Below are 72,089 nucleotides of genomic sequence, written 5' to 3' on the forward strand. Positions count from 1 at the left end.
CGCGGCTTCAGCCACTTCTGGCAGGATGTAGAGGCGGCTTTCATGGGCTGGTGGTTTCAGGGTATACCTGGCCTGGTGGATCCGCGCCGTCAGCCTCTTCTGGCAGGATGCAGAGGCGGCCTCCACAGTTGGTGCTGACCAGGTACCCTCTTTGTGGTGGTGAGCCAAGGCCCCATAAACAGGCGTGCTCTCTGGTCGCAGGTGAGCCAAGGCCCTTTTCTACGGACGGGCCCCCCTGGTTGCAGACGAGCCAAGCCCCTAAACAGGCTGGCCCTGGTGGTGGTGCCACTGGTGTAACTATTTACACTGCGAGAGTTTGTGGCTATAGCAAGTTCATAGCCTTAAAGTTTATTTCTCACAATAGTTTTTGTGGGCGCATTTCTTAAATGTTGCAAACAAAACTTTTAAACTGGTAACTTGCTGTATTTCTTACTTTCTTTTACTTTACTCCTCTTTTTCACTAGGGCGTGGGCATGTAGGGCACCGGCACCTGTGACTTTCTTGCTCTCCGTCGTCGTCCGTGGTTGTTTCATCTGTAGGATCTTTGTCTGTGGTTGTTTCATCTGTAGGTTCTTTATCTTTCCTTTCTTGGTCTTCATCTGTTTCTTTTTCTGCATCTGTTTCTGTATCTCTGTCTTTTCTTTCTTGTCTTTCTTGTCTTTCTTGTCTTTCTTGTCTTTCTTGTCTTTCTTGTCTTTCTTGTCTGGGACATGGTGCTACGTCCAAGGCATAGTAGCCCCTTTCTCCTTGATGCAAGGTGAACTGTACTAAGTCCCCAATTTTCAAATTTCTGCCTGAATGTCCTCTGGGCAGGTGGGCTTGAACATCTCTCCGATTTACAAATATGCCCTCTTTTATTCCTCTTACTACAATAAAGCCGTATCCGCTTTTCAAATTGAAGTCCTCTACTATTCCTCTGTAAAGGGGTCCTCTAGCCTGGGCTTGGGACCTTCTTAGGCACCTTTTCTCCTCCAGGTCTCTGGCTGTGACCTCCCTCTGCTCTGGAGACTGTGGTGTTGGAGGACGCTTTGATCTGCTGCGCCGTGTCTTGCGGGCTGGGTTCTGCGAGGTGCAGCTTACAAGCTCCCAGGTGAGGCTTTGGGGCAGATCTTCCTCAGCAGAAGGTGTCAGGTCTTCCTCCTCCCAGCGGGAATAGGGCAGCATCTCCGGCTCTGGGTAGGGGTCTGCTGCGGTTGGCGTCGGAGTCAGCCCTTCTGCTTCCTGATCTCCTCTCCCCCTTAGTTCTTCGCTGCACTCTGGCTGTGGCAGCGCTGGGGATGAGTGTTCTTCAGCTGGTCCAGGCAGTGGACTCTTCGGCGCAGCTGCAGGGGTTGCCTGTATTTCCTTGGGGGTATGCGGAGGGAGCAGATACCGATCCACCATCTCTTGCGGGAACTGGGCCTCCAGATCAGCCTTCAGCTTCCAGTATTCGGGGTCCTCTCCTATCAGGGTCTTCCTAGCAGGGACCTCTTTGGACTGGGGAGCGGTGTCTGCTCTGGCCTTGCAGGCCGGGGAAAATGATGAGGTAATCTCTTCTTGGCGGGCCGCGCCTGGCATGGCGGCGGCCTGGTCTTGGCGGGCCGCGCCTGGCATGGCGGCGGCCTGGTCTTGGCGGGCCGCGCCTGGCATGGCGGCGGCCTGGTCTTGGCGGGCCGCGCCTGGCTTGGCGGCGGCCTGGTCTTGGCAGGCCGCGCCTGGCATGGCGGCGGCCTGGATCAGTGTCGCTGTTGCAGGAGGCTCTGTGCAGGCTGGGCTGGACGTCGCTGCAGCAGTCTGGGCTTGGCGGGCCGCGCCTGGCGTGGCTGCGGCCTGGTTCAGCACCTCACTTGCGGCGCGGACGAGCGTTGCTGCGGCGGTGGGGTCTCGGCGGGCCGGGCCTAGCAGGGCGGCGGCCTGGGTCAGCGTTACGCCTGCGACGCGGATGAGGGTCGCGGTGGCAGCCGGTTCTTTGCGGGCCGGACTGGGCGTTGCTGCAAAGACCGGGTCTTGGTGGGCCGAGCAGGGCATCGCTGCGGCCGCTGGGGCTTGGAAGGCCGCACCTGGCGTGGCTGCGGCCTGCTTCAGCGTCGCCGCACCGGACGCCTCTTCGGGGACCGCGGGCGTGGCAGCAGGGGTCGGGGCACTTGCGCTGGCCGGGGCATCACTCGACTCACCTACCGGTGGCAGCATCGGGGTCTGCGTCATCGCCGTCCTGTCTGGCACTCGGCGCGCGGCTCTCCTTTCATAGGCCCGAACCGCGGCAGCCATCTCCAGCATTTCCATCCGTTCTTCCCGGATCTGCTCCACAACCCGGTTCTCCAGCCGGTCGCAGAACTGGGCCAGCTCCCGATACCACCAGGCAGCGGAGCCTGGTTCTGGGTTCCTGCGGTCAGACGCCATTTCTTCTAGCAAGCTGCTGGCTTCTCTTCTGCTCCGCCGTCTCTCGACGCTTCCGCTCTCACAGCCGGCAAGGTCAGAACTCTGCAGGGGATCTCTGGGTAGCCACACCTCTTCGTGGGCGGTAACTTCTTCCAGCGCGGGCTGCTGTTGTTTTTCAGCGCGCTTTTCATGGTGGCAATATGGCGGCGCTTCCAATTTTTCAAGCGGACCGCCCAGGCACATGGTCACCTGTCTGAACAGGTCTAGTCCTTATCCTGTTCGTGACGCCAGATGTGAAGCCCCGCATGTGCAGTGTCGGTGTCGGTGCGTTACCTTCAGGGACTCCACGTTGCTGGATCTCCGTCACTGGTAGGAAATCTTCTGTTTTGATCGTGACACCACTCTCAGTATTGCGGCCAGTAGGGACCGCCACTGCAGATTGAGGGTCGCCTGGGGCTGATGGTGTGTGCAGTTAGATGTAGTAGCCTCCTGAGAGTGAGGCAAGCCCCAGGGCCCTGTGTAGGTTTGTAGTACCACAAGTCGCAGAATGACCACACAGGCAGGATGTCTTTCAGGGTTTTTACTCACATTAGGTGGCAGGGTGAGTAACCCGGGCGTAGCTGAGATGAACCAGGTAGGAACCAGGTATCCTTTAGGCTGACGTTATGAGGGTGACTACTGACTCGCCTTCCTTAGCCCTTGGTGGTTTGGGGTGACCCCGACTTTGAGTCCCTATGGGGGTCACCCAGGGAAGATGCTGCAGCCTCTCTCCCCTTGTTGTTTGCCGTGTGCTTGTTCCCCGGACCAGGCCACTCCAGCCTCTTGCCTCCTATGACCTATGGGCCCTCACTGCGGTTACGTGGCTGCGGCTTTTGTAGTGTTGTGGTGTGGGCTTTAAGAGCCCCACACCGGCAGGTTTAGCAGAAGAAAGTTGAATCTATCCCCGCTTCGGGATCTGCCGCCCGGTTGGGCCTGGTGCTCTCTAGCAGTCTCCTTACTTCCCACTCCGTGCACTCTCTAGCTGAAGCTGGCTTTCAGGCAGCACTCCTAGTTGACCGTTCTCCCCCGTCTGTAGCCACTGCGCGGGCGCTGTTAGACAGCAACAGCCCCACAGGTCTGCTCCTCACTGAGCCCTATGGAGTTCTGCTCTAACTGACTCACTGCTCCTCCTCTCCTGTTCTTGCCTACGCCACCTAGCAACCAGACTCTCCACCACACCCCTTGAGAGGAGATGGAGGCTCTACCCCCTCCACTATTCCAGTGAAGGTGAAGGCTTGCCCCCTCCTGGGATCCCCAGGGGTCCTCTCATGGGTACATGTGTGAGACCTGATCACTATGCGCCTGTGTTCCACACCCCAGTCAGCCTTCTGGATTACCTGTGTTGTACTGTCCCCAGCATGGGTGCAGTACTCAGTGGTGCCTGACCAGGTCAGGGGCGCCACATATGGACAGGTGTAGGTTATGGATAATGAATACAGATGCATTTTATTGAGGCCATTTTGAATGCACAGAAATACTGTGATGAAATCCTGAGGCTCATTATTGTGGAATTCATCCATGACCATCACTTCATGTTGCAGCATAATAATGCACGGCCCCATGTTAAAATGATCTGTAATCAATTATTGGAAGCTAAAAGTATCCCAGTTCTTTCATGGAAGCATACTTGCAGGAAATGTCACCCATTGAGCATGTTTGGGATGCTCTGGATAGACGTATATGACAACAACAAGCAATTTCACAAAGCCAGCAACTTCACAAAGACATTGAAGAAAAGTGTATCAACATTACACAGGCCACAATCAACAATCTGATAATCTCAATGTAAAGGAGATGTGTTGCACTGCATGAGGCAAATATTGGTCCCACCAGATACTGACTGGTATTCTTAAACTCCTCCCTCCATTTGGGCCCCTCCAATACAGGCTGAACGGAGCCCACAGCGGAGCCATGGGCAAAGTGACTCATGACTGACTTTGAAGGGCAACGAGGGGTTAACACTGGTTGCAGGGAAAGAAAGCGCGGGCTGTGGGGGGTCAGAAGTTTAGGGGGCTGGGTTTAAGTGCTAGGGGTGGTCAGTTGGGAATATAGAATCAGTAGAAGGGGTGGGTACTATCAGAACAGCATGTGAAGCCAGCAGAAAAGGTGCTGAGCCCCCTTCACCTCGTCTCCTGCTGTGACTGTAATCATGGTGATTTAAAACTTCTGGAGCAGCTGCAGGGGGCTGCCAGCAGCGTGGATGGAGCTGCATCAGAGCACAGGTGCTGGAGATATTGGGAGGTTCGGCTGTGGGGGATGCTGCAGAAGATCCACTTCCCCAGTGGGCACGCAGGGCGAGTGTGCCTGACAGTCTGCCACCAGGAGCAGCTCCTGAGGTCTCTGTGGTGCCGCAAGAGCCCCCTCCCCGGGGACCCTCCCTGTCCATCTCTCCATCCTGTGCTTCTAGATGGAACAGGGGAGGAATCTTACAAGGCAGCTGGGACCTGCGGAGGTGGGCGGGGCCTCGGTGTATCATGTGACCGAGGCTCTGCCTCAAGCCTCTAGTGATCAGGGCTTCAACAAGATGGTGGCGGTCCTTCCCAGTGATATACCTGTGGGGGGGACTGCTTGTGGTGGCAGCAACTGGACATCCGGAGAAACACTCAGAGACAGAGGTCATCGGGGCAGAGGGCAGCGTGGAGGTCGTCATCGGGGACAGAGGTCAGCGCAGAGGTCGTCATCGGGGACAGAGGTCAGCGCGGAGGTCGTCATCGGGGACAGGGGTCAGCGCGGAGGTCGTCATCGGAGACAGGGGTCAGCGCGGAGGTCGTCATCGGGGTCAGGGGTCGGCGCGGAGGTCGCCATCGGGGACAGAGGTCGGCGCGGAGGTCGCCATCGGGGACAGAGGTCGGCGTGGAGGTAGTCATCGGGGACAGAGGTCGGCGCGGAGGTAGTCATCGGGGACAGAGGTCGGCGCGGAGGTAGTCATCGGGGACAGAGGTCAGCGCGGAGGTCGTCATCGGGGGACAGAGGTCAGCGCGGAGGTCGTCATCGGGGGACAGAGGTCAGCGCGGAGGTCGGCATCGGGGGACAGAGGTCAGCGCAGAGGTCGGCATCGGGGACAGAGGTCAGCGCGGAGGTCATCATCTGGCTGGCGGTCAGCATGGAGGTTGTTTTCAGTGAGGTGGTCAGCGCGGAGGTCATCATCTGGCTGGCGGGCAGCAGGGAGGTTGTTTTCAGTGAGGTGGTCAGCACGGAGGTCATCATATGGCTGGCGGTCAGCATGGAGGTTGTTTTCAGTGAGGGGGTCAGCGCGGAGGTCATCATCTGGCTGGAGGTCAGCGTGGAGGTCGTTTTCAGTGTGGGGGTCAGTGCGGAGGTCATCATCTGGCTGGAGGTCAATGTGGAGGTCATTTTCAGCTCAGTAATGGTTATCGGTAAGGAGGTCGGCGCAGGGATCGGCATCTGGAAGGAGGTCAGCATTGAGGAGGAGGCTGTCGTCATCACGGTAGAGGTCGCCTTTATGTTGGAGGTCCGCAGCACGGAGGGGCTCGTCTTCGCGGATGAGGTCCGTGTCGAGGAAGAGGTCGTCATCTAGGAGGGGATGATCCACGTCCTGGGAGATCGTTCAACAGGTAGTCTGCTCCCTGGTGGTCCCGCTAGGTTTGAGCGCGGCGGCTTGCTGGGGTCTCCCTAAGCAAGCTGCTTAAGCGTCTTGAGTGCCTCAACATCCTGAGGAGAGTCATCGGCTGGAATCGGGTGTTCCGGCTGGTGGGTCCCATGCCCCCACGCAGCCTGGTGAGTTTAATTATATGTTCTGTGTGTTCATCTAGTGCGATTTTCCTGGGTAGGTGTTTTATTAGGCCCAGGGGAAATGGCGGCGGTCTTAGTTTTAGCATGTTGGGGGGCCTCTGTGGGGTCAGTTAGTAGGGTCTGCAGCATGTTAGGGTTTGGGAAGGAGTTGCCGGAACGTGTGGAGGAGGCAAAGGTCGGGTCAATGGGGTCCCCCGTTTCTGTTTTGGGGGTCGGGCATTGAGGCAGGTCGCCGGTTGGTCATCAAGTTAGGCCACATCTTGTGGTGGGGGTCGTGGTGTCAGGGCAGATAGAGAAGGGTGAGTGTTTAAACTTTCGATTTTGTTAACTGGCTTCAGGTGTTTGCCATTCTGCAAGCATCCAGGCACACACACAAAAAAAAAAAAAAAAAAAAAAGGGGGGGGGCCTGAGAATTGTTCAGGGGTGTTCTGCTACAAGGAAGGTTCATTGGTTTTGTGGCGATCACACCCGGTGTTGAAATGATGGGCAGTTCAGGCAGTGGAAGGATGGGTGACACTGCATGAATCCTTGGGGGTCTTGTCGCGCGCGGGGATGGATCTGCGGCGGATCGGTGGTCGCGGTGAAGTTGCGGACAATCAGTGCCAGATTTGTGGCTGTGTACAGATGGAGCGGTGTGTCCGGGGTTTCGCTGCGGCCGCGGATCTGCCGGGGATTTGTCCTTGTGTGTGATGGGGCCTTACGGCTCGTTGAGATACCAGGGTTCAGGCTGCGGTGGGTTCTAGAATCATAATCATAATAATAATAATAGTAAATGTATATAAAATATAATAATAATTTTGGTGCGAGGTATCGTGCAGGTATTGGGCGGTTCAGTTTTATCTCTGCCATTTCTGGTTCTGGTGGTTTTTCTTCGTTAGGGGTAGTGCAGAAGAAGGAGCCGAATAAATTCCGGGTCACTTGTGAGTTATCGTTTCTGACATGCCATTCGTTGCCAGGGCGTCCTGACAGCATGCATTTGTTAGGTTGTTTTGGGGATGGTTCATATTTTGTGATCTGGTGTTTACTTATGATTTGCCCTATTTTCTTGTGCCTATTGGAAGGGTTTGGTTCATTTCTAGAATGGGGGGTTGCAGTATGGCTGGGTTGCTGATGATGTCTTACCTCAAAAAAAAAAAAAAAAAAAAAATAAGACAACAACTTTCTGTACATGGGGCGGTCAGCTCCCCATTTTTTGCCATCTTTGCTAAGGGCTAGGGCATGGATAGTTCAGCAGTTTGCCAGGAGAGGAAGAAGGGCCCTGGCAATTGTCTGAACATCTTGGGAATCTCCATTGATTCTAGGAGGATGGAGAGCAGGGGGGGATTGAGTACAGGTTACGGGACAAGGAAGTGTGTCTTTCCTCACTGAAGTGGGCAAAGCGGGTTATATATTTAAAAAAATAAATAAGAAAAATCAAATGCAGTGGCAGACCTTTGGTTGTTGCTGGGCATGCTTTAATTTGCTTTTGCATGTGCCCATAGCCGGAATTTTTTCGGGTAGTGAGAAGGTGGCTATGGCGGGGGCAAGGCCCCCACGCTTTGTATACGGTTGCCGGAGGAATTCTTCAACGACCTGGCAGTGGGGGCCAGGATATATTTTCCTGGGTAGTTATAATGGATGGTCGTTAGGGTTTTGAAGCTTGTGGTCTATTTTGATTGTGAACTTTTACTGTAGCGGCAGGTTGGGTTAGTTGACAGAGCTTTCAGCAGGGCAAATGGGGGATGGACATAGAGCCACAATCTTGGGTGGAGGCAGTATTTTACCAAAAATCGGATTTTGTTCGAGTTTTTCTTGGTAGTGGCTAGTTCCAATTGGGGGGACTACTTCAGCAATAAAAACATCAGTTTTCGTTGCGTCAACAGGTGTTTTGGCAACTAATTTTTGGTGTTTCTCCTCCGTTAACAGGGCTATGGAGGCATTTTGGGTTACGGCGCCTTTTTGCTTTAGTACAAAGAAGTACAAAGATAGTGGCAGCGCAGGCACCAGGTGTTTGGAAATTAGCGTTAATGCTCTTTTTCAATGATAGTGGGATAGCTTTTGGTACCTGGCACTAGAGGCAGAGTCCACCAGCTGCAAGTGGCCGGAGGAGCTTTGTGAGGTGGTATTTGGGCACTAGGCTTATTATGCATTACAGTATCCTTTGCTGGGGGTACTAGGTTAGCATATGAGGCGGATTGGTGAGGCAAAGGGGGATCGGAGTCAGGAATTCGGCACGGGGGAGTCTGAGGAGGATTTGGTAGGGGCACTGCTGTGTTGGTTACGTAGGGTGTCGGCTGAAGGAAGGTCTGAGGTTAATAATTTATGGCTCAGGACCAATACTGGTTGTAAGTTTCAATGTCTGGTTGATGTCATTAAACTGTTTAGTGCAAATTTTGAGGGATTTGCGGGATGAGTCCTTTAACTGGTGGAGGAAGGTTGAACTAGATGGACCTAGGTCTTTTTTCAACCTAAGTAACTATGTAACTATGTAACTGGACTGGTTAATTGCATGGAACAGTGGGCACTGCCAAGACCAGTGAGTAATTCCCCCATTTGAGGTGAAGTGGTTTTCGGCTAGTTGTTCTTAGTTGCTCTTTGGGGAATTAGGGGAATTGGTGGCTCCATCGTCAAGTGGAGGTGGCATGTTGAGTCAGGTTGTTGTGGGGTTAACCTACCCCATGGAATGTTTGGTTGGAATGGTCAAACTGAATACATCTTAAATAAATATTAAAAAATGGGGGGGTCAGGTTGTGAGCAGTAAAGAGGTTGATAAGGCGGTCGGTAGAGGGTTGCAGGGGGTATTTATTTTTGTTGGGGGGGTGATCGCTCAGACCCATTGGTGGCCTTGGGCCTCAACCAAGGTGGAAAAGTGGGGGACTTCCTGCAAAAAGTATAATTTAAAAAACAAAAAAAAAAAAAAAAAAAAGGAAAAATGTTCCCCCCCCCGTTTTTTCTACGTTCTACTAGGCGGTGCACCACTGGTTGGATAATTGGGTCACTGCCCTGAATTCGGGGGGGGCTGATGGCAGATGAGGGGAGGAATGAGTGCCAGCTGGGTTGGTTGAGAGATCACGTTCTAGTGCTTTGGATCTGGTTCCAGGTATGAGTGGTCTACGGTAACACTGGATTTTCACCATTTTAAGGTTGGATCCTGCCCCCGATGTGCTGGTGTTGCACACGGGTGAAAATGATGTGGGGATATCCCCCTATGGGGGATTAAATTGGAGTTATTTGCCAAGGTTTACTGCAGCTATGCTCCGCCTCCCCGAGAGGTGAAGATGATGCGGTCGGATATTGTGCCTACAAAACCTTACTGGTGGTTCGGTCGATAGAGGGGATCGACAGGACTGAAATTAAGGTGGATAGGGAAGTGGGGAGTTTCTTGGCTTGGAACGGACAGGTTGGCGCGGTGGATGCACCTGTGGTTAGCAGGTGTTCAGGAAGGTGGAGCGAGCGCTTTGTTGGTGGGGTGACTCGCATTATGAGGTCTCAGGTAATGCTCGTGGTGGCGGTAGTGAGGTGGGGTTCTTGGAGTTGGTGGTAAAATGGTGGTGGGGGGTTGTACATCAGGTGGATGGTAACCCCCCTTCTTTTATTTGGAATGGTAATTACCTGGCAGACTTTGGGGCTCTCCAGGGTGGGGTCCCCTGGGAGTCGGTGTTAGGGAAATGGTTTTCCGGTCATGGTGTCCCCGAGCTTGTGGTCGTTTGCGGCTGGGGACAACTCCGGATGGTTTATCAATTTTATGGGAACGTCCGCCAGGTTTTGGAGCTCCAAGAACCCTCCTCGCTTTAAAGAAAGATATTTATTTAATGTCATGTTTGTATAATAAAGGCCGATTTGGCCAAATTATCCAAGCGGGTGTCATGTCATCATTCAAAGGGGAATCTGTGGGATGAAGGGATTAGTGCATAGCGAGAAGGAAGCATCTACAATAGTACAGTCAAGGCTGAACGGAGCCCACAGCGGAGCCATGGGCAAAGTGACTCATGACTGACTTTGAAGGGCAACGAGGGGTTAACACTGGTTGCAGGGAAAGAAAGCGCGGGCTGTGGGGGGTCAGAAGTTTAGGGGGCTGGGTTTAAGTGCTAGGGGTGGTCAGTTGGGAATATAGAATCAGTAGAAGGGGTGGGTACTATCAGAACAGCATGTGAAGCCAGCAGAAAAGGTCCCGCCCTCCCGCCCTGTGTTATGCTGGGTGTGTGGGTTTTCATCAGGAGAAAGTTTTGTATATTTTAGTAATGTGTTGGCGTCATTTCGGCCAGGTATTTTATTTTTTTTATTTATTTTCTGTCATGTTGCGGTAGTGAGGTGGGGTTCTTGGAGTTGGTGGTAAAATGGTGGTGGGGGGTTGTACATCAGGTGGATGGTAACCCCCCTTCTTTTATTTGGAATGGTAATTACCTGGCAGACTTTGGGGCTCTCCAGGGTGGGGTCCCCTGGGAGTCGGTGTTAGGGAAATGGTTTTCCGGTCATGGTGTCCCCGAGCTTGTGGTCGTTTGCGGCTGGGGACAACTCCGGATGGTTTATCAATTTTATGGGAACGTCCGCCAGGTTTTGGAGCTCCAAGAACCCTCCTCGCTTTAAAGAAAGATATTTATTTAATGTCATGTTTGTATAATAAAGGCCGATTTGGCCAAATTATCCAAGCGGGTGTCATGTCATCATTCAAAGGGGAATCTGTGGGATGAAGGGATTAGTGCATAGCGAGAAGGAAGCATCTACAATAGTACAGTCATGTAAAACTGCACATTTTAGAGTGTCGTCTAATTGTGGCCAGTCTAAGGCACACCTGTGCAATAGTCATGTTGCCTAATCAGCATCTTGATATTCCACACCTGTGAGATGGATGGATTATCTCGGCAAAGGAGAGATGCTCAGTAACACATGTAGGCTGGCATCACACTTGCGATTGACTCACACGAGTGGAATACGAGAATATCTCGCATTGCACTCGAACCAATGTTAATCAATGAGGCAGCTTCGATCAGCTTTTTTTTTCTCAGTCCAAGTCTATGAACATGAGAAAAAAACGGATGGCACACGGACCATCCCAGTGACATCTGTTTTTCTAAATAAAATTCTATCATGTAGCAGAGAACACTGTAAACGCTCCGGTACATGACTATAATGAGTAATAGCTGCTGAGGAAAAAAAGCAGATCACATTCTGATTGAATACGGATTGCTCACGGACTACTATCATGAGAAAAATCACAGACTCGCATTGCAATTGCATTGCACATGGATCAACTCTTGGACATAGCTTATCCAACTCTCAGGCATGAGAATCAGACCGATTTTTCAAACGCAAGTGTGATGCCGGCCTAAGGCAAATTTCTGAATTAAATTTTAGAGAAAAAGGCCTTTTGATTAACTTTTTCCACTTTTAGGCTGCTTTCACACATCCGTTTTTTGCAGTGTGGCTCAAAAACCTATGCAAAGGATGCGGGGAAAAAAAACGGATCCGTGGCATCATTTTTTCTATGTGGCCCGCCCGTTTTTTGACGGCTTGATACTGAGCATGTGCAGTGAAAAAAAACGCATCCGGCCGCCAGATGCGGTTTTTGCCGCAGGACGCCGCATCCGGCATCCTTATGCCTGCTTTACACACTTCAATAAATCTTTCAATCCGTCGTCGGGGTCAAGTTGTAAGTGACGCACATCCTGCATCATTCGTGACGTATTTGCGTGTGACACCTACATGCGATCAAGATTGAACGAAAATACGGTGATCGCATACACGTCGTTTATTCCTCATACATTGGACGTTTTGTTGTATGAACCTAGTCAATTGTAACGTGTGACATCCCTCATATGATTTTGATGTCTGAGGCTATGTGCGCAGGTGTGCGCTCTGCACCGCAGCTTAAAAAAGGTCTGCTTCAGAGCGCAGCTGAAAAGCTGCGTTCTGAAGCGCCTCACAATGTCTGTCATTCACTAATCTCTGTCAGTCCATCACTATCTCTGTCCCTCTCTCTCTCTGTCCATGTCAGTCTTACCCTCTTACCCCCTCTCTCATACTCACCGATCCCCGATCACCGGCGCGGCTCTGCACGGCATTCACACTGCTCCGGCGGCTTTTACTGTTTTGAAAAAGCCGGCCGCCCATTAAACAATCTCGTATTCCCTGCTTTCCCCGCCCACCGGCGCCTATGATTGGTTACAGTGAGAGACGCCCCCACGCTGAGTGACAGGTGTCACACTGCACCCAATCACAGCAGCCGGTGGGCGTGTCTATACTGTGCAGTGAAATAAATAATTAAATAATTAAAAAAAACGGCGTGCGGTCCCCCCCAATTTTAAAACCAGCCAGATAAAGCCATACGGCTGAAGGCTGGTATTCTCAGGATGGGGAGCCTCACGTTATGGGGAGCCCCCCAGCCTAACAATATCAGTCAGCAGCCGCCCAGAATTGCCGCATACATTAGATGCGACAGTTCTGCGACTGTACCCGGCTCTTCCCGATTTGCCCTGGTGCGTTGGCAAATCGGGGTAATAAGGAGTTATTGGCAGCCCATAGCTGCCAATAAGTCCTAGATTAATCATGTCAGGCGTCTATGAGACACCCTCCATGATTAATCTGTAAATTACAGTAAATAAACACACACACGCCCGAAAAAATCCTTTATTAGAAATAAAAAAACACACACATATACCCTGGTTCACCACTTTAATCAGCCCCAAAAAGCCCTCCATGTCCGGCGTACTCCAGGATGCTCCAGCGTCGCATCCTGCTGCATGGAGGTGACCGGAGCTGCAGCAGACACAGCCGCTCCGGTCACCTCCACACAGCTAATGAAGACAGCCGTGCGATCAGCTGAGCTGTCAGTGAGGTTACCTGCTGTCACTGGATCCAGCGGTGGATGCAGCGGTGGCCGCGGGTAACCACAGTGCTGCGTGGAGGTGAGAGGAGCAGCGGTGAGTAGCTTGATCAGCTGAGCTGTCACTGAGGTTACCCGCGGCCACCGCTGGATCCACCGCTGGATCCAGTGACAGCGGGTAACCTCAGTGACAGCTCAGCTGATCGCGCGGCTGTCTTCATTTGCTGTGTGGAGGTGACCGGAGCGGCTGTGTCTGCTGCAGCTCGGGTCACCTCCATGCAGCAGCGCTGGATGCGATGCTGGAGCATCCTGGAGTACGCCGGACATGGAGGGCTTTTTGGGGCTGATTAAAGTGGTTAACCAGGGTTTATGTTTGTGTTTTTTATTTATAATAAAGGATTTTTTCGGGCGTGTGTGTGTTTATTTACTGTAATTTACAGATTAATCATGGAAGGTGTCTCATAGACGCCTGACATGATTAATCTAGGACTTATTGGCAGCTATGGGCTGCCAATAACTCCTTATTACCCCGATTTGCCAACGCACCAGGGCAAATCGGGAAGAGCCGGGTACAGTCCCAGAACTGTCGCATATAATGTATGCGGCAATTCTGGGTGGCTGTTGGCTGATATTGTTAGGCTGGGGGGCTCCCCATAACGTGGAGCTCCCCATCCTGAGAATACCAGCCTTCAGTCGTATGGCTTTATCTGGCTGGTTTTAAAATTGCGGGGGACCGCACGCCGTTTTATTTAATTATTTAATTATTTATTTCACTACACAGTATAGACACGCCCACCGGCTGCTGTGATTGGGTGCAGTGTGACACCTGTCACTCAGCGTGGGGGCGTGTCTCACTGTAACCAATCATAGGCGCCGGTGGGCGGGGAAAGCAGGGAATACGAGATTGTTTAATGGGCGGCCGGCTTTTTCAAAATAGTAAAAGCCGCCGGAGCAGTGTGAATGCCGTGCAGCGCCGGGGATCGGGGATCGGTGAGTATATGAGAGAGGGATGCTCAATTCAGTCACTCAGGAGTTTAGCGGTCACCGGTGAGCCCTTCACTGGTGACCGCTAATCGGGACGCGACACAGACAGAGCCACAGCATGACCATGAAGTCGGGTGAGGTTCACCCGAGTTCATTCTGACAGTGCGGCTCTGTCTGTGTCTGCTGTCATCTGCCATTCACCGCTGCTACATGGCTGTCTGTGGCTGCTGTCAGCGGCCATGTAGCAGAGCTGAATGGCAGATGACATAGTAAAAACGCATCTCTACACATTACACACGCTTGTCAAGTCAGTAAATAATAATAAAAAAAAAAAGGTGCCCAATGCATACGTCACAGAACACATGATCTAAAGGATCACACACAAAATTGATTAATTTAACATAGACTACTAACGCACGTGTGACAGCAAATGAACGACCTACGTGCAATCTCATTCAATCGCATATGCGACCTGGGCGTGTCACATCGCATACGAGATCGCACACCTAATTGTAAGGTGTAAAGCTGGCTTTAGGCTTGCATTGTAAATTGCCAGATCCTGCGCTATGCGTTTTTTTCGCCGCACAAAAAACGTGCCAGGCAACGTTCCATCCGGCCGCTGCATGGGCTAAATATGCGGCATCCGGCAAAAAAGTACGCAACGTAAGGCCATGCGGCACAACACGGTGCTAATGCAAATCTATGCAGAAAAAAACGAAAGCAGCGGTAAAAAAAACTGTTGCGTTTTTTCTGCAATGCGCCGTATTGTGCCGCTCAGCAAAAACCTGGATGTGTGAAAGCAGCCTTAATGTCAGCCATAATCTATACAAATACATTAAGAAATGATCATTTTGATAGGTAAAATAAAAATTACAAAGATAAAATATAGTGGTTGAATTGCATAAGTTGGCACAACATTAATTCGGGATGGGATTGTGTTCAGAATTAGCTAATAACATTAAACTCATGTGCATCAAAAAAGAAAATATGCCAACACGGCACTTTAACAAATGGATTAATTCACCACACTCGAGCAAACTGGCAGGAACAGAAGATGGCAGGTGGTGCTCAGCTGATGATCCCAGTCCAAGGGAGCAAAGCAATCTTCAACTGAAAAGAATATATGTTGCACTCACCTTTCTCTGGTAAAAAGAGAAATTCTTTTCACTTGAACATTTAAAATCATCTTTCTAGACACTTTATTAGTTGCATTTTACAGCAAACGTCATAGCTTAGAACATAGCAAAGAAATCTCATTGTTCAAAGTTATCGGCCCAGACAAAGGTACAAAACTAGATCCATCACATTAGATACTGCATGTCATGCAACACTGTGAAAACGGTCATCAGGAAGGGGTTTTCATTTCCCTCAACAGGGACATTACCTATGTCATCGCCACTCAGTTTAGTGGCGTATAAGACTTTGTGTGTGTGGTCCTAATTAAATTATAGATTTCAGGTATGTACGTATGGGAGATAACTGATAAGCAGCATGGATTCATGAAAGATAAGTCATGTCTAACCAACATGTTGAGTTTCTATGAGGAAGTGAGTGCAGATCTGAATATTGGTAATGCAGCTGATGTGATTTATTTGGACTGTGCAAAGGCAATTGATACTGTATCACATAATAGCCTTATACTAAAGCTCCAGAAGCAAGGACTAGGGGAAACTATATGCAACTGGGTAAGGAATTGACTAAAAGATAGGAAATAAAGAGTTGTCATAAATAGTACATTCTCTAATTGGGCCGTAGTCAGCAGTGGGGTGCCGCAGGGATCTGTGCTAGGGCCAATTCTTTCTAATCTCTTTATTAATGACCTTGTGGATGGGATTGATAGTAAAGTGTCAGTCTTTACTGATGACACCAAACTATGTAGGATATTAAAAACTGACCTTGAAAGTACAATATTACAAAATGATCTGGACGAGATATCAGTCAATACTTGGCAAATGAGATTTAATATTGATAAATGTAAAGTAATGCACCTAAAACAGAGTAATCTTATTGATACATTTACAGTTGAAACCAAAAGTGTGCATACACTATCTAAAAAAACACATATGCACGTTATTCTCACTATCTGACATGAAATCAAAATAAACCTTTCCCGTTTTAGGTCAATTAGGAACCAAAATTATTTATATTTGCCAAATGCTAGAATAATGAGGGAGAATAGAATGTTTTGAGGCATTTGTATTACATTCTGCAAAGTCAAAAGTTTATATACACTAAGAAGTACTTTGCACACTACGACATCGCAGGTGCGATGTCGGTGGGGTCAAATCAAAAGTGACGCACATCTGGCGTCGCTGTCGATATCGGAGTGCGTAAATCCTTTTTTATACGATAAACGAGCGCAAAATCATCGTAATCGTATCATCGGTGTAGTGTCCGACATTTTCATAATTTCGCTGGAGCGACGGTACAATGTTGTTCCTCGTTCCCCTGCGGCAGCACACATCGCTGTGTTAGAAGCCGCAGGAGCGAGGAACATCAGCGTACCTGCTCATGCTGGCTATGCGGAAGTACGGAGGTGGGTGGGATGTTTACGTCCCGCTCATCTCCGCCCCTCCGCTTCTATTGGCCGGCTGCCGTGTGATATCGCTGTGACACCGCACGACCCGCCCCCTTAGGAAGGAGGAGGATCGCCGGCCAGAGCGACGTCGCAGGGCAGGTATGTGCATGTGAAGCTGCCATAGCGATAATGTTCGCTATGGCAGCTATCACAAAATATCCCTGCTGCGACGAGGGCAGGGACTATCGTGCTCGGCATCGCTGCCATCAGCTTGCGATGTCGTAGTGTGCAAAGTACCTCTAAGAGTACTTTGCCTTTAAACTACATGGGACAGCCCATATGATTATGTCATGTCTTTGGAAGCTTTTGATAGGTTTATTGGCAATATCTGACAAACACACCTGTGGATATATTTTAATGCACTCCTGAAATACTCTGCTTCTTTGTGGAGCATCATGGGAAAGTCTTAAGAAATCAGACATGATCTAAGGAAGAGAATTGTGGACTCGCACAAGTCTGGTTAATTCTTGGGTGCTATTTCCAGATACCTGAAGGTGCCTTATTCCTCTCTACAATCAATTATACACAATTACAAACAAGATGGGACTGTCGAGCCATCATACCACTCAGGAAGGAGATGGGTTCTGTATACCAGAGATGAACGTGCTTTGGTCAGACATGTGCATATCAACTCCTAAACAAAAGCAAAAGACCTTGTGAAGATGCTGGCGGAAGCTGGTAAGATTGTGTCATTATCCACAGTGAAAGGAGTACTGCATCAACATAGGCTGTAAGGCTTCACTATCAAGAGGAAGCTATTACTCCAAAAGAAACATAAAAACCCAGATTAATGTTTGTGGATGGATATCCAATACAGGGTACTCCTAAAATACTTTTGTCATTCTTGGGACATAGTATTTCAATGGATGGATATCCAAAACGTTTGACCCAAGTCATACAGTTTAAGAGTAATGGTACCAAATACTAATGAAGTATATGTTAACTTTTGACTTTGAAAAAAGTAATAAATATGCTGTAAAACATTCTTTCTCTCTGTCATTATTCTGGCATTTGGCAAATATAAATAATGCTGGTAATCCTAATTGACCTAAAACGGGATAGGTTTTTTTCTGATTTCATGTCAGATAGTGAAAAAAACATGCATATGTGTCTTTTTAGATGGTGTATGTAAACTTCTGGCTTCAACTGTATATATTAAAATTTGGCCTATTTCTCTCTATAGAACTGGTTTAATTGAGCCATATTTGTAGGTCACCTTGCTCACACTTGCCTTTTCAGCTTTGCCCATACATTTTCAATAGTATTGAGATCAGGCGTTTGAGATGGCCATTACAAAACATTGACTTTGCTATCCTTAAGTCACTTTGTAAGCAGTTTGACTGTATGATTTGGGTCATTGTCCATTTGAAAGACCCATTTCTGCTCAAGCTTTAAGTTCTTGGGTGATATCTTGAGATGTTGCTTCAGTATTCCCATATAATCTTCTTTCCTCATGATACCATCTATTTTGTGAAGTAACCCAGTCCCTCCTCCAGCAAAACAAGCTCACAATGTGATGCTACCACCTCCGTGTTTCACAGTTGAGATGGTGTTGTGGCGCCCCTGACCCGGTCAGGCACTACTGAGTACTGCACCCATGCTGAGACAGTACTTCCAGGTATTTCTAAAGGCCAAAACGGGTGTGTATGCACAGACACATAGCAACCAGGTCTCCCACACCTTTAGAGGGGATCCTTGGGTAGTCTCCAGAGGGGGGCTAGCCTTCAATTCTTTTCAAGAGGTGTAGAGGCTGTAAGTAAAGTGCAGAGGCTGTAAGGAAAGGAATGGAGTGAGCCAATCTGGTAGTGGTGAGTGGCGGTTGCTAGGAGACGCAGACGCGCGCTGACGCTAGTCAGACCCTGCGCGGTGTAGTGACAGTGAGTGGGGGAGAATGGTCATCGAGTGAGGATGCTGAAAAGGTGCTCCTGATGACTAGGCACGTACGGGGAACAGGTCCCTAGAGCAGACCCCATTTTAACGACCTGCTAAACCTGCCGGTGAGGGGAACTACAAGTACCTCACCAACTACACATAGTCCGAGCCTCAGCAGCAAAGCAGGGACCCATAAGGAGACAGAGCCAGAAGTCATCTCACCTGGTCCACGCTGCTGGCAAACGGTCCAAAAAGGGAGAAAAGGCAGTAGCGACTCCCTGGATAGACCCCCACGGTACTTCAAGTCAGGGGGTTATCCGAACACAGAAGTGCTAGGAAGGCGAGCTACCTGTTACCCTCAGACTGGCCTGAAGGAGCCCTGGTTCTTACCTGGTTTATCACAACATTGCCCGGGTTACCTCACAATAACAACAAAAGTGAGTAAAAACGAGTTGAAAGACTTTCTGGACTGAGACTGAATTATTCTGGGACCCGCTATCCTACACACCTGAGCCCCTGGGGCAAGCCTCACTCACGGGAGGCCACACCATCCGACTGCAGACCCCATCAACCCCAGACACTCGTTAAATATGCAGTGGCAGTCAACCATATCCCTGACCGCAAGCCGTGAGTGGCGTCACGACACATATATACAAAACCGACATACCTGTTGCCATATACAGAAGAAGACTCTGTGGCGTCCCTGAAGCTGGATCGGTATCCCTGGGGCGACACAGTGTTCTTAAGCTTCAAAGTTTAACCCTTTTTCTTCCAAACATAACGATGGTAATTATGGTCAAACAGTTAAATTTTAGTTTTGTAGGACCACAGGACATGTCTCCAAAAGTTAAAGTCTTTGTTCCTGTGTGCATTTGAAAGCATTAGTCTGGCTTTTTTATGTTTCTTTTGGAGTAATGGCTTTTTCCTGGCAGAGTGGCCTTTCAACCCATGTTGATATTCACATGCCTGACCAAAGCACATTCATCTCTGGTACACAGAACCCATCTCCTTCCTCAGCAGTATGATAGCTGGACATTCCCATCTTGTTTGTACTTGCATATAGTTGTTTGTACAGCTGAATAAGGCACCTTGAGGTATCTGGAAATTGCACCCAAGGATGAACCAGACTCCTGTGAGTCCGCAATTCTCTTCCTGAGATCTTGGTTAATTTCTTTTGACTTTCTCATGATGCTACACAAAAAAGCAGTGTGTTTCAGGTGTACATTAAAATACATCCACAGGTGTGTCAAAAATTAACTCATTAAAATGTTGCCAATAAACCTATCAGAACCTTCCAAAGACATGACATCATCATATGGACGGTCTCATATTGTTTAAAGGCATAGTACTCTTAGGGGTACTTTGCATGTTGCGACATCGCTAGCATCAGCTAGCAATGCCGAGTGCGATAGTAGCACATTCGCACATTCGCACATTCCCAGTCGCACATGCGATATCTTGTGATAGCTGCCGTAGCGAACATTATCGCTACAACAGCTTCACACGCACTTACCTGCCCTGCGATGTCGCTCTGGCCGGCGACCCGCCTCCTTCCTACGTCACACGGCAGGCGGCCAATAGAAGCGGAGGGGCGGAGATGAGCGGGACGTAAACATCCCGCCCAACTCCTTCCTTCCGCATAGCCGGTGGATGCAGGTAAGGAGATGTTCCTCGCTCCTGCGGCTTCACACACAGCGATGTGTGCTGCCGCAGGAATGAGGAACAACATCGTATCTCCTATTGGTGCGACATTATGAAAATGACCGACGCTACACAGATCACCGATTTTCGGCGCTTTTGCAAACGTTTATCGGCGCATCTAGGCTTTACACGTTGCGACGTCATTACCGGCGCTTGATGTGCGTCACTTTCGATTTGACCCCGAAGATATCGCAGTAGCGATGTTGCAACGTGCCAAGTACCCCTTAATGTATGTAAACTATTGACTTTGCGGAAAAAATAAAAATGTCTTAAAACATTCTCCATCTCTCATTATTCTGGCATTTGGCAAATATAAACAATTTTGGCAATTCTAATTGTCCTAAAAAGGGAAAGGTTTATTCTGATTTCATGTCAGATAGTGAGAAAAACATGCAGATGTGTCATTTTAGGTGTTTACGTAAACATCTGGTTTCAACTATATCCTATTGGCTAAATATTAATATCATTTGCCCAAAGACATACATCTCTTAGTTTCAGATTCCTTGTCTTCTTGCCTTCACTTTTAACAAATTAACTATAAACTTCTTTACGCTAAATAAATAGGGGTCTCTCTAAGCCTAACACCAGAGAGAGACAGTATGAACTTGGATAAAGACAAAATGGAGACTAGATTCAACAAGACAGATTATATTCCCATATCCAGAACTAGACATTTATTAAAAATTGATGAAAAGACAAGAAGAAAATTGTTCCGGAAGCCTGACAAGAGGTCTACAATGGCATTAAAGAGCTGTAGGAATTTCTAGAAAGCCTTAAAGGTAACAAAAATGTCTAATACTCTTCATATGTGTGGCCTTTGGGGTAGAGTGGCAAGAGAGAACCATTGTTTGAAAAGAAAGACATTGAAAGTCTGCCAAAAGCATGTGGGATATTGTGATATGTGCTGGTGCATCATGTATATATTAGTCAGTATATTGGCAACATAGCAGATTTGTGCAACGGTCCATTAATTCAATACTAAAAGTGTGCAGGCCCTATTTTTATTTTATTGTTGTACAATATGTATTATTAATGTAGTAATAATGTACTTTTTCTTGTTTCTATGTTAAACTTCTCAGAGGAGGACATCAAGTCAAGTTTCAGGGTTTGTTCCCTCATTTATCAAAGTAAAAATGAATTCATGATGATGTTAACATAAAAAAAAATCAAAAACAAGGCCTTTGTATTGCTGGTGTCAATCACTGGTCTGTTACTTTCCTCTCCTGGAAGAGATATTTTTTTTAGGTGACGGCTACAGCCACCTAGCATTCACTGATTGCAGTAGGCATGTTGTGTCAAAACCAGAAGGAGCTAAGAGAATCTAAATTTAGCAGTTCTCTAAAATTGGGCTAGAAAACGTGATTCACATCAAAGTTATTTCATGCAAATGAATTGTTCCTTTATATTCTCTGGGGAATCCCAAGACCTCAGGGCAAAATAAACAGGAGGTGCAAAAATAAATACTTACATTGCCAGTCAGCTCTTCCATCACCGCATCCCTGCACTGGTCGTGGAGCATTTTCTCCAGCTCTTCCATCATCTTCACTGCATTAAGTAGACCTCAGGTGTCTTGATGTGTGTTGACCTGCCTTGTGACGTCATGACGCTTGTCTGGTCGACTCGTGGCATCATCAGGGGACTCATGTTGTGAAGTTGAAATATCTGACATCTGCTTGGCATTGGAAGCATTAGTGCTGAGTAAGGATGACGGATGAGTCAATACTGTGCATAAAACATCAGAAGGCTTTCTGTGGCAGTGGAACTTATTTGGCAGAAAGTTAAGTATTTTTTTACAACCCTTTTCAATGCTCCAAAATGCAACACATGTCAGATAAAAACTATTCTGATTCAGGGAATTCATTTTTTTTATTAAATTTGGAGCAAATTCAATTTCTGTCTTGAACAGATTCACTCATCTCCTTTGAGCACCACTATGACCCTATTTTTACATTACAGGGAACCTGTCACCAGATGTTTATAATACTCACCTAACGGTCGGTGCAGAGCAGACTGGTTGGATTCGTGTCTCCCTTCTTTGGGTCCGCGCCTCCTCTTTCGGCCATCTTTGTCCTCCTTCTGAAGCTAGTGTGGATGACGCGTTCTACATCATACACACAAGCCGACATTGAGGTCCTGTGCAGGCGCACTTTGATCTGCCCTGAGTAGATCAAAGTATTGTAGTGCACCTGTGCGGGACCTCAATGTTGGCTAGTGTAGATGACATAGAACGCGTCATCCATACTAGCTTCAGAAGAAGGACAAAGATGGCCGAAAGAGAAGGCGCGGACCCGGAGAACAGAAACACCCATTCAACCAGTCTGCTCCGCACCGACCATTAAGTGAGTATTATAAACATCTTGTGGCAGGTTCCCTTTAATAAAATTTAGTGGACAACCCTGTAAAAAAATCACGTTTATAATTTCAATACTTCATCATACTGTTGTTTAGGCACTGTCATTAAATGGTGGGAAATATTGTCCGTTGTCATTGTAGCAATATGGCCTATTTCTAGAATAATAGCACAATTCAATGATTAGTCTTTATGTAATCCATTAACTGGATATACCACATATCATCAAGTACTTTGTTATACGCAGTAGTTTCTGGCAGCTTCTAGCTATGATTGATTATTCAAAATGTAAAATTAGTGATATGAGTCAGCTTTATATTATTAAATTATTAGCCAGGTTAAATTGATATTCACTCATTTGACTCATATCCAAATGCTCAGAACATCTCAGAATAAGTGGGGAACTATTTTCAACCCTTTTGCATATATTTACTGTCAAATCCTTTTATTTTGAGAATTTCCCAGTGTTTTTTTGTGGCCTTTTTTTCCACAGGAGTCTAAGACATCAAAGCTGGTATATAAATTTATGTTCCATGTCTGCATAAGCAAATTGGAAAAAAATATAATTTAATAAACGTAAGAAATAGTCTTTCCTTTCAGCAGTCACAACAGAGCAAAGTATCATTTTTTCTTGTTTTGTGCATAGATAAATCTCAAAGTCTACAGCAGGCAGATCGGCTCTGTGCATCCAGCACTAGATATATGTTGAGGATCGGCTTTTCCAGCACATAAATTCTTGGATTTAATGCACAGAATGATCCAAACTAATGCTTTTGTAAATCATGCAATTTTTTCCTTTTCCCCTATACCGAATGACTAATTCACCTGCTTTTTACTTTCTCACTTGCTTTACACTATACAGAGTTCATGCATTTTTAAAATATATCTTGACACTTGATTTGCATTCGTAGGTTTTATTTTCCAGCAGTTAACTGAAAACTGTTAAAAGGAACAGCATAGAAAGTGTGAAAATATACATTCCTCTGGTCCAGATAAGTAATAGAATGGTGTGAACAACAACACAGAGCCCCTTAAAGAAGTACTTCCATCAACGTTTCTATCCGCTTACTATAATGAAGTAATCATATATAGTACTGTATACTTATTGTTGTTTATTATACCCTTCTACCCAGTTAGTTCTTATGTTTTCAATTAGGTGATTTTCCGCCGGTGTTGTTGTTAGGGCTGCAAGCTGTAGCGGACCCACTGGACAACAGGGGAGTCCGGGGCTTACCCTTTAGTGGAGAGTGCTTAAATAAGCACCCACTGTGAGGCAGACGCCAGGTTCCACTCCCTGGGCAGTGACTGAAACTGTGGCAACTGACCGCGAGGACAGGAGATGGACTCAGGTAAGGACACAAATGAAGGCAGGTACAGGATACATGAATGGTGGGCAAGGCAAGGACAAATAGGAATGAGAAGGCAAGCACAAGTACAAGTGACAGACACAGGAATAACGGGACCTGACTACTAGCTAGCAGAATGATAGACTAACTAAAAGCTTTGCCCAGACACCTCCCCAAGTACCTTAAATACATAGTGCCTCACAGCCATTGGCAATCCAGCCCTGTAAGAGCAGTGCCGATGCGTGCACATGCCCTAAGCACATTCCCAGGGAGCTTGTGCAGTATGCAGACCTAGGTGCAGGAGCACACATGGACAGCTGCAAGGCTGAAGGGAGGGATGCTACCCAGCCGGCGTTGTGAGTAACTTGGCATCCCTGCATGGACTGCGGCACTGCAGTACCCTCCCTTTATTCCCCCTCTTCTCCAGGCCTGCAAGAGGTCTTTTCTTCAGCAACTTGTCTTCAGAGAGTTGTTGAAAACATGGCTAGTGGAAAGGGTAGACTGGATTATTGCTGTTTGTGGGCCTTCTTAGGGGCCCTGAAAAGAAGACAGCACTGACCTTTAGGGTTTTCATCACTGGGAATTCAGTAACCAGGCATCTTTTGCGGCAATTCTGCCCCCAATGAAGCGCTTCTCCAGATTTCAAGTCAATTTCAGACTCGTTGGCACGGAGCCAAGGCAAATACAAGACAAGTAGACAGGACAAGTTCGGAAACACCAGGAAGGATATCTTGTGCCTAGGCGAAGCTCCCACTTGACATTTCATCTGCTGGGAAATGTATAGGTTCCATCCATAGTGTTCCATCCACCACAGACGCCAGCAAGGGACTCCTGAGGTATCAGACAGGAATCTGGTAACGATCCACCCCTGCCTTTTGAATAAAGTTCTCAACAAATCCAGAATCAACGTGGGCCATCTCAGAGATCCGAAAACCCTTATGCAATAGACATAGGTAGGCTGTACAAAGATTCATACTTGCCAAAGGTCACCCCTCTGACTGACCTTAGGCAAGAGGGTCTCAGCCTCACGGATATGCATGGATAAAGTTTTGTGCATCTCCACAGTAAAAACACAGACCCATGGCTCGACACTGGTCTCTTGACATTGTTCAGACATGGTCGACCTGCATGGGTTCAAGAGCAGGAGTGGCAACTGGAAACTGAGAAACCAGCGGCATCTGGAGGGAATAAGTCAGATGTAGCTGTCCGATATCATGCTTCCCCTCCATGGATTGCTCCTGGAACCTAAGATCGACTTGGGTAGCCAAGGAAATTAGGTCATCCAAAACAATGGGAATATCATGGCCAGACAGTTCATCCTTTATCCCCCTGGATAAATCTTCCCAAAAGGTGGCCACCATTGTCTAATTATTCCAGCTTAGTTCCAAAGAGAGAGTGGAGAACTGAATTGCATGTTTGCCAACAGTCTGTACTCCTTGATGTTACTGCAGGATGGAGGATGCAGTAAAGGAAACATGACCCAGTTCATCGAAAACATTCGGGAAGGCTTCCAGAAAGTCCAGAATGTCAAAGGTGACTGGATCTCTTCTCTTCCACAGGGGATTGATCCCAGCAAGAGCCTCTCTGCCAAGGTGTAAAATCAGGAAAACCACCTTGGCCTGCTCCAAGGTTAACCGATGTGGCAAAAGTTCAAAGACCAAGGAGCACTGGTTAATGAACCTTTGGCATTGCTTGGGATCCCTGTAGAAATCTGGAGGAGCAGACAAGCAGGGCGAGTATTCTGTTGGTGTTGGAGTTGCAGGCTGGACGGATGCCAATGAAACAGCCGGACACAGGTCATTCAGAAGGGTGTTGATGGTCCGCAGAAAGGACATTATCTGCGCTTGCAGTGAAGAGGTATCAGAAACAGTGGAATCCATGGCCTGCGCAAACTGTAACACTCACCACCGGTGTTGTTAAGGCGGCAAGCTGGAGTGGACTCACTGGATGACATGGGGACCAAGACTTACCCTTTAGTGGGAGGGGTTTACCTCCCACTCTCATTGTATGATAAAAATAAATATAAAGGGAACCTCACTCTTTGATATATGTTGCCCAATCTTTAGGTAGCATGCATCTGGCTCTTTATAAATAATGATTTTCTAAGTCAGTACAATTTAAAAAGATATGAAGATATGAAACTTGCCAAAAAAATTAGAACTGTTAAAAAATATTTGGCATTTTCCAAAAAACTTTCCCAGAAAAATTAAAACTGAAATTGTTTTTTAGTTGTAACATTAGTTATTACAGTATCTAAGCCTGAAAACCAGAATGTTTTAAAACAGACTGATTTTTATTCTATAGGATATCAGGGAGCAATTTACAGCAGCTTGTACTTAGCTGACAGTCTCAATGGCCAAGTGAAGGGGCCATTTCTGTGCTGGTGGATCACATGGAAAAAGAATCAGCTTCTAATAGAAGAATCTACAGTTATTTTAGACCTAATGAGTGCAGGAAGATCCAAAGAGAGGATCTGAGGGTGGAATAAGAAGATCTGAAGTGAAGACCAGAGGACAAGATGCAAGAAACATGGACATATGAAAAGCATCATAAACTATAATGGATACCTGTACTCTATAATACACTGAGAAATGGAAAAAAATTACAAGTGAGAAGCAGTTTTAAAAAAAATTGCAATTCTGTCATTGTTTTGGGGTCTCATTTTTATATTGTTAATTATCTGGTAAAATTGATCTGGAAACATGATGTCATGGGGTATGTAATGACAGAACAGGGGATCCTAGACTGGTCCTCAAACTCGAGACCCTGCTAGGTCCCTTATCTCAGATATAGACTTGATGGTAGCCAGGTCTGAGCCCCCAGCGTGACCCTGACCTGTGTCCGAACCCCGTTCTTACTTCCTCTCTCCTCCATCTTTGGGATGGGCCGGAGACACAGTAACAAAATCCCACAGAAATTACACAGATAAGGAAGAACGAAAACTTATACACACTGCACTCAAACACAAAGGAGACACACTATGTGTACAGGGGAATAAAGAAAAGGGAAGGAGGTAAACGCACATCAGGGGAGCTTCCACACCACTCAAAATCGCAACTACAGATCACCGTAAACAGGATCATCACAAAAACCAGAATACCAGTGCATATTGGAGAATCAGTACTTTCAATAGGAAGGAGACAGCTGCACATGGCAATTAGCAACCTGAGCTCCTAGTTCCTGTTCTCCAGTGTGCAGGAATTAACTTCTACATGGCTGAAGACCAGTGAATCTGAATCAGCCAACGCCTGGCTCTGGCTGAGCAACTCTGAGGCATCAGGTTGTTTGTCAGACTCTGTTGTCCTGTCCGAGCCCTGATCTTATTCCCCCTCTCCCCCACCCTTGGGGTGGGCCAGACACACAGTAACAAAACCCACAGAAATTACACTAAAAAGGAAGAACGAAAACTCATACATACTTCACTCAAACACAAAGGACAGACTATATGTGTACAGGGGGATAAAGAAAAAGGAAGGAAGTAGACACACAACAGGGGAACTTCCACACCACTCAAAATTGGAATCACAGATCACCATTAACAGGATCACCACTAAGACCGGAATCGCTGAAGCTATGCTAAAGCTATTATCGGTGCATATTGGAAGGAACCAGTACTCTAAATAGGAAGGAGACCAATGCACATGGTAATTAGCAACCTGAGCTCTTAGTTCCTGCTCACCAGTCTGAAGGAATTAACGTCTGCAAGGCTGAACACCAGTGAACCTCAATCAGTCAACGCCTGGCTCTGGCTGAACAACTCTGAAGCATCAGGTTGTTTGTCAGACTCTACTAGTACTAGAGTAGACAGAGTTCGCTGACGCCACAGCACCAAGTGAGTGGAGAGTCGAACACTGCATGACACATGTTTGTCCAGGTGACGATTACAGCAATACCAAATATTACATGTATTTTTTGCTATTTCAGTGGCGTATTTTGTGTCACCATTTTCTGAGATGCATACATTTTTTACTTGTCGATTTTATCTGAAGGCTTGATTTTTTTGTGCACTAACAAGTGGATATTATTGATAATATTTTGGGATAGATGATATGTATTTTAAAGGGAACCTGTCATCAGAAATTTGGCTTTCAACCTAAATGTTTCCCCCTCTGCAGCTCCTGGGCTGCATTCTAGTAAGGTTTCCATACTTTTTGTGCCCCGTTTTAAACCAACATAAATACTTTATAAAACTGTACCTTTTGGTTTGAAAATCTTGTAAATTCTCCATGGGGGCGGGCCGTGTGGCGTCCGTTGCTGTATCTTACGTCGTCCCCCATGCTCCAAATCATCCCTCAGGACGCCGCCCACTGCGACCGAGGTCCCGTCCAAGCCAGGACACCTAGTGACATGGTCGCAGGCACGAGAGTATGGGCGGCGCTGTGATTGCATTGCAAGTGCCCGCCCATACTCTCGTGGGCGCGCTCTCCCCTCTGTACGTCGCTCAGATCCTCCGCTTCTCCTGTGCTGTGCTGCTCCGCCCCTCCCATCTATTTCCTGCTGCAGGGTATGATGGGAAGGAGGTGACGTCGGGCCAGCGCAGAACGCTGGAGGCAGTGGGGGAAGGGCAGGCACGAGAGTATGGGCGGGCGCTTGCGATGCAATCACAGCGCCACCCATACTCTTGTGCCTGCGACCACGTCACTAGGTGTCCTGGCATGCACGGGACCTCGGGCGCAGTGGGCGGCGTCCTGAGGGATGATTTGGAGCATGAAGGATGGCGTAAGATACAGCAACGGACGCCACACGGCCCGCCCCCATGGATAATTTACAAGATTTTCAAACCGAAAGGTACAGTTTTATAAAGTATTTATTTTGGTTTAAAAGGGGGCACAAAAAGTATAGAAACCTTACTAGAATGCAGCCCACGAGCTGCAGAGGGGGAAACATTTAGGTTGAAAGCCAAATTTCTGATGACAGGTTCCCTTTAATGCTTTTTATTGCATTTTCCTGGGCAGTGTAGTGACCAGAAAATAGCAATTTTGGCATTGTTTTTTTTTCTTACAACATTTATGTTACAAGTTAAAAATGTTTTATTTAAAACCCCTTAATGACCCATGACGTACTGGGTACGTCATGGATCGTGTGCCATTAATCCCCGCCCCCTGCCGTGGGCAGGCGGCGGCGATCCGCGCACATATCAGCTGTTTTCAACAGCTGACATTTGTGCCTGCTAGCCGCGGGTGGAATCGCTTCCACCCGCGGCCATTAAACCCTTACATTTCGCTGCCAAAATCTGGCAGCGATATGTATATGGGCGCCACCATGACAGTTACTTACCCCGCCCCCACCGGAAGTCACGTGACATGATCACGTGACTTTCGGTGGTTGCCATCGTAGCACAGGGTCTTGTTATGACGCCTACAGCTACGAAATTTCACTTTCGTTTTCACCCGGCTCGGAGCAGGGTGAAACAGAAAGTGACTGAATCTGCTGTTTACAGCTGTATAGCTGTGATCAGCAGATAGATAAGAGCGATCGGATTGCTGATCGCTATAGCCCCCTAGGGGACTAGTTAAATAAAAAAAAGTAAAAAAAAAAGTTCTAAAAAATAAAAAATAAATAAAAAAACCCAAAAGTTCAAATCACCCCCCTTTCACCCCATTGAAAATTAAAGGGTTAAAAAAATAAAAAATATACACATATTTGGTATCGCCGCATTCAGAAATGCCCGATCTATCAAAATATAAAATCAATTAATCTGATAAGTAAATGGCGTAGCGTCAAAAAAATTCCAAACGCCAAAATTACGTTTTTTGGTCGCCGCAAATTTTGCGCAAAATGCAATAACAGGCGATCAAAACGTAGCATCTGCGCAAAAATGGTACCGTTAAAAACGTCAGGTCGAGACTCAAAAAATAAGCAGTCACTGAGTCTCAGATCCCGAAAAATGAGAACGCTACGGGTTTTGGAAAATGGCGCAAAACGTGTGCCACTTTTTTTGGACAAGCTTGTGAATTTTTTTTAACCCCTTAGATACAAGTAAACCTATACATGTTTGGTGTCTACAAACTCGCACTGACCTCAGGCATTACATAGATACATCAGTTTTACCATATAGTGAACACAGTGAATAAAATATCCCAAAAACGATTGTACGATCACACTTTTTTTGCAATTTTTCCGCACTTGGAATTTTTTTGCCGTTTTAAAGTACACTATATGGTAAAACTTATGGTTTCATTTAAAATTACAACTTGTCCCGCAAAAAACAAGCCCTTATATGGCAAGATTGATGGAAAAATAAAAAAGTTATGGCTCTCTCAAGAAGAAGGGGAGCAAAAAACAAAAACGCAAAAACGGAAAGTGCCCGGGGTCTGAAGGGGTTGATAGATCAAACTTTCATGGGCACAGCAATACCACATAAGCTTATTTTTTATGTTTATTTTTAACTGAGGAAAAGAGGATATCCCAGTGACATTCTGGTCTTCACAGGAGTACTATCATAGCAGATAGGAAGGTAGGAGGGGTCTTCAGGCCCAAAGCTCCCATAGTAGCCAATTGGCATCCATTCACAATGTAGCATGCTGATGGGCACCTGGGACGAAGACTGCTGCCATTGATTGACAGGACAATTTAATGGGTTAATAGCAAAAATTGGTGCTAGTGCAGGATATTTCTGTTAAAAGCAAATGCCAGCTGTGTAATATAGCTGGCATCTTCCTTGTGGCAAATAGGTTCAGCTCCTGCCACATGTGTAACAGCTTATATCTGTCTTGCTCCTGACAGCTGTGTAATACAGTTGGCTTCTGACTTTTATGGAATGGATTCAGCTACTGCTAGCTGTGTAATACAGCTGGCATCTGACTTGTTTGGAATGGGCTCAGCTCCTGAACCCAATCCATAAATCCACAACTGCTCTGTGAGTTAATAGTAAGTCACAGTGAGGGAAGGAGTTAATCAAGTTTTGATTGTGAAATCTGATGACAGATATGCTCTTTTATCATGTTCACATGTGGATTTGCTGCAGAGTTTCCACACTAATTACACACAATATCTAGAAGAAACTGCTGGGTAAAACCAATTTAGAGAATTTCTCCTTCACGACTCGTACACTGTTTTTGTAGAGTGAATTCCACTCTCAGATTCGAACTGCAGATTTTCCACACTGATAAATAGTGAAGATATATATAAAGGGGTTTAGAGCTCAGCCACCCCCAAATGTAAAAATACTGTGTTATGTTTGACAAAGAATGGTGTGATATTTTGACTGGCCACTAAAGGGCCACAGTTAGTGACTGAATCCCTGATGCCTTCTGGGTAGATAGAGGTTAACTGCAGGGAGGAGGGTAGTGAATAAAAAGGCAAGTAATCATGAAGTGACTTGGAGAGTCCCCAGTGAGAAGAAAGGAATAACTAGCTGTGTCTGCAGGAGACGCAGCAGGCAAGGAGACCAATACCACAATTAGGCTGGACCTTCTGGCCAGACTTGGACCCCGGACACGCAGGTTCCTAGCATGGAGAGGACTGGTTGCAACTGCATCCCTACGAGTGGGTTAAGTTTCTGCGGTCTGCGTGGCATCCATTTCACTGGAAAGATGTCCAAAGAATCCCCCCTAAAGACAGATGATTACTGTGACCCTAAAGAGAGGGTGGATAACGAACGTGAGAGCAGAGAAGTGTTGTCGTAACAGGCCCCTTCACTGGCGAAAGCTAAATCCCTGTGGGTGGGACGAAGTGTGCTAAAAGGACTTTTTGAATCTGCTAATGTGCAATGACGTCCTTAGAGGAGATGAGTGGCTTCAAGGTTTTCAAGGAGACTCAAGTACCAGAGAAGCAGTAGGCCTGCAAAATCTGTACAGTAACCTTTGATATTAGAAACCCCTTTGGTGGTCAATGTTGTGCCTGCATACTGCATGATGAAGATCTATGTTTGATGTTACCAAGTAAAGTTCCAGTGACAAAAAGAGTATCACAAGTGTCCGTGTTTATGGGTCAGCATGTGAAGGGAATTGTATTGTTTTATTACACTGGAAAGGCAACTGGGGCACAAAGTGTTAACATCGGGCTGCGCTTTTGCCAATTAGCCTCTGCTGCGACTACTATTATGGCCCCTGTTTGCCCCTCCAACATATATATTAAATTACAATATGAAACAAGTTAATAGAGTTTTCATGTTGCTTCGCTATTTTGAATAGTGATTTCCACTTTCAAATTTTTATTGCAGATTTTTCACAGCAAACCTTCCCTTAAGGCTGCTTTACACTAGACAATCTATCGTGCGGTAGATCGTCGGGGTCACGGTTTTTGTGACACACATCCGGCATCGCTGGCGATGCCGATCTGTATGACACCTCCTAGCGGCGCAGTATCGCTCACAAATCGTGAGTCGTGTACTGGTCGCTAGGTTCCATAATATCGTTTAATTTAGTTGTTCATCGTTTCCATGGTAGCACACGCCGCTCTGTGTGACACCCCGGGAACGTTGAACAGCAGCTCACCTGTGTCACGCAGCCGCCGCCGGCTATGTGAAGGAAGGAGGTGGGCGGGATGTTTACGTCCCGATCGTCTCCGCCCCTCCGTTTCCATTGGCCGGCGGCCATGTGACGTCGCTGTGACGTCGAACGTCCCTCCCACTCCAGGAAGTGGACGTTCGCCGCCCACAGCGAGGTCGCACGAGAGGTAAGTACGTGTGACGGGGGGTTACCGACTTTGTGCGACACGGGCAGCGATTTGCCCGTGACGCAAAAAGGACGGGGGCGGGTACGATCGATTGTGGAATTGCACAATCGGTCGTACCGTGTAAAGCAGCCTTTACTGTACGTGCTGGATCTTACTCTGATTATAAACTTCTCCATGTCAGAAAAATTCGGCATTTAAGGTATAGGGCCTTGCTTTATTTTGTTTCTGTTTCTAAGCGAATAAATCCATTGAAGAGCTGAATGACCCAAGAAACACCACTAATCACCAGTGATGGTCACTGTTCCCTCTTAGGCTCCACTCACATCAGCAGTATTTTGCCGCAAAACCGGATCCGTTACAAATGCGTTTCAGTTCAATTAATTTCCAATAGAATCGTGGCAAGATGTGGTCAGATGTGATGGCGTGCGTCATACAAAACCGCATGTGACCGCATCTTGCCGCGATTCCATTGGAAATGAATGGAACTGAAACGCATTTTTGACGGATCTGGTTTTGCGCCAAAATACCGCTGATGTGAGAGCGGCCTTACATTCCTTTGATTGAAACTGGTGACCCTGCGCCAACCACAAAGAACTTTATTTCCAGACACCATGTTTTGCTCATGTGACTGCTGTAATACTTAGCTTTAAATTAATGTTAATATTAGTTAAAAAAATAATTAAAAAATCTCCTGCCAAAAAATAAAAGTTTAAATAAAACTTTAGTTTAAAGTAACAGATTTTAATTTGTAAAAACAAAACCAAGCTTATAAATTTCAATACTAACAGTTTCTAGATAGCATCTCAGGTGACTGGGACAATTTTGCACGTTAAACATATACAAAAAAAATCACAGTAAATCTTATGTCCATATATTTTCTGAAAGTAGGCACGTGGAACATTGTCAAAACTCCATGCATTACTGTATGCAATCAAACAAGTAGAAAAACATTGCCAATCTAAAGCATTACGACCCCGATCCCAAGGAACAGCAGGAGGTTACTTGCAACAAGTAACTACAGTCTTTTAGGTTATTACAGAAAGAAACGTTGCAGCACTCACTGAGAGATCTTTAAAGCTCCTATTATATTTCATCAGTTTAAAATCTCAGCATGGTGGAGACAGTCGAGAGACATGTCACATGAGCACTATATCTTAATCTCTTCATGTAGCACTATTTATCTGAACTATCGGGTACATCGAGATGAATAGAAAACATTGCAAACCTAGCTGCAGCATTCCATAAACAGTTTTGTTGTTTATGGATAGGGTTAAGACAATAAAAAAGCAAAAAATATGGTTAAATAAAATATAACGTTTAATGTGACTTGCTAAATTCGATCCAAGTGCTTTTTCCTTCACTACTTTCTTCTTTTCCCCTTTTTCCCTCTTTTCCATGGCTTCGGACATGTGATGATACATGTGCCAAAGAAAAATTTTGATATGCAACCTAAAAATCTGTACATCATCTGATTGGTTACATTTTCACATGTCCGCGCCAAACACACACGTTTTGCATAGTCCGTCTGTTCAACATGTTCTGTCTGTGTGCTATCCATGTAACATCCGCATAGCACACAAACAGCATGAACTTCTATACTTATCTATCTCCAGCCCTGCTGTCTCCAGCACTGCTGCTGCTTACATGTCCAACGTGCAGTGCATATGCAATGAGCATAATGATCGATTCTGGAGAGGGTGGAGAACGGCTCGTGAAGACTCCATCCTCATCGGGTGAATTACTGGGCTGCGTGAAGCTACTTCCCAGTCTAGGGTCCGCCTACCCCATCGTGCCCTGACCCTTGCCCGGTGGTAGTACAAGGCCGCCGAACTACCCTCCTTGGTAGTACTGTGCCCCTTGCCACTACCCCCTGCGACCGGAGTTCCAGCTCCTTCTGGCCAGGCCAATGTCTGGCACCTGAGACGGGTGCAGGAGCCCAGCTCCGCAGCGTGACCTCTCACTGTCACTGCTGAACTTCAACTCTCCACTCACTAACTGACACTTCTGGCCCTCCTTCTACCATCCCTCCATCTGGGTGGCCCTATGCCCCTCAGACTGCCCAATGGGTGTTTGGTAAGTGTGGTGCAGAGTGTTCCCCAGGATTTGTGTATACCTGTTGTTAGCAACACCAAATGGACAGGACCCATAACCAAGGAGGAGTGGGTACCATGCAGAAGGGCAGGTTGCACAGCACCCTTGTGACGACCTGATAGGCCAGGGCGTCACATACTTGTGTCATTGTGTCCGTTACGTGTGGAAATGGATGTCACACGTACCGGAGACACACATGTGTGAAGGAGGCCATAGCAAGATACAATAGGCCTATGAATATGTGTCTGGGAATAAATTAAGTAACCTTCAAAGAGTCTCCTGAGGAGACCCCTCATACCCAGAAAAACAATAATTGTATAAAAATAATTAATACTTTTATTAATGTAAAAATCTCATAAGAACACAAACCAGAGGATGATAAACACAAGTATAGGAAGGTGGTCTGTACCAGAAAAATCAAAATACAATCCTGTATTTCTCAAATTAATCAAATACAGTCAAAAACATGTATATAGTACTGAAGATTCCCATTGATAAATTACATTCTTAATCTCCCAATTGCAATGGCCAACATTACTGTACATTTAATTGCGACATAAAATTTATGCATGGAGAAGTCACTGTTCCATAATATAGGGTAAAAGAGAATAACCAGGAAAAAAGATTACCTGACCCTCTCTGAAGAAGGATCAGGGGGCAAAATAACAGAATTGTATTCGGATTTTCCCAATAACAGACCACCTTCATATCCTTGTTTTTATCACCCTCTGATTTTATTGCGTTTTTATGATATATTGTTATATTAATAAAGTATAAATTATTTTGAATAAACTACAATTTATATGGATACTCCTACATAAAATGGGAATGGTTGGTGATATCAACTTCCTGTTTGTGGCTAATTAGTATATGGGAGGTGGAAAACTTTTCAAGATGGGTGGTGACCATTATTAAGTCGGCCATTTTGGATCCAACTTTATTTTCTCCAATGGGAAGAGGGTCATGTAACACATCAAACGTATTGAGAATTTCACAAGAAAAACAATGGTGTGCTTAGTGTTAAAGTAACTTTATTTGTTCATTAGTTATTTAAAAATTGATGACCACTTATAAAATGTGTTCAAAGTGCTGCACATTATGTTGAATTATCAATACAACCCTCTTCTTTCACTATTGACATACGGATAGCAACACCGCAGAAGAAATGCTTGCACAGTCTTAAAGTATCCGTTGTTTCAGATACTACAAATCTTGTATCTTCACAGCATAGACAATTGCCTTCAGATGACCCCAAAGATAAAGTTCTAAGGGGGTTAGATTGGGTGATCTTGGTGGCTATTCAACTGGCCCACGATGACCACTCCATTTTCCAGGACACTGTTCATATAGGAATGCTCGGATCTGACACCCATAATGTAGTGGTGCATCTCTAGAGAGGTTTTTGAGCCTACCAGTTAACCAGTTGAAATGAAAAATGCTGACATGGTGAAATTCTGCTAAGCACATTTTGCCGTGACTGTGTTAGCAGTGACAAGCACTGGTGCAGTATTCATAGCCTGGCCCCATGCAGTCTGGTCGTAGGGCAAATCATGCTTGCAGAGTGGGCACTGATGAAGGACCTCTGCACCCTTCTGCACAGTTTCAAAACACCTAATAAGATGGTAAGCTCTGACAATGTTGTCATCAGCATCACTATACCGGTCATCTACATCCTGGAGCATACTTTGAATAGACTGCGGGAGCAGGAGGTGGTCCCAGAATAAAAGGAGGAAGCAGAGGATGATGTGGAAGGGAGACCTATATCTCTAAGGTCTGGAATGTTGTCACACACGTGAGTGGCATCGGAAGGTGAAGTACAGCGATCTAGGGGAGCTCATGGTACCAGACTAACTGTTAGTGAAGGTGCAGGAGCTGATGAGCAAAGGGAGGAGGGTAAAGAGGAAGAGGTGATGGGTGCAACAGTTAGGAGATGAAGAAGATATTGATCCCCTCTCTGTTTTCTGTGGTTGGTGGCAGAGTAAGCAAGCTTCAATGTTGCCTCACCAATAACACACCATGGATTTGGACCTGATCGAAGTATCTCACACATGATTATTGCATTCTTGCTACACTATCTGCAACATGATGCTCATATTGTTATGATTAGAAATTGTGCTAACTACTGGGTTGCTACTATGTTAGATACATGGTAACACACTCTGTGGGGGCATGCTTAAAATTGTTATTTTATTCATTTACTTCCTATTTACCTAATCACTAAGGTGACATAAGTAATTAAGTAATTTTCTTATTCGTAATTGTTTGTAGGGCAATTTACCCCCTGTTTGCTTCCTTTTTTAGCCCCCCTAGCCCTTAATACAACATTTACAGCCATATTAAAGGACCTCAGTTCGGGTCCTCAATGACGTCAATGGGGGTTCTTGGTCCAGGGTTTAGTTTGGGTCATGTTAAGGTATCAAACTTTTAACTACAGTTCGTCTGGATCCAGCAAACCCGAACATCCACGGGTCCGCTCATCCCTACACCGTGTGCAGAATTATTAGGCAAGTTGTATTTTAGAGGATTTTTTTTATTATTGATCAACAACTATGTTCTCAATCAACCCAAAAGACTCATAAATTAAAAAGCTTAATATTTTTGGAAGTTGGAGTGGGTTTTTTTAGATTTGGCTATCTTAGGAGGATATCTGTTTGTGCAGGTAACTATTACTGTGCATAATTATTAGGCAACTTAATAAAAAACAAAGATATTCCCATCTTACTTGTTTGTTTTCACCAGGTAAACCAATATAACTGCACCAAATTTAGAAATAAACATTTCTGACATGCAAAAATAAAACCCCAAAAAATTAGTGACCAATATAGTCACTCAACAGCCTACTACCATCCATAGATTCTGTCAGTTGCTTGATCTGTTTACGATCAACATTGCGTGCAGCAGCCACCACAGCCTCCCAGACACTGTCCCGAGAGGTGTACTGTTTTCCCTCCCTGTAGATCTCACATTGTATGAGGGACCACAGAATCTCTTTGGGGTTCAGATCAGGTGAACAAGGGGGCTATGTCATTATTTTTGCATCTTTTAGACCTTTACTGGCCAGCCACGCTGTGGAGTAGTTGGATGCATGTGATGGAGCATTGTCCTGCATGATCAAATCATGTTTTTTCTTGAACGATACCGACTTCTTCTTGTACCACTGCTTGAAGAAGTTGTCTGCCAGAAATTGGCAGTAGGTCTGGAAGTTGAGCTTCACTCCATCCTCAACCCGAAAAGGTTCCACAAGTTCATCTTTGATGATACCAGCCCATACCAGTACCCCACCTCCACCTTGCTGGCGTCTGAGTCGGGGTGGAGCTCGCTGCCCTTTACTGATCCAGCCTCTGGCCCATCCATCTGGCCCATTAAGAGTAACTTTCATTTCATTAGTCCATAAAACCTTTGAAAAATCAGTCTTAAGGTATTTGTTGGCCCAGTCTTGACGTTTTATCTTATGTTTCTTGTTCAAAAGTGGTCGTTTTTCAGCCTTCCTTACCTTAGCTATGTCCCTGAGTATGGCACATCTTGTGCTTTTTGATACTCCAGTAATGTTGCAGCTCTGAAATATGGCCAAACTGGTGGCAAATGGCACTTTGGCAGCTTCACGCTTGATCATCCTCAATTCATAGGCAGTTATTTTGCGCCTTTTTTGCCTAACACGCTTCTTGCAACCCTGTTGGCTAATTGCCATGAAGCTCTTGATTGTTCGGTGATCACGCTTCAAAAGTTTGGCAATTTCAAGACTGCTGCATCCCTCTGCAAGACATCTCACAATTTTGGACTTTTCAGAAGGAAGTTGCCTATTAATTAAGCACACCTTATATAGGGTGTTGATGTCATTACACCACATCCCTCCTAATTATAGAGATGCACATCACCTGATTTACTTAATTGGTAGTTGGCTCTCAAACCTATACAGCTTGGAGTAAGACAACATGTATAAAAATTATCATGTGATCAAAATACTCATTTGCCTAATAATTCTGCACACAGTGTAGTTATCACATCTAATGGCAGCCAGATAGAGGCAGTGTACAAAACTGAATGTCACACGCAATGCACTGTTTACTGGCTGCTGTCGGGAACGTCAGATTATCTGATACTCACTACATCTTTGCAGCCACAGGTTGATCTTGGGGGTACCAAGTCTTGAGGATATGACATCAATTTAAAAGTAATGGACAATCATTTTAGCCCAATAGTGACCTGTGTATAGAAAATAAATGCATATTATTATTTCACGATTTGCAATGTCTTTTAATTGTCATAAATAGTAGAAATGCATTTAAAAAAATCAGTGCAGAAGTTAGATGACAGGGTGTAGAAAATTTCAACCTCAAATGGTCTTGTTCACAGTGTTGCTAGGGAGAAGGAAAATATTTTCACACAATATATACCTATAAATATACAAATACACATTATTTCAAATATCAAATACATGATATGTAAACTATAGAGCGTTTTATTTCCAGGAGGTCATATATCTCAGTAGTGAACAATTATAGAAATCATCATGTCATATACAGAGATATCCACATACAGTTAGGTCCAGAAATATTTGGACAGTGACACAAGTTTTGTTATTTTAGCTGTTTACAAAAACATGTTCAGAAATACAATTATATATATATATAATATGGGCTGAAATTGCACACTCCCAGCTGCAATATGAGAGTTTTCACATCCAAATCGGAGAAAGGGTTTAGGAATCATAGCTCTGTAATGCATAGCCTCCTCTTTTTCAAGGGACCAAAAGAAATTGGACAAGGGACTCTAAGGGCTGCAATTAACTCTGAAGGCGTCTCCCTCGTTAACCTGTAATCAATGAAGTAGTTAAAAGGTCTGGGGTTGATTACAGGTGTGTGGTTTTGCATTTGGAAGCTGTTGCTGTGACCAGACAACATGCGGTCTAAGGAACTCTCAATTGAGGTGAAGCAGAACATCCTGAGGCTGAAAAAAAAGAAAAAATCCATCAGAGAGATAGCAGACATGCTTGGAGTAGCAAAATCAACAGTCGGGTACATTCTGAGAAAAAAGGAATTGACTGGTGAGCTTGGGAACTCAAAAAGGCCTGGGCGTCCACGGATGACAACAGTGGTGGATGATCGCCGCATACTTTCTTTGGTGAAGAAGAACCCGTTCACAACATCAACTGAAGTCCAGAACACTCTCAGTGAAGTAGGTGTATCTGTCTCTAAGTCAACAGTAAAGAGAAGACTCCATGAAAGTAAATACAAAGGGTTCACATCTAGATGCAAACCATTCATCAATTCCAAAAATAGACAGGCCAGAGTTAAATTTGCTGAAAAACACCTCATGAAGCCAGCTCAGTTCTGGAAAAGTATTCTATGGATAGATGAGACAAAGATCAACCTGTACCAGAATGATGGGAAGAAAAAAGTTTGGAGAAGAAAGGGAGCGGCACATGATCCAAGGCACACCACATCCTCTGTAAAACATGGTGGAGGCAACGTGATGGCATGGGCATGCATGGCTTTCAATGGCACTGGGTCACTTGTGTTTATTGATGACATAACAGCAGACAAGAGTAGCCGGATGAATTCTGAAGTGTACCGGGATATACTTTCAACCCAGATTCAGCCAAATGCCGCAAAGTTGATCGGACGGCGCTTCATAGTACAGATGGACAATGACCCCAAGCATACAGCCAAAGCTACCCAGAAGTTCATGAGTGCAAAAAAGTGGAACATTCTGCAATGGCCAAGTCAATCACCAGATCTTAACCCATTTGAGCATGCATTTCACTTGCTCAAATCCAGACTTAAGACGGAAAGACCCACAAACAAGCAAGACCTGAAGGCTGCGGCTGTAAAGACCTGGCAAAGCATTAAGAAGGAGGAAACCCAGCGTTTGGTGATGTCCATGGGTTCCAGACTTAAGGCAGTAATTGCCTCCAAAGGATTCGCAACAAAATATTGAAAATAAAAATATTTTGTTTGGGTTTGGTTTATTTGTCCAATTACTTTTGACCTCCTAAAATGTGGAGTGTTTGTAAAGAAATGTGACAATTCCTACAATTTCTATCAGATATTTTTGTTCAAACCTTCAAATTAAACGTTACAATCTGCACTTGAATTCTGTTGTAGAGGTTTCATTTTAAATCCAATGTGGTGGCATGCAGAGCCCAACTCGCAAAAATTGTGTCACTGTCCAAATATTTCTGGACCTAACTGTATCATCTACATAAATTACACCTTGCATTTAGTGATGTATATTGGCATCATTAGTTCTGATGAATCCCAAAGCGTCTAGATATAAGAGCAAGTCATTGTTATAATATTAAGAAGGATACAGTAATAGACATGTTAATAGAACAAAACAGAAGAAAGAAAAGGGATTAGAGAAAGAAAAGGGATTAGAGTATGTGAGCAGTATGTACTGACACCAAAGAGTGTATGGATTATGGAAGAAGAAAATGCTATGTATCAGACACCCCCATTACTAACCTGGTAGTTAAAAGAAATAAACAAAATGACAGGAAAATCCTTTATTTGAAATAAAATACAGACACTGTCATTCACCCATTTATTAACCCCAACCATAAATGGTACCTCGCAGGCCCGAGGTAATCCACAACAATATTCCATGACAATCCTCGGTACTGCTACATCTAGAGGCTGCAGTCACAAAAAAACATGGCTGCTCACTGCAGCCTCTGGGACATGTCAAGGGCAGTGGAGGAGCCCCGAGCTCTGAGAAGCAGTGATCTGATCAGCTGACATGTGCAACTAACAGGTGTGGATGGATCGGAGATCCACCCACGCCTGTTATCTAGATAATTCCCGCTGTCAATGTCTGACCACTGCCATTGGCAGCCCCATGACACAATCACGGTATGCAGATGGGTTGTCGTGACAGTTCAGGGTCAGCTGATGACACCTGTCATTGTCATGACGAACTTCCTGTGGATGCCGGTAGAGCACAGGCATCCACAGATCATCAGCATTTCTGCTGTTCAGAAGGATGTTTAAGTATCACTCCGAACAGCAGAAGCAATTGGACAATACAGGCTTCAAATTCCCTAAGGTGACTACTAAAACCAATAAAAAGTTTAAAAAAAAGAAAAGTTTTTAAAAATATGAAAAAATAAAAGAATACAAAAGTTGAAATTAACACCCTTTTGCCCCATTGAAAATAAACCATTAACAACATTGTTTATGACGCACATCCGGCATCGATAGCGACATCTCAGCGTGTGACACGAGCGACCTTCAACGATCGCAAAAGAGGTAAAAATCGTTGGTTTTGGAGAGGTCGTTTATTTACCAAAAATTGTTGTATGTGCAGTAATGAGGTTGTTCCTCGTTCCTGCGGCAGCACACATCGCTATGTGTGACACCACAGCAACGAGGAACATCTCCTTACCTGCATCCACTGGCAATGAGGAAGGAAAGAGGTGGGCGGGATGTTACGTCCCGCTCATCTCCGCCCCTCCGCTTCTATTGGGCGGCCGCTTAGTGACACCGCAGTGACGTCGAACAAACCACTCCCTTAGAAAGGAGGCGGTTCGCCGGTCACAGCGACATCGCTAGGCAGGTAAGTATGTGTGACTGTTCCTAGCGATGTTGTGCGCCATGGGCAGTGATTTGCCCGTGACGCACAGCCGACGGGGGCGGGTACGCTTGCTAGCAATATCAGTACCGATATCGCAGCATGTAAAGTACCCTTTAGATAAAAGTAAATGTTGCGGGCAGAGGAGGGGACGCTGCGCTCACCCACTGTTCGGGTCCGGCTGCTTCTGCTGCTGCTCGGTGGTGGCTCGAGCGGTGGGCCGGATCCCGGGGACTCGAGTGGCGTTCCTCGCCCGTGAGTGAAAGGGGGTGGTTTGGTGTGTGGTTTAGGGATATTGTTCGTGACGCCACCCACGGTTGTGGTGAGGTTGTGGCACCACCGCTGCTCTGAACGGGGATCCCGGGAGCGATGACAGGGAGCAGCTTGGATGTTGGTTCTCCCCTCCGTGGGTAGGGGGGTTGGTTGTCCCGGGGCCCGGTGAGGGTTAGGGATGGCAGGTGGGTTTTGGGGCCTGGTGAGGTGCAGGGTCATGGGGGCAGCGCTGTGCCGCACGGCACGGTGGTACTCACTCAGCCAGTAATTTCCATGGAGTCTCTGAGCAAACAAACGGCTGGATGGACGGGTCCCACAGGCGGCTGCGGTTGTTCTCCTCCCGGTAGGTTGATTGTGACTGCCTTTCCCTGCACCTGTGTTGTGTTACGGTTCCAATGGCTTCCCACCGGTAACCCGCTCCCCAGCTTGGATGGATGCTGAAGGAGCGCCTTTTGCCCGCAGGCTCTGGCCCTGGGAACTGTAGCCTTGGCGGTGACTGTGTTTCCCTTTACGGTGTGAGCTGTTGCCTTCAATTGGGTCTTGACTGCTGGGAAACCCCGGAGGTTCCTGTTACGGTTGCTGCGAGCACTGGAGACTATGTCCAGATTTCTTGCTACTGCACATGTGCGAGCGCTGGAGACTAAGTCCAGATTTCTTGCTACTGCACATGTGCGAGCGCTGGAGACTAAGTCCAGATTTCTTGCTACTGCACATGTGCGAGCGCTGGAGACTAAGTCCAGATTTCTTGCTACTGCACATGTGCGAGCGCCGGAGACTAAGTCCAATCTTGGAGCCATTGCACATGTGCGGGTGACATCATCGCTGACACGAGGTCACATGTCTCTGACACCTTCTATGCCGATTGGTCGCTGGTCATGTGCTTGTGACGTCTTGCTCGGTGATAGGCCAGCATGACGTCACTCCTGTCGTTCTGGCAGCGGATTGGCTCTGGTGTCCTCCATCTTGGATGAGGCACAGAGTCTATATAAGACCCTGACACACGCCGCATGGTGCTCAGTCCTCTTGGTTCATGCATATGAGTAGACGCTCTGTGCGCGTTCCTCTAGGCATTCCTCTGTCTATGCTAGGTGAGCGCTACCGGCAGGGTAGCGTTCTTATACCTTACAGCTTCGGCTGCTGTCCGTATCCTTTTCTCTTAGGGGAGCGGACATAGGCAGGTGCCTGAGGCACATGGTCTGGCTGGGCCTTGTGATTCTACTCGTAGGTGGACGTTGCCGCTAGGGTAACGTTCCTTATACTGCGTCTGGCAGTTGTTCGTATCCTCGCACACTAGGGGAGCGAACAGAGGTAGGAGCTTTGTGCGGCTTACGCTGCTGTTCGTCTCTTTTGCACCACTAGAAGAGCGGACCTAGGCAGGTGCCATATCTAGTGGTTCGTGTCCTCGCACACTAGTGGAGCGAACGCAGGTAGGAGCTTTGTGCGGCTTACGCTGCTGTTCGTCTCTTTTGCACCACTAGAAGAGCGGACCTAGGTAGGTGCCATTTCGCACACATTGCCTTTGTCTCTGTGATTATTAACAGAGATCATTCCACACACCCTCCAAGTAAGGGAGGAATTGCTTTACTTACTTATTATATCCTTCTGTGAGTTAACAGAGGTATTGCACTCTGCCATAGTCTGCAGCAAAGTCTTTGCACGGTGGACCCTGACTGTCTGATACTCCTTTCAGTTATTATCAGACAGTCCCCCGTAACATTAGGACTGAGCCAAGGGTCTGGCAGTTATGGCAGAATATCAGCAGTTACACCGTTACATACAAGTACTTGAGTCACGGCTCAAGAGTATAGAGGATAAACCTCAGACCATGGTGACATCTGCACATGATCCTCGACTTGCTCTGCCAAACAGATATTCTGGCGATGCCAGATCATGTCGTGGTTTCATTAGTGTCAGATACACCTAGAGGTCAACTCTTCTCGCTTCTCTACGGAGAGGTCCAGAGTAGGCTTTATCATCTCCTTACTTCAGGACAAAGCCTTAGAATGGGCGACTCCCCTATGGGAGCGCTCTGATGTGGTTACTCTGAGACATCAAGACTTTCTTGATGCTCTTAAGGCGGTATTCATGGGTCCGCAGGTTACCCATGATGCGGCCCTGAGACTGTTAGATCTATCTCAGGGTTCGTTATCCACTAGTTCTTATGCCATTGCTTTTAGAACCCTGGTGGCAGAACTAGATTGGCCAGAGAAGGTGTTGATTCCTATCTTCTGGAGAGGGTTGGCAGGCTATGTCAAGGATGCCCTTGCTACTCGTGAGGTCCCTGCTTCTCTGGAGGACTTGATCACAGTAGCAACGAGGATCGATGTACGCCATAAGGAACGTAGACTCGAGGTCTCTTCCTCACGCCCTAAGCATCGGGCTATTCCAGTTGTTGAGGGTCCACTACCATCTTCCTCAGCATCTGAAACATCTCCCACTCCTATGGAGTTAGGTCATACGTCCTCCAGACTACGCAAGTCTGGTCCTCCTATATGTTACGTATGTCGTCAGGCTGGGCACTATGCCAACAAGTGTCCTAGTCGTCAGGGAAACTCCCTGGCCTAGTAACCATTAGAGGGGGGTTACTAGAGACGTCTTCTGCACCCTCTAAGTGTTGTATCCCAGGTCAGCTCTCGTTATCTGAGAATACATGGCCTATTATGGCTTTTGTGGATTCCGGAGCTGACGGGATTTTTGTGTCCTCAGGATTTGTAAAGGGACACAATATTCCCTCTATCATGTTAGAGGCGCCTATTCCTGTCCGTGTTGTTAATGGAACTATGTTGTCTGACTCCATTACATTGAGGACAGTTCCCTTGCGCCTTTCCCTGTCTCAGGGTCACATAGAGGAGATTTCTTTTCTTGTTTTGCCTGAGGGTATAGACGACGTCCTTCTGGGTCTTCCATGGCTTCGGACTCATGCTCCTCACATTGACTGGGAGTCTGACAGCATTATTAGTTGGGGTTCGAAATGTCAGTCCCGATGTCTTCCCTTACCACCTAAGGTCGTTGCGGTTGCATCAACTGATCTCTCTCCCATACCTACACCCTATTTGGATTTCGCTGACGTGTTCTCCAAACAGGGTGCTGAGGTTCTTCCACCCCATAGGCCGTATGACTGTGCCATAGACCTTATCCCAGGTTCGGTTCCACCTAAAGGCAGGGTTTACCCCCTGTCGATACCTGAGTCGGAGGCCATGTCGACCTATATAAGAGAGAGTTTAGAGAAGGGGTTCATTCGTAAGTCTGTCTCTCCCGCGGGAGCTGGGTTTTTCTTTGTTCGGAAGAAAGAGGGTGATTTGCGTCCCTGCATAGATTACAGGGGTCTCAACGCAATCACAATAAAGAACAAATACCCATTACCTTTAATTTCGGAGCTCTTTGACAGACTGAGAGGAGCTCAAGTTTTTACGAAGTTGGATCTGCGGGGTGCGTATAACTTGGTACGAATTCGAAAGGGTGACGAATGGAAGACCGCTTTTAACACCCGAGACGGTCACTATGAATACCTCGTCATGCCTTTTGGGTTATGTAATGCACCCGCAGTATTTCAGGACTTCGTAAACGATGTGTTCAGGGATTTACTGTTATCCTCAGTAGTGGTGTATCTGGACGACATCCTGATTTTTTCTCCTGATCTGGAGACTCATCGTCAGGATGTCGTTCGTGTCCTTTCCCGTTTAAGGGAGCACTCATTGTTTGCTAAACTCGAGAAATGTGTATTCGAGCAGTCCTCATTGCCTTTTTTGGGTTACATTATCTCACAAGAGGGTCTGGCTATGGATCCTGCGAAGCTCTCTGCTGTCCTGCAATGGTCCGAACCTCATTCCTTGAAGGCGGTGCAACGCTTCTTAGGATTCATAAATTATTACAGGCAGTTCATACCCCATTTTTCTACTTTGGTGGCCCCTTTGGTGGCCTTGACTAAGAAAGGTGCTAATCCCAAAGCCTGGTCTACTGAGACATCTCAGGCTTTTGAGGCAGTAAAAAGACACTTTTCAACTGCTCCCGTTCTTCAAAGACCCGATGAGAATAAGCCCTTCCTCTTAGAGGTTGATGCCTCTTCAGTGGGTGCTGGTGCGGTCTTGTATCAAAAGAACGGTGCAGGTAGAAAAAGGCCGTGTTTCTTCTTTGCTAAAACCTTTTCACCGGCAGAGAGAAACTATACCATTGGGGATAGGGAACTGCTCGCCTTGAGATTAGCCTTGGAGGAGTGGCGTCACTTGCTGGAAGGAGCGAAACATCCTTTCCAGGTCTATACAGACCATAAGAATCTGACGTACTTACAAACCGCTCAGCGTCTGAATCCTCGCCAAGCCCGCTGGTCCTTGTTTTTCTCCCGCTTTCACTTCTCCATCAACTATCTGTCTGGGAGTAAGAATAACAAGGCAGACGCCCTGTCTCGCTCTATGCTTTCTACCCAGGAAGAGATTGACGAACCTCGTCTTATCCTTCCCTCCAGGGTTTTTCATACGCTCTCCCCTGTGACGTTAGACCAAATCCCACCGGGCAAGACCTTTGTTCCGCCTGATCGACAGAATGATATACTGTCATGGGCCCACACCTCAAAGGTGGGTGGGCATTTTGGTATTAGGCGGACACGAGAGTTACTGGAGAGGTGGTATTGGTGGCCACACTTAGCCAGCCACGTCAAGAGATATGTCGGTTCCTGCTACTCGTGTGCTCGCAACCGTCCATTACGGCAGAGACCGGCTGGGCTCTTGCATCCTTTACCAGTGCCAGATAGACCATGGGAGGTGGTAGGCATGGACTTTGTGGGTGATCTTCCATGTTCACAGGGACATAGATTTGTGTGGGTCATTACGGACCATTTCTCCCGGATGGTTCATCTCGTACCGTTATCGAGAATCCCATCTTCCAGGGTACTAGCCAAACTATTCCTCAAGCATGTCTTTAGGCTTCACGGGATGCCAGATCGTATCATTTGTGATAGAGGCCCGCAATTTACTTCCCGTTTCTGGCGAGATCTTTGTAGCCTTCTGCAAATTGAGTTGAATCTCTCTTCGGCATACCATCCGGAGACTAATGGTTTGGTTGAACGTACCAATCAATCTATGATTATATACCTTCGACACTTTGTTGCTGAGAACCACGATAACTGGTCCTCCCTCCTACCCTGGGCAGAATTTGCCCTTAACAATTCGCTGGCTGAGGCCACTGGGCAGACACCGTTCGTACTCAATAATGGGCAACACCCTAGGGTACCAGTACCGTTTCCCGCTGCTGCACCTCCTCCTCTTGTGGCCGACTGGGCAACTAATGCCAGAGAGGTTTGGGATCGGACTCAAGAGTCGATCCAAGCAGCTAAGGACCGTATGAAGACGGTGTCCGATCGGTTTCGTCGCCCGGCTCCTGTCTTTTCTCCAGGGGACTTTGTGTGGCTCTCTGCAAAACACGTGAGACTTAGAGTGAGCTCTGTCAAATTTGCTCCTCGCTTCCTGGGTCCTTATGAGGTTCTTCGACAGGTAAATCCTGTAGTCTATCAATTGAAGTTACCTGTCCATCTTAGGATTCATGACAAATTCCATGTCTCACTGCTAAAGCCGGCTATTTTACCTCACGCTCGTGAAGTGCACTCTCCTGCCTCTGATTCCTCTCGCTCTAGCTATGAGGTACGAGCCATAGTTGGTTCTAAGATGGTTAGAGTAAGATAAGCAGACCTGCCAACAGGCAGGGAGATGCAGCCAAAATCCTAAATATGATATATTGTATAGCAAGGATTTAAAATTTAACTTTTAATAAATATAATAATAAAATAGATCAAAGTGCAAAGTGAAGTACAATAAAAGGAAGGATCTCACCCAGTTCTTCTCCTGAGGGATCCACACCACTGTATAGACCAAGGCGGGCGGGCATCAGACCAATGACGTAAAGCCGGGGATAAACAGTATAGTTACATTACCCCTGTCGTGCCCCTGCAATAGCTTCCGCCCTTACAAGGGCAGCACCCAAGTCAGGATAACTACCCCAGTAAATACACAATAACCCTCCCAACGCGTTTCCCTCTCCGTGTAACAGGAGAGTTCCTCAGGGGAGAAACAGAAAGTAAAGCCTGCAGTGGCAGGTCAATACATTACATTACACTACTTGCTTTCAGTAAGTGTGTTCACACACCGCTTTCAGTGTATGTGCTAATGGCACATACTGTTTATCCCCGGCTTTACGTCATTGGTCTGATGCCCGCCCGCCTTGGTCTATACAGTGGTGTGGATCCCTCAGGAGAAGAACTGGGTGAGATCCTTCCTTTTATTGTACTTCACTTTGCACTTTGATCTATTTTATTATTATATTTATTAAAAGTTAAATTTTAAATCCTTGCTATACAATATAAGATGGTTAGAGGGCGCAGGTTCTTCTTGATAGATTGGGAGGGCTATGGCCCGGAACATCGCTCTTGGGAGCCTGAGGAGGCTGTCCATGCTCCCGACTTAGTTGCCGATTACCTGCGTCGCCGGGAGGGGGGCCCTTGAGGGGGAGGTACTGTTACGGTTGCTGCGAGCACTGGAGACTATGTCCAGATTTCTTGCTACTGCACATGTGCGAGCGCTGGAGACTAAGTCCAGATTTCTTGCTACTGCACATGTGCGAGCGCTGGAGACTAAGTCCAGATTTCTTGCTACTGCACATGTGCGAGCGCTGGAGACTAAGTCCAGATTTCTTGCTACTGCACATGTGCGAGCGCCGGAGACTAAGTCCAATCTTGGAGCCATTGCACATGTGCGGGTGACATCATCGCTGACACGAGGTCACATGTCTCTGACACCTTCTATGCCGATTGGTCGCTGGTCATGTGCTTGTGACGTCTTGCTCGGTGATAGGCCAGCATGACGTCACTCCTGTCGTTCTGGCAGCGGATTGGCTCTGGTGTCCTCCATCTTGGATGAGGCACAGAGTCTATATAAGACCCTGACACACGCCGCATGGTGCTCAGTCCTCTTGGTTCATGCATATGAGTAGACGCTCTGTGCGCGTTCCTCTAGGCATTCCTCTGTCTATGCTAGGTGAGCGCTACCGGCAGGGTAGCGTTCTTATACCTTACAGCTTCGGCTGCTGTCCGTATCCTTTTCTCTTAGGGGAGCGGACATAGGCAGGTGCCTGAGGCACATGGTCTGGCTGGGCCTTGTGATTCTACTCGTAGGTGGACGTTGCCGCTAGGGTAACGTTCCTTATACTGCGTCTGGCAGTTGTTCGTATCCTCGCACACTAGGGGAGCGAACAGAGGTAGGAGCTTTGTGCGGCTTACGCTGCTGTTCGTCTCTTTTGCACCACTAGAAGAGCGGACCTAGGCAGGTGCCATATCTAGTGGTTCGTGTCCTCGCACACTAGTGGAGCGAACGCAGGTAGGAGCTTTGTGCGGCTTACGCTGCTGTTCGTCTCTTTTGCACCACTAGAAGAGCGGACCTAGGTAGGTGCCATTTCGCACACATTGCCTTTGTCTCTGTGATTATTAACAGAGATCATTCCACACACCCTCCAAGTAAGGGAGGAATTGCTTTACTTACTTATTATATCCTTCTGTGAGTTAACAGAGGTATTGCACTCTGCCATAGTCTGCAGCAAAGTCTTTGCACGGTGGACCCTGACTGTCTGATACTCCTTTCAGTTATTATCAGACAGTCCCCCGTAACAGTTCCCTTCGCTAACAGATTTGACCGGTTTTACGGCGACTCCTAGCCTGGTCGGGGTCCGTAAGCCCTGCCGGATGGTGCTGGCTTCTCTTTGCTCCCCGATCCAGTACCATCGGGCCACCGCCTTCCCCGGTCCTTACGGTTCGCTCCAATCAGCCTTTCCTGCAGACGGTCACCACCGTCTGCCAACCTTGCTGTATGTGCCCGGACCACACACCCGGACACCGTCAGGCTGCTCCTCTACCACTTCACTTCCTCAACTCCTCAAACTCAACTCCAATCTGACTCCTTTTCTCGCCTCCAGAACTGTGAACTCCTCGGTGGGCGGGACCAAGCGCCTGGCCCACCCCCTGGTGTGGACATCAGCCCCTGGAGGAAGGCAACAAGGATTTTTGTGTTTGACTTCGGTGTGCCTAACCGGGGTGTGGGGTGTGTTAGTGTAGTTTTGTGACGACCTGGCTTGTCCAGGGCGCCACATAAAACAATACATGTTTGGTATCTACAAACTCATACTGACCTCGTAAATCACATTGTCAGGTTTGTTTTGTGATATAGGGAACATGATAAATTTAAAACCCAAAATAGGGACTGAAACACAGATTTCAGTGATGTGTTAATTATTAAGCTGTGTGCTGTTGTTTACTTACAATGAAAGTTTTATCACTAGGACATTATCATTGCTGTGACTAGCTGCCTTCATGCCAATTCATCAGAAAAGGCCTACTCCCCTGATAAGCAACTCATTTTTAATAGAAATTTACACAGAAATGCTGTGGGTGGGGTTAGCTTTGTGAGCTTTTCTGCATACTACATCTACTTTGTTTCCCTGAAAATAAGACACTGTCTTATATTTTCTTTTGCCCCAAAAAAACCACTAGGTCTTATTTTCAGGGGATGTCTTATTATCGAGGAGACATGGTTGGGGGTAATTTTACCCCCCACAAAAAAGCAGACCGCCCCTTCTCAGGATCGTCATACTTACCAGCCCCGGACATCTGTGTGGCTCCAGATCTCCCTGTGATCTCCCAGCAGGTGTTCTGCATGCCATCCTCCCCTGCATCTGGCCGACACTCGCATACATCAGATCACACACACACACACACACACACACACACACACTCATACAGACACACACACATCAGATTCCACATCATTCCTCCTTGTGATCTCCGGCGGGCACTCCAGGCAGGTATGCTGCATGCCGTCTTCCCCTGAGACTGGCCGACACTCACACATCAGAACGTACACTCACAAAATCGCACATGCCAATACAATCATGTGCACACACTCATCACATCCAATGACACCACTTGCTTCCGACCCTGTGATCCTCTCGCAGGTCCTGAAAGCTCAACGCACAGTGCACAGTATTGCAGCTCCTTACGCTGCCAAAAATCAAGTGATATCGCTGGATGTGGTGAGTTTGTGGATGCGATCTGTAGTGTGATTGTGTGTATGTGTATGTGTGCATTCTCATGTGTGTGTGTCTGCATTCTCATGTGTGTGTATGTGTGTATCTATATGTGGTCTGATGTGTGTGTGTGTGTTCCGCCCCAGGACCTTGATGCACTTCCCTGCTCCCAGTTGGCGTCTGGTGAGTATGGTCGGGGGGTCTTCTCTCTTCTTTCTTCTCTCTTTTGGGGGTGTTCGCTGTCTATAATGAAGTGTCCTGCAGTATCTTTAACTTTTTTACCGCTGCATGGACACTTCATTATTGAACCACGGCTAGGTCTTATTTTCGGGAGATGTCTTATATTTAAGCCTCAATGAAAACTTCTGCTAGGTCATCGGGGGAGTTCTTATTTTCGGGGAAACACGGTAAGATCTCTGTTTCTCAACTGTTGCATCCAATATACTAAGTGATACGACATTGGAATCACGTTCTCCTTTCATATATTTTGCTTATCTCAGATTAGGTAGCATTAACATTATGACTGTTTCCCTTTAATTAACAACATCTCCTTTGAAATAATTATTTTAAAAGAAACATCTACCTGCTACTACCAGAAAGACACTTTTGTTTGTTTTTCTTTTATTCGGGTATAAAGCAATTGTTAAGCACCACCTAACAGTGACCTACAAAGTTGCACTTGTAACACTGACTTTCAAGATTTATTTTTAAGATGATAAAAGTAGTTGAGATCTCGAAAGGATGGTAATGAAATTCTTTTTTTCTGATATTCAAGAATCAAGACGAGAGGAATAAGATGGATCCCACTCCTTCTGTCAGTTTGCCGAGCCTGTTATATAACACATAAAACAAAGTTAAAAGAAAAAAAAGATAAGACACGACATCCCACTCTCTAATTTTATTTCTAACAGGAAAAGAAGTTTATTCAACTTTTGACATGCTCCTTGGCAAAAGAGTATATATTAATCAAAGAATCAGCAGGGACATGTTAAAATCATTTTTATAGAATAGCAGTATAATGGGCTTAGAAAATACAGAATATACTTTTCTGTGAAAAGCAAAAGACATTCACTGAAGTCCAGCTGTTGTATTATGTGAAGATAAAGTTTGAATTACTAAATTAAAATATACCAAATGTATAAAACTGAAGTGATAAATTTCACATCTTAGCTATATAAAGTTAATAAAACTATTAAAGTTCACATATACGCACATTTTGTATCTCTAAAGAGCAAGGTAGAATGGTGTCATACTACAATATTAATCATTGCCCTTAGTTTTGCTTCTACATAAAAATGGAAAGCCTAATAAATGTTGCCATTTAGCATTCTCCTTTAAATCTATTAGAGTAAAATATAGAAGGGATGGCTCTGAATAATAACGGGCTGTTTGACACAATGTGTTAAAATAAGTCATTTGTAGAAAGTAGTCATAGGTGAGCACTAAATTGCTCGAGTGCTCATTACTTTAGGCAAGCACTTTGTAATGCTCGAGTACTCGTCTCGAGTAACGCGCATAATGAAAGTCAATAGGAAACTTGAGCATTTTTCTGGTAGACCCTAATAGGAGGTCTGCGGGGAGCTTGAAAATCACTAAAATGGATTTCACTGAAAAAAAAATGTTAAGGAACATTCTTTCCTGGATCATGACTTGTATTAAAGACAAAATAGAAAAGAGAAAAAAAACCTCCTCCAGTCCTTAGGCTATGTTCACACGTAGCGTTTTGTGTGTCATTGCACTTTCTCATTGCTTTCATCGTTGAAGAAATGGTGCAAAAACGTTGAAAAAATTGATATTCTGCTTCTTTCACAAATGTACCAGTTTTCCATTTCAGTCATGAGAAGAAAACAAACATGTTCATTAGATTATTTCTACTGTAAAAATAAGCTTCTAATTTGCATAAAACTCATTAAAACACTGCAAAAATGCAACATATGAACAAAGTTTTAATAGCCAGGCCTACTCTCATCGTATTTCCCCATCTCCTATGACTACAGTAGATGACATAGTAGAGAGGTAAATAAAACTATATGCGCCGGTAGGCACTGCTAAATGTAATTTTAACATCTTACTACCTTATCTGGGCATGTGGTGTGTGTGACATGGTCAGACACGTCTTGTTTAATTTATGAAGGATGGAAGTGGGATTGCTACACTCATAAAGGCTATGTACTAAGTGCAAAGGCTGCAACTTATGAGAAGGAGGGATTGCAATACCTCATGGAAGACACGCAGTGGAGGGCATCGGACAATATTTTTTGACCACTTTTATAAAGTAAGACTCCTAGAGAAGTAAAACCTACGCACTAACTGCAAATGCTGCCAACAATTGTAAATATATATCATTATATTTCATGTTCAGTTATGCACCTGTTCACAATGCAACTTTGGGAGTGCCGTCAGTCTTTTTGTCTAGATTATGAGGTCATGCCTTCTGACTGTGCACCCCTCTCCCACTAGCCACAGGTGACTTTTTTCTTTATAGCAGGTTCCTACTCACCCATGCACAGGAGGTTTTAAACCCAGAGAGAGGCTTCAGTTCACTGTAGGTTCCCACTAATATGAGATTGCCTTGACGTGGCTTCTGGACAGATAAAGAAATGGCCATTTTTGTATGCTAAATATCTCAATTTTTCTTAGATTTCCTTAAGCATTAATGCATGTCTATAGTCTTACATTCATGGTTTGCATGTTTTAGCATTTCAACGTTCAGCTGTTTTTTGTGTCATTATATGTGATGTTCAGTTATGCACATGTTCACATTGCAACTTTGGGAGAACCATCAGTCTTTTTGTCTAGATTATGGGGTCATGCCTAATGACTGTGCACCCTTATGCCACTTTTATTGGACAAGCTTGTGAATTTTTTTAACCCCTTAGATACATGTATACCTATACATATTTGGTGTCTACAAACTCGCACCGACCTCAGGCATCACAACAACACATCAGTTTTACCATATAGTGAACATGGTGAATAAAATATCCCAAAAACTATTGTGCGATCACACTTTTTTTTTTGCAGTTTTTCCACACTTGGAATTTGTTTGCTGTTTTCAAGTACACTATATAGTAAAACTTATGGTTTAATTTAAAATTACAACACATCCCGCAAAAAACAAGCCCTCATATGGCAAGATTGATGGAAAAATAAAAAAGTTACGGCTCTCGGAAGAAGGGGAGCAAAAAAACCCCCCGGAAAAATGGAAAGCGGCCAGGGGCTGAAGGGGTTAAAATAGAAATCTTTGGGCACATTGATCAAAGGTATGTGTGGAGAAAAAAAGGGCAGAAAATTTAGGGAAAATAACATCTTGCCAACCATTAAGCATGAGGGTGGATCAATCATACTTTTGGGTTGTTTTGCAGACAATGCCACAGGGAACATTTTACAGGTAAAGGAAAGAATGGATTCAATAAAATTTCCACAAATTCTTGATGCAAACATAAGACCATCTGTAAAAAAGCTGAAGTTGAAAAGAGGATGGCTTCTACTATTTGATAATGATCCTAAACACACGTCAAAATCCACCATAGACTACCTAAAAAGGCGCAAGCTGAAGGTTTTACAATGGCCATCAAGGTCCCCTGATCTGAACATCATAGAAAATCTGTGGTGAGATCTCAAAAGAGCAGTGTATGAGCCAGGAACCTCACAGAACTGGAAGATGTCTCCAAGGAAAACTGGATGAAAATCCCTCAAATACAAATTGAAGGACTCTTGGCTGGTTACAAAAAAGTGTTTACAAGCCGTGATACTTGCCAAAAAGGATGCTACTAGGTACTAACAGTGCAGGGTACTAAAACTTTTGTATTGGCTCATTTTACTTTTTTGTTAATTTTAAAATGTAAAATATTAAAAAAAAATGTTTTCCTAAAATGAGGAAATGTGTCATCTTTAACTTTTTGCTTTTTAAGGGTGCTTTACACGCTGCGACATCGCTAACGATATATCGTCGGGGTCACGTCGTTAGTGACGCACATCCGGCGCCGCTAACGATATTGCAGCGTGTGATACCAAGGAGCGGGAAAACGTTAAAAATCGTTGATCGTTGACACGTCGCTCCTTTTCATAATATTGTTGGTGGTGCATGCCGCTGGTTGTTCATCGTTCCTGCGGCGTCACACATCGCTATGTGTGACACTGCAGGAACGACGAACATCTCCTTACCTGTGTCCACCGGCAATGAGGCAGTAATGAGGTGGGTGGCATGTTCCGGCCGCTCATCTCCACCCCGCCTCTGCTATTGGCCGGCTGCTTAGTGACGCGGCTGTGACATCGCTATGACGCCGAACGCACCTCCCACTTGAAGGAGAGATTGTTCGGCAGTCACGGCGACGCCGCTGAAAAGGTATGTGCGTGTGATGCTGCCGTAGCAATAATGTTCGCTACGGCAGCGATCATCAAATGTCGCATGAACGACAGGGGTGGGTGCTATCGCGCACGACATTGCTAGCTATTGCTAGTGATGTTGCAGTGTGTAAAGCACCCTTCAGAGATCATTTCATCTTCAACTTGCTCAACTGTTCACAATAGCAGTAATTATGACCAAGGGTTCAAAAACCTTTAAATGCCACTGTGTATATATATTTTGTTTAAACAACTGGTATAGAACATAGTATAAATGAACAATATATCCATTATAGTATGTATAGTAAGTTCAATAACATGTGAAATTAAAATCAGCAGTTATGAAATAGTGCATGTTCTTAGTACAGTATATGTGCATGTAAAGATTATACTGCCTTTGAACAAGCTCATAGCTCAAATGAGCAATGAGTACTGTATAAATGTGGGGTCAGGCACTGGTGATTTTGAAGGACTGATAATAGCAGCTCTGGATCATGGGTAAGAGGGGGAATGAGCAGCTTACTGTTGTAAATAAATTAATGGCCTCAAGAGCCCTAACTGTTATCTCAGAAGTCAACTGCTAAGCCTAGAATGTAACTATTGCCCATAATCAGCCAATCTCTGCTGGTCAACCTCCATGAAAACAAACTGTACAGTATGTACAGGGTATGAGGATGAGGCTGGTGAGGTCATGCACAGTGCCGACCATAATCTCATGCCTACGCATTTAGCTCACTGTCAGGCATGAGGGCAGCTATGTTTTCTGTTCTGTCCATGATATGGCAGATTTGAAAATGCAACGAGGATGATGATGGAGGCGTCATCATGTCATTCAAGTCAGAAGGATGGCGAACAGCGGCAGGAGGGGGGACAGGAGCAGAAAATGAGCCCGCCCATCTGAGCCCCACAGGTAATTAGCATACGTAACGGTCAGGTTTTATAAAGTTACTAGCTGTACTACCCGGCTTCGCCCGGGTTAATAACTGCTGTTAACAAAATAGAATGTATTAACAAAAATGTATTCTGCACGCAAAAAACACAAAACAAATAGATAGAAATGTAATTATAATGTCTGTCTCTCCCTCTGTATATATCTCTCTGTCTCTCTCTCTATCTTTTTGTCTGTCTGTCTCTTTCCCTGTCTGTCTCTGACTGTCTGTCTCTTTTTCCCTCTGTCTCAATCTCTTTCCCTATCTGTCTATCTCTTTCCCTGTCTGTCTATCTATCTTTGTCACTTTCCCTGTCTATCTCTTTCCCTGTCTGTCTCTTTCCCTCTCTTTCCCTCTCTTTCCCTGTCTGTCTCTTTCCCTGTCTGTCTCTTTCCCTCTTTCCCTCTGTCTCTTTCACTGTGTCTGTCTCTTTGTCTGTCTCTTTACCTGTCTTTGTCTGTCTCTTACTCTGTCTGTCTCTTTCCTGTCTGTCTGTTTCCCTGTGTCTGTCTCTTTGTCTGTCTCTTTACCTGTCTGTGTCTGTCTCTTAACCTGTCTCTCTCTTTCCCTCTCATTCCCTGTCTGTCTCTTTCCCTGTCAGTCTGTCTCTTTGTCTGTGTCTGTCTCTTTGTGTCTGTCTCTTACCCTGTCTATGTCTGTTTCTTACCCTGTCTGTGTCTGCCTCTTTCCCTGTCTGTGTCTGCCTCTTTCCCTGTCTGTGTCTGTCTCTTTCCCTGGCTGCATTGTGACATGCCAACATTCCATATAAGCGCGTGGCTGCGCATTCTTCTGAAGTTCTGGCTGCACTGTGTCTCCCAGCTCCATTCGCTTTAATGGATGCAGGTTTTTTGGTGAATAACTGTAAAGCACGGGGTTAAAATTTCTCCTCAAAACATAGCCTATGACGCTCTCAGTGTCCAGAAGTTTGAGTGTGCAAAATTGTGTGGCTGTAGCTGCGACGGTGCAGATGCCAATCCCGGACATACATATACACATACACACATACACACACACACATACACACATTCAGCTTTATATATTAGATTTTTGGGGTCTGGAAGGGGAGTCAGGGCCAAGGTGCACCTTCATAGAATGCAGTCCAGGAGCTGCAGAAGGTGAATCTTTTAGTTTAATAATGAAAAATCTGGTGACAGGTTCCCTTTAAGTTTTAGGTAGACGTACCTTGTACATGAATGATAAAAGACTTTTCATCCATACAGTTAATTAGTAAATGACGGACAGTATATGTTGTTTTTCATTTCTGTATAATAAGTATTTGTGTCTTTATTGTATAGCTTACGTAGCGGTTTTACTGAAACCAGGAAATATATTTAATTGTATAAAAAAACCTAGATACTGTATATGACAAAGAGACTTCAAATATGGTGAAATTACTAAATGCTGATTGCCATAGCAACCAACCCTGGCATGAGATTTTAGAATGATGAAAGTGAATATTGGTCTGGTTACTCTAGCTTATAAATCCCATAGGTCCCAACTACGTCAGAGATGTCATAGACATGAAAAGTATATGGTAATTAAAAAAATGCAGAATACTGATCCAGATACTGTAGGTGCTATAAGCTAAACTTCAGAGTGATAAAAAGGCAGTAAAACAACAATATACATATTCTAAAAGCTAGTAAAAGTCATGCAAGCATGTAGCAACTTGTTAGTTAACTATAAATTATAGTCTTGTTTTCTTAAATTTTTAACATGCTCGATAAATTATCACAGCGGGAGGTTAGCAGCATTGAACGATGGATGGTTATACTTAATTAATGAGCATATGGGAAGAAGTGCATTCTAAGACCCCCTTTTCTACAGCATTTATTGAAAGGTGAGGCTATGGCATGAAACGCAGGCAGACAGCAGAATTGTGTTGACCAAGTACATTTTGAGATGAAAATAATAGATAGAGGCATTTGCTTTCAACATCCTTATTAAAAAAAAATATTTAAATAGCCTTATATTTATGAAATGCATTATTCATTTTCCAGTACAATTTGCATCAACATGTTAATGTTACTTTTTATTTTGATTTTGTAATTTAAGAGGTTACATGCAATAGGGATATCCAAAGCCAGCTTTACATATTGCAGTTTTGCATACGATTTCGTATGCGATTTGCAACGCCCCCATCGTATGTGTGGCACGTTCAATTTGTTGAACGTGCCGCACATACGATTAACCCTCGTCACATGTACTTACCCGTCCATACGACCTCGATGTGGGCGGCGAACGTCCACTTCCTGGAGTGGGAGGGACGTTCGTTGTCACATCGATGTCACGCGGCAGCCAACCAATAGATGCGGAGGGGCGGAGCTGAGCAGGACATAAACATCCCGACCACCTCCTTCCTTCCGCATAGCTGGCCGGGAGCCACAGGAGGCAGGTAATATCTGTTCATCATTCCCGGGGTGTCACACACTGCGATGTGTGCTACCCCGGGTACGATGAACAATCTGATGTGCAATTCTAGAGAAAGGTACGATGTGTATGCGATGAACGTTTTACCATTCAATCGCAATCGAATGTACCTGTCACACACTGCAATGTACCTTACAATGCCGGATGTGCGTCACGACGTGACCCCGCCGACACATTGTAAGATATATTGCAGCGTGTAAAGCGGGCTCAAGCCTTAGATTTCTACAATCAAAAAATATTAAAGGACATCAGTAACCAGGGTTTTGTTAAAATATAGGGGCAGGGACTCTGAATCAAGTCATTTAGCACTTACCGGGCTAATTGATAGAATCTCTGTTTTATCTGCTGCAGATCTACCAATTATTTGAATAATTAGCTCTGTGTAAAGTCGGGGTGAGAGCAGCAGATGGGATATGCCTGTCCATTGCATGTCTAAGCATATGTCAAGCTGCACTCGGATGACATCTAAGTGCAGTCCGATACTTCACACTAACCCATAGATTTATATGGTGTGCGTGAACCGGGACATGCTGCCAATCGCAGAATACTGTCTTTGTTTTCTTATGCCAAATTGGTATGAGAAAAAAATACCAAATCTGCTCTGCCTTGCCTTATTGTGTCACAAGGAAGTTTTTACAAACATCACCAACAGGCATGGCAAACTCAGGACCTGTGGAGACTACAAATTCTGGCCCACTGCCTGATAACTTTTCTAATGTCTGTGATTACTGCAGACACAGTCAGGCATCGAGTCACAGACCTGTAGTTCATAGGCAGGCTAGCAAGAGTTAATACCTACTTGGCTGCTTGTTAGTCTCCTTTAATCACAAAGGAGCCGAGTCAGATTCACGTATCCTGGCTAGATTATTCCATTAATGCCAGCTGTGTCTTCCCTATAGTGGCCTAGTGAGATGTTGTGATCCAGACTCACTGGTGGTTGTAGTACCTTATTGCTGTGAGCGGTTGTGGTGTTAACTGTTGTCCTTTTGTTGCTGCATTATGGTTTTTGCTTTCTCCTTAGTTTCTTACTGTTTGTTCCTGTGAGATTGCAGTGTGTCTGAGTTTTGTTTTTTCCTCGTCAGTCTTAATCCATTTTGCACCCTAAACATTATGGTGCAACTCCGCTGGTAGGCAGTTGACAGTGAGGGCCAATTGACAGCAGATATATTGCCCGATTACTAGTATTATCTCTGTAAGTATCGGTGAACACTGTCACCCTCTCTTTACCACTTTATCATAGCCTATCTTGCATTTTGTACTTCACCCCCTTCACTTGACTATGGTCAGATAGAATTATACTGATGGTTCTGAGGCATACCGTTTTAATCTATTGAAATAAAGTACTGTTTTAAGGGATTATTTTCTTTGGTCTTTATATTATTTATTCCTCTTTTTTATTATTGATTTGGTTTTCATTAATATAGTCACAAATTTTTGGGATTTATTTTAATGTCATTGGCGATTTTTGTTTCATAGCTAATTTTGCTTGTTTGATTTCTTTTTACATTTCCTATTGAGATCTTTATACTGCTGAAATGTTATTTTTATATTCTAAGCTTTCAAGATTTTGACCACCATTTGTCTTTGTTTTATTATACTTTGTAATGTCTTACTTATCCATAGCGGTTTCTATTTATTCCTGGACATTTTATTACCAGAGGGTATACGTTTTTTACAGGACTCTAGCAATATATCCTTAAACTTTCCCCATTTATTTTCGGTATCCCCAGTTACCATCACTTTGTCCCAATCTACACAATAAAGCTATTCCCTTAATTTGTTGAAATCAGCTTTCCTAAAATTCCAGGTTTTAGCATTTTCGCTTTCAAATGCTCTATTGAATATTACTTTGAAGCTTACCATATTATGATCGCTGGTGTCTAAGTGCCCCCAGACCTGTACATCTGAAATTGTATCTGGTCTATTTGACAGGACCAGATCTAGCAAATTATCTCCCCTTGATTGTTCATCCACCAACTGAGAGGTAATTGTCTTGAACTATCGATCAGAACTTACAGCTTTTAGAACAACCCGAAGATTCTATGTCCCACTGAATGTCTGGATAGTTGAAATCCCACATAATAAACACCCAATTATTGTTATTATTATTATTATTATTATTACTAGAAGGTGGCCCGATTCTACGCATCGGGTATTCTAGAATTTACGGATTGTGTAGTTAATGTATGATTTTTGTTATATATATATATATATATATATATGTTGTTGTCTGTAGTTAGCAAGTGTTTGTGTAGGGGCTCTACATGTTCTGGGTGTTGTCTGGGTGTGGCGGGGGGTGAGAGCGGTGTTGTTTGTGTGTTGCGTTGTGTGTCGTTATTTGTGGAGCGCTGTGTGTCTATCGTTGTGCATGTGTGTTGCGCGGTTTGTGTGGGTGTGGGGTGTGTGTGTGTGTTTTGGGGGGAGGTATGTTTTGTGCAATGTGTGTGTTGTGCGGTATGTGCTTATATTTGTGTGTGCCGCGGTGTTTGTGTGTTGGGTGTTGTTTGTGTGCGGCGTTGTCTGTGTGTGTGGGTGTCTGTGTAGGGCAGTGTTTGTGGTTCCCAGTGTGTGTGTGGTGTGTTGTGCAGTGCGTGTGTGGCAGTGTGTGTGTGTGTGTTTTGGGGGGAGGTGTGCACCCCCCATCGTGCTCCATCCCCCATGCTGCGCACCCCCCCATTGTGCTCCATCCCCCATGCTGCGCACCCCCCATCATGCTCCATCCCCACTCCCCATTGTGCTCCATCCCCCATGCTGCGTACTCCCAAACGTGCTCCATCCCCCATGCTGCGCACTCCCCATCATGCTCCATCCCCCATGCTGCGCACTCCCCATCGTGCTCTATCCCCCAAGCTGCGCACTCCCAAACGTGCTCCATCCCCCATGCTGCGCACCCTCCATCGTGCTCCATCCCCCATGCTGCACACCCCCCATCGAGCTCCATCCCCCATGCTGCGCACTCCCCATCGTGCTCCATCCCCCATGCTGCGCACTCCCAAACGTGCTCCATCCCCCATGCTGCGCACTCCCCATCGTGCTCTATCCCCCATGCTGTGCACTCCCAAACGTGCTTCATCACCCATGCTGCGCACTCCCCATCGTGCTCCATCCCCCATGCTGCGCACCCCCCATCGTGCTCCATCCCCCATGCTGCACACTCCCAATCGTGCTCCATCCCCCATGCTGCGAACCCCCCATCGTGCTCCATCCCCCATGCTGCGCACTCCCCATCGTGCTCCATCCCCCATGCTGCGCACTCCCCATCGTGCTCCATCCCCCATGCTGCGCACCCCCCATAGTGCTCCATCCCCCATGCTGCGCACCCCCCATCGTGCTCCACAGTCACACATCAGACAGTAAACACGCACACATCTGATCGCATACACTCACACATGACTCGCCCACCCCAGGGCTATGGGACACCCGGTGCCGGGCCGGACTAGTCCGGGGGTAGTCCGTGGTGGCGGGGCCCGACTCCGTGGCCCTGGTGGGTGTCAGTTAAAATATGGCTGGTGACTTGGGGTTTGTGTTCGTGACGCCACCTGTGGTATGCGGCTAGTAAGCCGCCGCTGCTGTGTGAAGCCTCCGGGGTGATGATATGGCAGCAATGGTGGTACTGCTCCCCACAGGTGGAGCGGTGCCCCGGGGACACTGTTGGTGCTCGTGAGAGTCTATGGTGTTTTGTGGAAAACACGGTGCAGGGCCGACAGGCATGAAAGAAACAGGCACAAACAACAGTCTCTTTACCTTCTCCTCTTTTACTTCACAAACGGTTAGTCCTGGGAGACCGTTACAGGTGGTAGAGGGCTCCGGCCAGCCTGGAAGTAACTGAGCTGTCATTTTGGCCAGATCAGTATGAGGCGTACTCCTGTTCTTTTCCTTGCTGTGATAGGACCCTGCTCTCTGAATTTAGCAATGGTCCTCTTGCTGCTGGGACCGGTGGTACGTCCCTTTCCCTCTGTGGTAGGCTGCACAGGCCCTCTCTGGTGCTTCTCTGCTGGAGTCCACACCGGGCCCTGATGATGCAGCTGTACCTTCGGGCTGTTTATGGGCCAGGTGCTTGCAGCTCTCCTGCCCTTCGGATTCGGCTACCAGGGAGTATTTTAGGCCCTGGTGGCCACAGACTCCGATGTCCGAGTCTCTCCTTTGCCTCTCTGCTCCTACTGCCTCACTGGGCCAAGCTGCTCCAGCTCTAGGCCCCAGTTCCACAGGACAGCACTACTCTGCATCTGCTTCCTATCACTTCTCTCTACAGACTGAACACTAACTCCTCCCTCAGGCCAGACTTAAGGAATGCTCCCTGGAACTCCAGGTTCAGAGCTCCCCCTGCTGGTCTGAGGGAGAACTGCGTTGGATGTTAAAATTACTGGCCAATAGACCTCCCAATTACCTCCAGGCTCAGCATTAACCCTTTGGAGGAGCAATGCTGTTGTGGCGACCAGGTCCTGGGGCGCCACACTCCCCCTTAGTTAAACTCAGTACTCCTGGACTGAAGAAAACAAAACAAGACATAACATGTTACAACCTTAAACAACTATAAGAGTCCAGTGTGGCTCCCTGCCGGGTGTCCATTACACTGCTCCATGGGGGACCCGCCGCGATAAAACCCCCAACGTAGGCTCTGGGCATGCGTCAGAGCATTGCTGACCCCACTCTATGCACGCCGGACGGGTTTTTCTTCAGGGGTGTTGAGCACACTGGTGCTAACTATGAACAATTAAAGTGTTGGCCATTCATAGTCCAGTGACCCAATTGTCCATTTACTTTAATCCCCTAAAACAAAACATTACATACAAGACTAGAGTTGAGCGCGGTTCGTGGTTCGTGGTTCTCCAGTTCGCGGCTCGAGTGATTTTGGGGCATGTTCTAGATCGAACTAGAACTCGAGCTTTTTGCAAAAGCTCGGTAGTTCTAGAAACGTTCGAGAACGGTTCTAGCAGCCAAAAAACAGCTAAATCATAGCTTGGTTTCTGCTGTAATAGTGTAAGTCACTCTGTGAATCAAACTATTATCACATTTCAGTGTATAGTGTGCGTGAACAGCGCCTTCAGATCACTGCTGTTTCTATAATGGCGATCGCCATTTTTTTTTTTTTTTTTTCTTGTCTTCCTTCCCTAAGTGCGCGCGTCTTGTGGGGCGGGCCAGCATGTCAGCCAATCCCAGACACACACACAGCTAAGTGGACTTTGAGCCAGAGAAGCAACGGCATGTGTGATAGGATCTGCATGTCACATGTCCCTGCATTATAAAACCGGACATTTTCTTCACGGACGCCATTATCTGCCTTCTGCGTCTTTGGTGTCAGACATCACTGTCGCAGCTCCGTCTTCCTGAGTCCTATAGCCGATACAGCTGTATGCGCTGCATACACAGCGTTAGACAGCTTAGGGAGAGCACTTTATAGCAGTCCTTTTAAGGGCTCCAACCGGCAGGGTCAGAGAGCCATAGGTGACAGGTCCTGCAAACAGCAACAGCGTCTGTGTAGCCCAGGTCAGGGATTTCCTACCTGCATTTCACCATTAGGAGGGAATAGAAAGGCAGGCTTCCATTCCTCTACCCAGAGCACCACAATCCTGCCACTGTACCCTCTTGTCCTCTGCACACTCCAACTGATAACTAAGCCATTATACTAGCAAACACACAGTGTACCTAGTGGCATCCTATACGTGGCTATTGGACTTTGCTATAGTCCCACTAGTGCAAAGACATTTGCAGAGCGCGTCTGCCTGCATTGCACACTACAACTCATTCTAACCAAGCCATTATACTAGCAAACACTCAGTGTACCTAGTGGCATCCTATACGTGGCTATTGGACTTTGCTATAGTCCCACTAGTGCAAAGACATTTGCAGAGCGCGTCTGCCTGCATTGCACACTACAACTCATTCTAACCAAGCCATTATACTAGCAAACACTCAGTGTACCTAGTGGCATCCTATACGTGGCTATTGGACTTTGCTATAGTCCCACTAGTGCAAAGACATTTGCAGAGCGCGTCTGCCTGCATTGCACACTCCAACTCATTAAAACCAAGCCATTATACTAGCAAACACTCAGTGTACCTAGTGGCATCCTATACGTGGCTATTGGACTTTGCTATAGTCCCACTAGTGCAAAGACATTTGCATAGCGCGTCTGCCGGCATTGCACACTCAAACTCATTTTAACTAAGCCATTATACTAGCAAACACTCAGTGTACCTAGTGGCATCCTATACGTGGCTATTGGACTTTGCTATAGTCCCACTAGTGCAAAGACATTAGCAGAGCACATCTGCCTGCATTGCACACTACAACTCATTCTAACCAAGCCATTATACTAGCAAACACTCAGTGTACCTAGTGGCATCCTATACGTGGCTATTGGACTTTGCTATAGTCCCACTAGTGCAAAGACATTTGCATAGCGCGTCTGCCTGCATTGCACACTCAAACTCATTTTAACTAAGCCATTATACTAGCAAACACTCAGTGTACCTAGTGGCATCCTATACGTGGCTATTGGACTTTGCTATAGTCCCACTAGTGCAAAGACATTAGCAGAGCACATCTGCCTGCATTGCACACTACAACTCATTCTAACCAAGCCATTATACTAGCAAACACTCAGTGTACCTAGTGGCATCCTATACGTGGCTATTGGACTTTGCTATAGTCCCACTAGTGCAAAGACATTTGCAGAGCGCGTCTGCCTGCATTGCACACTCCAACTCATTAAAACCAAGCCATTATACTAGCAAACACTCAGTGTACCTAGTGGCATCCTATACGTGGCTATTGGACTTTGCTATAGTCCCACTAGTGCAAAGACATTTGCATAGCGCGTCTGCCTGCATTGCACACTCAAACTCATTTTAACTAAGCCATTATACTAGCAAACACTCAGTGTACCTAGTGGCATCCTATACGTGGCTATTGGACTTTGCTATAGTCCCACTAGTGCAAAGATATTAGCAGAGCACATCTGCCTGCATTGCACACTCCAACTTTTTTAAACTAAGCAATTTTACTAGCAAACACTCAGTGTACCTAGTGGCATCCTAAACGTGGCTATTGGACTTTGCTATAGTCCCACTAGTGCAAAGACATTTGCAGAGCACGTCTGCCTGCATTGCACACTACAACTCATTGTTACTAAGCCATTATACTAGCAAACACTCAGTGTACCTAGTTGTATCCTAAACGTGGCTATTGTACTTTTGTCTATTCACAGTATTGGAACGTTATTTGCAGGACGTCTGCCTGCATTGCACACTCTAACTTTTTTAAACTCAGCCATTTATAGTAGCAAACACTCAGTGTACCTAGTTGTATCCTAAACGTGGCTATTGTACTTTTGTCAATTCACAGTATTGGAACGTTATTTGCAGCACGTCTGCCTGCATTGCACACTCAAACTTTTTTAAACTCAGCCATTTATAGTAGCAAACACTCAGTGTACCTAGTTGTATCCTAAACGTGGCTATTGTACTTTTGTCTATTCACAGTATTGGAACGATATTTGCAGCACGTCTGCCTGCATTGCACACTCTAACTTTTTTAAACTCAGCCATTATACTAGCAAACACTCAGTGTACCTAGTTGTATCCTAAACGTGGCTATTGTACTTTTGTCAATTCACAGTATTGGAACGTTATTTGCAGCACGTCTGCCTGCATTGCACACTCAAACTTTTTTAAACTCAGCCATTTATAGTAGCAAACACTCAGTGTACCTAGTTGTATCCTAAACGTGGCTATTGTACTTTTGTCTATTCACACTACTGCAAATCTATGTGCAGCACCTCTGCATGACAACCTCGTGCTCTGTTTTTAATAAGCTATAATGATAGCACAAAATACTGCCATTTTGTGGCATCATAGAACTGGCTGTTGTATTCCATTAGTGCCCCACTGGTGACAAGCTATTTCTAGCACCTCTACATCACACCCTCATGCACATTTAGCTACGCTAATGTTATAGCAAACTCATGGAATTCATTGCTGCATTTCATAATTCGGAGGGATAGAAAGTCAGGCTTCCTTTAGCTTTTCCTTCTGTTCATAGACAGCATCTCCAAGACAAATTTCCCCTCCACGTCTAAGTGTGGAGAGGCAGCTAGTGCGCATGCGTGTGCCGATGTACCCCAGCTGCAGCATAATTACAGTGTTTCGCCTAGTGAGTATGCTCAGCCTGACTGTGCCATTCCTGACGCTAAGTCTTCATTTCGGGATACAGCGCATGCTCCCACACTAAGTGTGAAAAGCCTCTTTGCACAGGTGCTTGCATTCTGTGCCGGGTCTAAGTCCTGTTTTGTGCCTAGACACCATGCTAAAGCTGATAGTCTTTTTTCAGAGACTGTATTTCATGCTACTGAGCATGCTCAGGCACTTCCTGCATCAGAGACTAGGTCCGGTAATGAACTCTTTGGCCCTGGCCCTGATGTGGGGGTCCCATATAGACCACAGGGCATCAGGTGTCCTCCCAAATGGCTTGCAGAGGCCCACACCTATGACTTGTCACCGCATTATTGATGGTCAGACGATGACTGGTGAGGTGTTTGGGTCATGGCAGCCATGAGGTCATCATTGAAGTTGCGTTTCCAAATAGGACGCTAGTTATGCCACTCATGACGTGTCACTCTGCTTTTGTCTCCAGGAGGTGCATTGTGGTTCACCCTGGTTTGGGGCGGACCCAGGTTATAAAAGGGGCTGGAGCCAACAAGGAGGTGCGCAGTCTTCTATTATGCTCCGAAAGAGCACACCTCCATGTGTTGAACCCATTGCGGCTTTAGGCCAGAGGTAGGCAGGGATAGGGTGGTGGATGCAGGCCACCACCACAGTTGGTAACGCAGAACGGTTAAGACCAGCTCCTGTCCTAACAGTCCTGCTTGTGCAGCCCAGTGGCATTAACAGGCCTGCTGCTGCTGATGCGCCTGCTGTCCACAGGTGTGGCCCCTACGCACACGGTCAGCGTACTCAATGGCCCCTGTGTTGTTAACAGGGAGTTCCTGGGCTGGGTGGGCATGTGGACCCTGTGACGCTAACAGGGCTCACAGTCTCCAGATCCGAATGGCGTCTAACTCGGTTCAGGCTACTATTAGTTTCATAGCCACACAGCTCTGTATCCTCCACCAAACCTTCAAGTTGCCAACCTCTCCTTTTCCAACTGGGAGCACGGTGGACACTGACTGCTGAAGGTGATATATACCTTTCTCTTTCTTTTCTTATTAATTTTTGTTATATAGCGGTCACAGATTATATACCACTTTATCCAAATCTGCCAGTCCCACTGTAACAGATGTTGTTTCTTCAGCAAATGTTACAGTTGTTTAACCACCAAATCCACGGACCAAAATTTTTTTCCCCTTTCCAACACACCTGTTCCCCTTTCCAACAGCATCTGTCCTTTTTCAACTCATTTTGGGATATGACCAAAAGTGCAACTGTGCAGGGACACCGTACTCAACGCCATCTCAGCACAGCAGCCATCCCTCGGTCCCTCCGATGTGGACAAGTAAAAGACCATTTCCTCCTATCCATGACAAAGTGTTGAGATTCACTCTGTGCAGCACTGGTGTTTAGTGGAAAAGTAGATCTAAGATTGCGTACCACATTCTGCAGATACTCCTGTATACGTGCGTCTATTTCTATGGCAGGAATTAGTTCGCCAAATTTTGTCTTGTACCGGGGATCTAACAGTGTGGCAACCCAGTATTCAGGATTACTTCAAATTCATACAATCCGAGGGTCATGTAGGTAGTGCAGCAAGAAGGCGCTCATGTGTCTTGTGCATCCAGGAGGACCAAGTCCTTGGTGTGTTGGTGGCAGAGAGGTGAGAATCGTGCATCCTTCCTCTGCCCTCTACCCACAACCTCGCACAACCGAAATGTGAGCAAGCTCTCACTCATCTGCTGAGTCTTCCATGCCCATCGCCAGTTCGTCCTCCATTTCTTCATGGGCTCCTGCACTTTCATCAACACTTTTTGCTGATACTATGCGCCCTTGTTAATCCCTCTCCCTCACCATGACTGCCGCATAGGTGCCGCTGACCATCTGGACCTCGTAGATCTTGTTATCCCTTCCGCATATGACTCCTCCTGTACTTCCTCCCCTTCCTCTTGTCCCAACACCTGACTCCGAATAATAATTACAGTGTGCTCCATCATGTAGATGACCAGAATTGTCACGCTGAGAATGACATTGCCAGTGCTAAACATCTTCGTCGACATTTCAAAACTGTGTAGCAGGGTGCATAGGTCCTTGATCTGACACCACTCCAGCAGCGTGATCTGCACCACCTCTGGATCAACTTATCCCAGGCTATATGTCTTACCGTATTTCAGCAGGGCTCTGCGGTGCTGCCACACACGCTGCAACATGTGCAGATTCCAATTCCTGCGTGTCGGAACATCGCATTTCCGGCGTTTAACTGCCAGACCCTAAGACTTCCGGAGTGATGAAAGTTGTTGAGCTGCTGTGTGCGCACGATGGAAGTGAGCACATAGCGAGCGTGCCCGCTGCACAAGGCCATGTAGGCCGTGATGGTGTTTTAAAAATTGCTGGAGAATTCGGATCAACACGTGAGCCATAAAAGGCACGTGTGTCACATTGCCCTGAGGATGGCCCGCAGCCAGGTTTGCATCATTGCCGCACACGGCTGTTAAGTCACCAACGGAGTCCGCTCCGTCAATTTGTACTCCGGTCGCCAGGTGACAACGTGTTCCTTTCATGAATAGTGCTGATGATGGGAGAGTAGTCGATGCCAGCGGCGCAGGTGGACGCAGGTTATGCTCACCCACTGGGCTGCATTACCTTGACAGATGCAGAATCTCTGGCTGAATGTAGCTGGTGGGTATCTCACAGATGAAATACCATCATTCAGCTACAACCAATGTGAAGACACCACACCCTTTTTTATGCCCATCCTGTCTGCAGACCACTGCCAGACATAGCTATGAACCTCTGGTTAATTTTACCCCCAGTTCAGTTTTATGATTTTGTGTGCTTGTTACCTGACTACTTTTCCTGCTTGCTGTTTATGTACCTTGTTGGCCGATACGCATTTCACCTCTGCTTGTTTTCTGATTAAGTCCTGGCCGTCCCATTCTGTTCCTGTTCCTCAATTAATGTTTTGACCCTGCCTGACTACTATTCTCTGTAATAGCGGTGTGACTCACATTTCCCATACATTTCAAAGTAAAACTTTGACCGCCTGATGGCATTGAGCTCTGCTGCCAGCATAGTAAGGAGGTGTGTGGTAGTCCTTGTGCGCAGTTGCAAGGAAGGGTGGCCTGACCACACAGGGTTTGCGCAAAGGTAGAGGACCCACACGAGGTTGAAGAGGCAGAAGCAGTGTATTAACTTCTACATACAGAACAAGGATTGAAACAACTCGTGGGGACGGCAAGACTTGTACAGCAGACCCTTCTCCATCTCTCACCATAGTTTGCCAGTGCCCAGTCAGTGACATGTAATGACCCTGTCTATGCTTACTGGTCCAAGTATCTGTGTTGAAATGCACCCTGTCGCACACAGATTTTCTCAAGGAAGTGGTGATGTTGTGTGCGACATGCCGGTGTAGCGCGGGCATGCTTTTCTTGGAGAAGCAGTGGTGATTGGGCATCTGGTACTGGGGCACAGCGACAGACATAAGGTCTGTAAAATCCTGTGTGTCCACTACGCGTAAAGGCAGCATTTCGGTAGCCAACAGCTTACAGAGGGATAGAGTCAACCACTTAGCTTTGTCATGGGTCGCAGTAAGTGGCCTTTTATTTGACCACATCTGAGGGACAGAGATCTGGCTGCTGTCTGTAGACGGTGTTGAGTAGGGTGTCCCTGGAAAAATGCAGGTTTGTGAGAAAAGTGCAGGCGGAGACATGATGTTGGCTTCATCTTGCCTTCAGATCTGTTCATCTTGTATCATTTTTAAAAAACACAGCAAGCAAGGGTTACTCCAAGCGGAGTCTCCCTTTTTTTCCAAAAATTGGGCCCCACACAGACACCTTATCAGTGGCAGCACTTGTGCCCTAGTTGCAAACAGGATGTTTTGATTTGCATCAAGCACATTCCAAATCCACAAGCATTTACTCTCCCCAGGATGACACAGGGGTAGTAAATTCCTTCTGGATCCATGACTTGTTCATTTTGATGAACGTCAGTCTGTCCACATTGTCACTGGACAGACGCGTGCGCTTATCTGTCAGCACACACCCAGCAGCACTGAAGACACGTTCAGAGACAACGCTGGCAGCTGGACACGACAAAATCTTCGAGGCGTAACTGGAGAGCTCTTGACATTTTTCTAGATTTGAAGCACAAAAGGAGCAAGGCTCCATTTGCAAAGTCATTGCATCGATGTTCATTTGGAGATACTCCTGTATCATCCTCTCCATCCGTTGACTATGTGTCAGACTTGTTGTCTCTGGTGGCCTTGCAAAGGAGGGTCTAAAAAAATTATGAAAAGATTCCATAAAATTGCTGTTACCAGCACCAGATACGGTCCTACTGGTACGGGTAGACTGTTGAAGATGACGAGGCCGTCCCATGTTTGTCAAGTTACAACTGGGAGAATCACTCCCTTCACCTGCACGGTTGTTTGGTGGAAAAGCCGAGCTAAGATCGAGTAACAGCTTCTGCTGATACTCCTGCATACGTGCGTCCCTTTCTATGGGTGGAATTATGTCACAAAATTTGGACTTGTCCCGGGGATCTAATAGTGTGGCAAGCCAGTAGTCATCATCACTTCTAATTTTGACAATACGAGGGTCATGTTGGAGGTAGTGCAACAAGAAGGCACTCATGTGTCTTGCGCAGCCATGCGCACCAAGTCCACGCTGTGTTTGTGGCATAGAGGTGCTAACCGTTCTTTCTTCCTCTGTCATCTCCCCCCAACCTCTTTCAACTGAAATTTGACCAAGGTCCCCCTCATCTGCTGAGTCTTCCATGTCCATGGACAGTTCGTCCTCCATATCTTCATGTCCTCCTGCACCTTCCTCAACATCTCACCTGCT

Source organism: Anomaloglossus baeobatrachus, chromosome 1 (genome assembly GCF_048569485.1).
Source record: "Anomaloglossus baeobatrachus isolate aAnoBae1 chromosome 1, aAnoBae1.hap1, whole genome shotgun sequence".
NCBI lineage: Eukaryota > Metazoa > Chordata > Amphibia > Anura > Aromobatidae > Anomaloglossus > Anomaloglossus baeobatrachus.